Below are 72089 nucleotides of genomic sequence, written 5' to 3'. Positions count from 1 at the left end.
TCCAAGTTGGGAGCTAGGAACATAGCTACACAAGATAGAATTTACTCCTTCCCATCTTTAGGGTAAGTAGATGAATTGCTTCCTTAAGTGATGACTCTATGTCTTGAACAATGAGACCTTTTCCTCTCACTAGCCGAGAGGGTTTTATTTATGGTAGGACCATAAACGGGTTGTTCATTAGATGATCAATGGAACTTAAGGAGTTAGATATAAATACAAGAGTAAAACAATAATTTGATCCAGCTGTAATTACGAGCAATTCATGAAGGGTCAACTTAATGATGATATCTACAGTGCGAAAAGTGCAACTGTGAGTCTTTAGTGGAGTGACCTACAGTTAATGAATGTTGATTAATTAATTAAAGAGTTTAATTAGTTAATCAAGTATTATTGGAGCTTCTACTCTGGTTGTCCATAAGGTCCCACTGCTAGCTCACTAAGGGTAAAACAAGAATCAATTTATTTTGAATTAAATTGAATTGTTCAAATAAAATAAGAAAATTAATTGTATAAGATGCAATTAATATGACGTATATAGATACATTATAATATAAATTTAATTTTGAATTAGATCCAAAATTATACTTTATTATATGAGAGAGGTAAATATTTAAATAAGATTTAAATATTACTTATATGAATGAGATTCACATAAAACTATAAGTTAAAATTGATATGAATATTATTCATATTGAAACTATAGGTTATTTGAGAGAATAATGTATTTGAATAAAATTCAAATATTAAATAATATGAATGATATTCATATTATAACTATAGGTTAAATTAAATATGAATATGATTCATATTAAAGCTATAGATTAAATTTAATGTGAATGAGATTCATATTAAAACTATAGTATATGAGATGAAATACATTTGAATATGATTCAAATATGATATTAATTAAATATACAATATTTAACTAATTAGATTAATTGATAATAATTTAATTTAATTTAATTTAATTTAATTTAATATTAAATTAAATATCAAAGTTAACTCCCCTATAGTTAGCAAAGGGAGTTAACATGAGATTGAGGGGAGTTATTTCCCCTGTCATTTTTTTTATATATAAAGATGAATCTCACAATTTCCTCTCTATAATACAAATTCTCTCTCTCTCAAAAGGATTTTTATAGAAAATTCTTTTGTAAAAATCTTTCTTCCTTCTCCAATCCCACCATCTTGATTCTTGCTGAAGAATAACAAGGAAGGCCTAGAGGTAGTGTCCTGTTGGAGTTTATGTAGAGAAGTTCGACGAAGATGTTTGTGGTACAAAGTATTCGTGATATGAAGAAGGAAGTATTGAAGACAGTCTTCAAGGGTTAGTATTTTCTTCCCCTGTAAAAGCATGCTTAATGTTTATCCTATGTTATGTATGTTCTCTGTTTTTTCACGATTTCCAAATCGAATTTCGAAAGCACACACGTTCACGCATTTCTGTTGAGGAATTCGATTCCTTTATATCCTTCCATATAGATAAAGTAGCTATTTGATAAAATTTTGAAACCCTCACATTGCTAAAATATAGAGATGGCTCAGAGTCTACAGCGAATGGTTCCTTGTAAGTACATTGGGGCGGCTTAGAAATGGGGACCAGGAGAGGGTAGGACTTTCTCTATTAAAGGCACTTTGGAGTGACCATCTGTTAGGATATGCTAGCATGCAACGGAAGTAAACCAAATCAATAAACACTCTAATTACATTTAATGCGACCATCTGTTAGGATATGCTAGCATGCAACGAAAGTAAACAAAATCAATAAACATTCTAATTACATTTAATTTGAGTTCTAAAAACATGATTTGAAAGAAAATCAGAAGAGGCTTTCTTATGAACATACCTTTGATGAATTTTCCCAAATCTAAGTTGCTCTTCACGTGATTTCAGCTTCAATTCTCCAGTGAATCATCAAGAGATCTTCTCTACTATTCTCAGCCTTGAATTTGAATGGTGGAACTCCAATTAAAGTGAATTTGTGAAGGGTGTTTGTGTGGGTTTTGGTGAAGATGAATTTCTACAGTAGTCTTCTCATGAACTCAGAAATTCTCTCATACCAATTTCCAATTTTAGAGTTTTTATTCACAAAGTGCATGCAAGCATTAAAACTCAGCTCAATACTAGCAGTAACTTCATGAAGAAGTGGGATTTGTATAAATTTGGGAGGAACACCTCCTACTTGGTGTAAATGTGGGAAAAACCCACTCAAATCAAGTTTTCAAAGAAAAAAAAATTGTATTTTCAATTTCAAATTTTAATTAATACCAAAATTAACTAAAATTTGATTTAACTAATTCATAATTAATTAAATCTAAAACATAAAAATTAAATTTCTTAAATTGAATTGAAATTGAAAATTAATTTTATTTTTTAATTAATTAAACATATTTAATTAATTAAATAATTTAACATCAAATATTAAATTAATCACACACCTAATTTTAATCATGAATCTTATTCATGTAATTAATATTTAAATCATTATTATATACTCTCCAATTTCATTTAATTTCGATAAATTAGACGTTCATTATATCAAATATGATTATACAAACCCTAATTCGAATTAGAACCTATTCAAATTCAAATCCTAATTTCAATTTGAACATTTTCATATTGAAATTCAATTTGAACAATCGATAACATTCCAAATTCACTCAATTTATTAATTCAGGGTGTTCATGTTTTACGAGCTAGTAGAGGGACTTTGTGGACCTATAGATCATGAGCTCCAACGATTTAAGATTAATTAGCTAAAACTCTTTAGATCAAATTAATTAGTATTGATTAATTATTAAGTCACACCACTATAGCTCGATAGTTGCACTCTCCCTCACTGTAGATATATTTGTGTCCACTTGATTTAACCATAATCCGTAAGTTGACCCTTCATAGGTTGTTCGTAATAACGGTTGGGTCAATATGTTGTTTTACCCCCGATATTATATCTTGCTCCTTAAGTTCTACTGATCCTCTAATGAACAATTGGTTTGTGATCCAATCACTAAACGGGATCCCTCTCGGACCAATGAGAGGGTGGGGCCCCTTGTTCAAGACTTGGATACATTACTTAAAAGAACAACCTTTCTTCTATCCCTAAATTGGGTAGGCGTGAATTCTTTATTGCACCCTATGTCTCCAGCTTTCTACCTAATCTTACCCCTGAAATGGGAGGCTTATTGAGTCAGCGCTATTAAGCTAATCCTCACCTACGCAAATATAAGGATAATCCCGAATAAACAAAAGTTCATAGTTAGCTCAGAATGAAGATCATGTTACTTAGGTCATCTAAGCGGAATAGTCAGTCTTAAACAGTAAACAACATTAGAAAGTAAGAGTGACTTATTTCTTGGTTTGATCTTACACAAACTCATTGGATCTGACGCCCCCACTCCTTATGTCAATACATGAATGAATAAGAATCACTTCGTTTGTGGTAACTTTACAACAACTTGTAACAACTACAAAGTGGGTCGCATCCAATAGTGTTATCAGAATAAGGCACCCAACTTTGATCATATACTATAGATCATTTTGATTATCTACTCGAACTTGATCCATTTTTATGTCTCCACATAAAGTTCAAGTATTCATATAATAGCCATGAATCTTAGTTTATTGGATTTTAGACTTTATAAGTGCAATTTATAGATTCAATAAAAACTTTATTGAAGAAATGTTGAATAACATCTTTATTGATAATAGAATATGTTTAACTTTACAAACTGCAAGTTTTAAGACACAAAACCCGACACCTGTTGGGGTTGATGCCCTAAAGTCTCGTGTTCTGTAGTTTGTAAACAGTTTGTATGAATGCTTGTGTTGTATATATATGATATTTTACTTCACATCTTGTATTTTGCTCAATTGCATGTTTTATTTGCTTTACCACAAACCAATTAACATAAAATCCCTGGTTATCTGTATATAACTCAAACATGTATGTGGTGACATACAATTGGATCATGTCTTGAGTGATAACCAAAATGGTCTGTAGTATAAGGTTATAGGAGGGAAACCTTATCCTAGTAATGCTACGGATGCAACCCATTTTGTGGAATTATCATAAGTGTTGTGATTTGTCACAGATGATCTGATCCTTATCATTCGTGTTGGGGACATGCGAGCGGGGGAATCCTATACAAAGAGTTTGTATAAAACATGACCACGAAGTGTTAACATCTCGTTATATAACATCGTGCATGACAAAGACTTCACTTCACTAGGATGATCATAGGTAACATGACTTCAATCCTGAGTGAGTTGTGAACTTCTGCCATTGAGGGCAGTCCTTTGATTTGTATGGGTGCGAGTGGCCAGGTCGCCGATTCAAACCTACCATTTTGGGGATTCATTTGATTTGAGAGCTGGGAACTCAGCTACACAAGATGAAATTCGCTCCTTCCCCAAGGCAGGGGTAAGTAGATAGATAGTTTCTTTAAGAGATGATTCCAGGGCTTGAACGATGTGGCGCCACACATCTTCTCTTGGCCCAAGAGATGTTCACACATAGTTGGACTATGTTGTATTGTTCATTAAAGGAATCAGTGGTACTTAAGAAGTGAGATATAACTAATATGGCAAAACAATAAATTGGCCCAGTTGTACTTACGAGCATCTATGAAGGATCATCGTACTCATGATTGGTTATATCAAATGGACACAAAAATATATCTGTGGTAAAAAGAGTTCCGCTGTTGGTCTTTAGTGGAATCACTGACAGTTAACGGATGGTGGATCTCATGACTAAAGAGTTTAGTCAGCTATTCATGGACCGTTGGAGCTTCGAGCCACAGGTCCATTAGTTCCCCTGGGTAGCTTGGATAAAGTCGAGAATCAATGTTTAGGTTAATTTGAAATGTTCAAATTGACAAGAGGAAGTTTGATTATATATGATATAATTGGACTGGTTAATTATATATGATATAATTGGCTAAATGTATGAGATACATTATTTTAGAGGAAATTAGATATAAATATGATTTATATCAAGTAGAGAAGAAATTACTATAGTAGATATGTGATATCAAACTGTAGGGTAAAAATATAATATGATTATATTTATTAATAATTTAATTGATTAATTATATGATAATTAACCTAAAATCTCTTTCAGACGTGCGTTAGTGGGGAACAGTGTCGATTATTGTAACTGATGAATAAAAATGAAATTTGTTTCATTTTGAATCGTTTGAAAAAAATATTGGAAGCTTGCATTGGTGTGAAAACGTAAATGATCGCTTAAAGTTGAGAGCCTATACGATAGTCGCTCAGCGCTTACCTCGCGTCTAAACGATCGCACACTAAGTTCTAAATGATCGCTTAGCTTTCCTAAACGATCGTATAGTATGCCGTGTTTACAAAACGATCACCTACTGTTTTCTAAACGATCGTTCAGTAAAATCTACATGATCGTGTAGTTTCTTCTAAGTGATAAGCATTTTGCTATGCAATAGCTTCATATTCTCTCCCACTTGCTTGTCGCCTACACGATCTGTTCTTCCTCCTACCTCTACCAAATTCACCAAAGGCCACACTTTGGATTCTCACTCCGAGAATACCTGGGGCTCTTTTCTGGTGGTGTCGTCCATATTGCATTTGTGGGTTTGCAACTGTTCGTGTTGCTGTAGTCGACGCATCTATTAGGCATTGGTTGATCGGGTAGAGTTCTTCCGCTTCGTTGAATTCCAAAGCTCGAAGAGTGTCTTCAACTGGTATGTGAACTCATTCCCTTGTTATTTCTTGTTCAAAGCATGTCGTTAATTACTGTTTGTTTGCATAACTGTGCGTTTGAATGTATATGATGTATTTCGATCACTGTGAAATTGGAGCGATCTGAACACGCTCATGGAACTTTTCATTAAGAGATCCTTCAACACCATCTTCTTTAGTTGAAGGATTCAAAACTTCAACGCTTTCCACGTCTACTTTCCTCCTACCATGTTGAATATCTTCAGAAATGGCAGGAGGTCGTAAGGATTGTTTGGTTGGTTCAACTACTAGTGCTTCAGAAGTACCGATCTTCTCAATAATTGAATCCAAAGCATAAGACCCCATTAAAGATTCATCGCTACATTACTCCGTAAGCTCATCAAGATGATCGTACAAAGGTGACTACAAAGATAAATAAATAAATCATCCACTAAAGAAAAAATAAAGAGAGAGAAGATATATGAACTATTGGTATAATGATGTTAGCAGCTGTTGAAGCCTCCTTAAAAAAAATCATCACTTGATGCCTTTTTCTTCTTCAAGGATTTTTTCCAATGATGATTACTTGTGCTACTATGACTCTCTTCTTCATGAATCACAACATCTTTCTGAGGGGTAGGAGTTGATGCCTCAATTAAACGAATTTGTTTACCACCTAAATAGCTCCTTTTGTTCTTGGGTAGCTTATGTTGCGATAGAGGAGGAATGAAACTACTTACCAAACTAAGTCACATGCTTTGTTAGCCACCAAATTCTATATTGTGGTGTCACATTGTTGCATGGATCTAATGCACAAGTTGGCAAGGATACTTGGGATAATGTTATACGCCTTATGCACACCCTCTAGTGATATAACACATTTTGTGGAGTGATAACAGGTGGTTTTTCCCCTATATCATTAGGAATGTCTTGGTAAAAGTCGAATTGTCGACCAAATTGGTAAGGACTATACGAATCTATAATCTAAACATTCCCACCTCGGGAAAATAAGTAACATGATTTCATACTTGAGAAATAGGAAGACTGTAGAAATGAGGAATCATGGCCATCTGTCATGCATTCATGCTTATTCCGGTTCTGAATATTTACCTGCCACTGAATATTTGAACCTTTGTGGATTAGTTCTCGTGCCTCGTACTCATCAAAATGAATGGAGCCACCTCGCCAAAAAAGTTGGCCATTCAACAAGTGGAAGTAATTAAGGATCTAAGCACTCTAACTACATCAATTTTAGCTAAATAGCATGCATGTTCAAGAAGAAAATAGAAATAGGATTTCTAGTGTATAACCTTTGTAGATTCCTCCAAATTGCTTGAATCCTCTTTGATTTCTTCTTCAATCTTACAATTAGACCACCACTAAAGTCTTCTCTACTACCCTCAAGCCTTAGATTGAGTGGTGGAACTCAAATTGAGAGTAATTTTATATGAGCTTTTAGAGTTTGAAGAATGAAAGAAAAATCTGAAATTTCTTATTTTCTCAATCTCAGAATTCTAGTTGCATGAACCATAAATTGAGTTCAAAACTTCAATTTTTAAAACCTTATAATGCATATCAGATTGCTCAAGAAAATGCCACTTCAAATTTCATTGAATTTGAGTGGCATGAGGTGGATCGAATAGTTGAAAAAGTTGGGTTTTCCCACTTTTAATCAATTTTTCATTTTTAAATTTATAAAATTGAATTAAAATTGATTTTCAAAATTAATTTTAACTAAATAAAATTTATCAATTTCAAATTTATAAAAAAAAAATTTGAATTAAATTAATTTCATAAATTCAAATTTTTAATAAATTAAATTTGGAAAAATAATTAAACCAATTTAATTTAATTTAATATCAAATATTAAATTAATAAAACACTTCATCAAATATTTAAATCATATTTAAATATAATCAACTCTCTAAAACCGTAATGTTTAATTCTTTAATTAAACGTCAATTATATCAAATATAATAATTCAAACTCTACAATCATAAACTCCAACAATTTGAGATTAATTGGGTAAACTCTTTAAATGAATTAGTCACTATTCGTTAACTATCAAGACACACTATTATAGCTCAATAGTTGCACTCTCTTCACTGTAGATATATTTATGTCCATTTGATTTAACCATAATCAGTACGTCAATCCTTCATAGGTCGTTCGTATTTACAGCTAGATCAAGATTATCGTTTTACCCCTGCATTACATCTTGCTCCTTAAGTCTCCACTGAACCTCTATAGAACCTTTGGTTTATGGTCTAACCAATAAACTGAATCCTTCTCTGCCATAAAAGGGTGGGGCACCATTGTTCAAGACCAGGAGCCAATACTTAAAGGAACAACCTATCTCCTAGCCCTAAAACGAGTAGGAGTGAATTCCATCTTGTAAAACTATGTCCCCAACTATCTATCTAGTTTTACCCCTAAAATGGGTGGCTTATTGAGCGATGATATTGAAGACGCTCACCTATGCAGATTAAAGGATAATCCCGAATAAACAGAAGTTCATAGTTAGCTCAGAATTAAGATCTAGTTACTTTAGGTCATCGAATTGAAATAGTTATTTTTAACAGTAAACAGTTGTTATAGAAAAAAGTGACTATTTCATGGTCCTGTCTTATAAAACATCTTTTGCATAGGATGCCTTTACTCGCATGTCTTCACATAAACAATATTTGGATCACATCATTTGTATCGATATACAAAGAGGGTTGCATCCATAGTATCCCCAGGATAAGGTACTCAATCCTATCCATATACTTATGAACTTTTTTGGCTATATACTAAAACTTGATTCTCTTTTATGTCTCTTACATAAAGTGTAAGTATTCATATTATAGCCATAGGTTAGTTTATTGGATTTATAAAAGAATGCAATTCAATAACACCTTTTTTTATATAAAATTCCAATAATAACTTTATTATGAATAAAATATGTTCAATGTTTACAAACTGCAAGATTTTAGGACATTCCCAACAAACTCCTACTTGGACTAAAACTCTAGTGAGTTTTAAATATATATAACAATACAATGTTGAGTATGAGAGAATAAATATAATAAATTAGGGCACATCTATATATACCCATGTGAATTCTCCCACTTGCCCTATATTTATGAAGCTCGTAGTCTTAGTCCCACTAGGTGATCCTCAAACACTTTAACCATGAGAGCCTTAGTAAATTGATCAGCTAGGTTGTCTTCTAAGGCTATCTGCATGACGATCACATTTCCCTTGTGTACTATCTTCCTGATCAGATGGTACTTTCGTTCAATGTGTTTTCCTCGTTTATAGCTTCTTGGTTCTTTTGAGTTAGCAATTGTTCCACTGTTATCACAATACAAAGTGATTGGCAGATGCATATTTGAAACCACTTCCAAATCGGTCAAGAACTTTCTGAGCCACATTGCTTCTTTAGCTACTTCACATGCAACTACGTATTCAGCTTCCATGGTGAAGTCAGCAATATAACTCTGTTTGATGCTCCTCCATACTATATCTCCTCTGTTTAGAGTGAATATTGCTCCTGAAGTAGATTTCTTAGAATCTATGTTGGTCTGAAAATTAAAATCAATATATCCTGTCAGGATCAAATCCTTAGCTCCATACACGAGCATATAGTCTCTCCTTCTCCGAAGATACTTGAGGATGTTCTTAACGACAGTCCAATGATTATGCCTAGAGTTGGACTGGAACCTGCTTACTATTATGATTGTAGAGCATATGTCTAGTTATTACATCTAACTTCTTAAGTACCGCCGATCCCTCTAATGAATAATAATCATACAACTACAAGAATTTTCATCTTTTCCCACGCAAAAAAAAAAAAAAAAACGTCGGGAAAAGTACTAAAAACGTCAGGAAAATGCCAACGCATTTTTTTGCATCGACATAATCGCATCATATCTAGTCAGAAGAAGTGCCTCCCGACAAAAACTATTCTCATCGGCAAAATACCATTTTTGCCAATGCAATATATTGTGTCGCATATTGTTTTCCCAACGAAATACACTTTGCCTTGGCAAAAGCATATTTTTAAATAATAAATTTTCAGTTCAATAGACAGATTCTGCCAACTTTATTTGCGTCGGCATAAGTTGTTTAGAATTTTATATATAATTTGTAACAATTAAAATAACCACATTTTTTATTTCCTTAATACCTAATTGTGCACAAACAAAAATTAATCTTCAAAAACAAATCAACTGCGGACAAAATTAACAAAAGTAAGCTTATATATTAAAAATAAGACTATTATTCAATACACAAAATATACAATTCTACGGACAAAAATTATGTAAACAATTAAATTTAAGCATTTCTAGCTTCTTACAAATCCCCTACACACATAAAAAAAAAAAAAAAAAAAAAAAAAAAAAAAAAAAAAAAAATTTATTCTTCCTAAGCCACAATACCCAAGCCCAAATAAATGAGATACTAAACAAAAATAAAGTAACCATCTCAAATCTTCTTGCAATCTCCAAGAAATGATTTTAAAGAATTTACACGAACAACCTGAAATAGGAAAAAACAAATAAAAATGCACAAAAAGATCTTAACAATCACACAAAGACTAAAACAAAATGTTTAAAATAGTTATGAGGAATGATCCCCTCTCAAGCACAAATATGTCGTCAGTGTTCATATTTAAACACATGGACACCACAAACAACCATTTTACTATCTAAAAAAGACAAAAATGGTTATAGTTAAGATGTGAAACTCCTCCCCACACTACGAGTGTATCGTAAATCCACTTAAACAAATAATTAAATATCCTTTAAACCTAAACAACTATCGAATCCCTACAATAAGCCAGAAACAAAATTCCTTTAAAGTGCACAATTAGGCTTCAATAACCTAAAAAAAAAATTAGAACATATATATCTCCCCTCCCCCCATCCCCCAAGCTACAACGTTCCTAGTTCCACCTAAACGTCATTTTAACCTACATAGAGAAAGCGTCGAAGTGAACCCCTTCCCCTAATCCACCTAAATTTCTTTCAAGACTAAACCTGTTATTCAATAGTCTTAAAAGCATATAACTCAATTCTTGGATCCCTATAAAATATCCAAGAACAAAGTGTAAAGGCCCCTGTGTTTTTGGGATAATTAATTGTTATCGAGTCTGAATTCAAAGTTAGTTTTGAGTTTGAGTCGTTCATGAAGAAGTTCAAAGCAAAGGTGTTATTCTTCGAGGAAAAGACATCAAGAGTTGATCGTCGTGTAGACGATGGGGTAGGCGACGCTAAGTATCGGATCCTGGGTTCATTAACGCGCCCACACTAGATGATCGTTTAGCCCAGCAAGTCTTCATCGCTTAAAGCACCTGACTAAACGATTGCGAGTAAATCGCACGGTAAATCGTTTACCTCTTCGCGTGTTAAGTGATTGTCTAGACGATCAGGCTCGCAGCCTCGTTGTCGTCTAAGCGATCGTTTAGCATTTTTGGCGCTAATGTCTAGTGTGCATTAAGCGATCATTTACCTAGGGGCATTTACTAAACAATGAAGCTTCACCCGCGATTCAAGTCCCTACCCAACACTCCCACTTGTCCAAAGCTGAGTTGGTTACAAAAACTTAGTACAAAACAAAAATTATGCATAAAGCCCCAATACAAGAAAATCCCCACTTGCCCTATCCAGCCGCGGGCGATCCTGTAGACCCTATGCTTCTGAAGGTAACCCTCAAACAACTGTAGCCGTGAGAGCCTCGTAAACTGGGTCAGCAACATTGTGCTCCAAAGCGATCTTCAATGACGATCACGTCTCTCTCGTGCACTATCTTGCGGATCAGGTTATACTTTCGCTACTTATGTGTTGTCGGCGCCCTGACTCCTGAGGCTCCTTTGGAGTTTTACCAACAACCCCAACTATTATACAACTAATAGAGGGTTGATTGGCCACACAATTTTGAACAACTCCATTCTGTCAAGAACTTCCTCAGCCAATTGCATCCTTATTAGTTTTAACCCACGTACTCCACCTTCATAGTGGAGTCGGCGATGCACCCCTGCTTAGTATTTCGCCATACTACAGCTCATCCTTTAAGAGTAAAAACTAATCCTAACATGAACTTGTGAAAGTCCTTATCAGTCTGAAAGTCAGAATCCGTGTATCCAGTAAGGATCAAATCCTTAGATCCATACACAAGCATGTAGTCTCTCGTTCTCCGAAGATACTTAAGGATGTTCTTCATTGCGGTCCAATGACCCTGGCCCGGGTTAGACTGATACCTACTGATTATGCCCATAGCATAGCAGATCTCTAGTCTAGTACAAAGCATCACACATATCAAACTGCCAATGACAGACGTATATGGCACCCATCTCCTTTCCTCAACCTCATGAGGCGTCTTAGGACACATGTCCTTAGACAAAGTGACTCTGTACCTAAAGGATAGTAGGCTCCTCTTGAAGTCTTGCATCGAGTATTTGAGAAACATCATGTCAATGTATGATGCCTGAGACAGGTCCATAAATGTTATCGGCAATCAAGCTCTATAAATAGAAGCCTTAGAGCACAACTTCAAATAGTCCAGGTTTCTGCCTTAGGGCAGATCCTTGTGATCTAGACCAAAGCGTGAGAATATAGTCTTAAGAGTTCTTCATCTCCTTAACCATTTCGAGTGACGATCGGAGCCTCCGCCGGAGCTAGATCTCGAGAGAGACTACTCATGCGCTCATCCATGGCACCATCGGCAGCCTTGACACACATCAGATGGAAGCAAGATATTGCTTCCATCTGGCCCTCCATTTCTCTTCTATCTTTGTATTGTATTACATTGTGGCTTAAGAGATTAATACATTTTGTGATCAATGCATTTCTATATTTTCCTTCGATTCCATCTCCATCTTCATTTACTTAGCATCCTTTACTTTCATTGCATCACTAAGTAAGACTACTAGAGTATCGCATACTTAATCATGCGGCATAGACATATAAAGCATGTGGCAAACCACCGAGAGGTGTGTGTTGCGCGAGTGTTGTGAGAAAATCCTATTTACTTAGTGTGAAGCTGTAGCAACACTTGTCTATAAGTGGACGCAATGCTTGTCTATGAGTAGAATCAGTAGCGACCAACTGCCCGAGAGGGTAAGTAGTTGACCGCATTAAGCAACGTAAGCAAGTGTTCACTAGAGATAGGAATAATCTTACATCAACCATGTTTTATGTGATTACCTTGTCTTATGAGCGCTTCATTCATCATTTAGGCATACTTGGAAGAGTAGTCTAAAATCCAAATCTAGACTCGGGAGAGCAGATTGGATCACATAAGCAAGAATGGGGACTTAGGAATAAGCTCTGTTTGCTACTACACAACGTATGCACCCTTTAAGTAGGATATGGTGGTATACGGTCATCTTGCTTATGTGTGAGAGCACGTGAGTGGGAATAGAGACTTAGAAATAGGCTCGAACTATCGAATTGCAGCGTTCTTCGTCAAGTGTGATAGCAGATTTGCAAGCTATGTTGGCTGGGTTACCTTGCGTCAAGCTAGTGTCGCAGTGAAGAACATCCTTGCCATTTATCTATTTTTCCATGCATTTTACTACGCGTTAACAGTTGTCGTGTCTCCATCTCTCCACAGTCATACTTCCACTGCTTAATCTGTTAGTTAAGTAGGGAGTGCATAGCCCATGACCCTCAACATTCTTTTATTCTTCGCTGTAAATACATTACTTCATGACATTTAGCTAAAGTCCTGAGTTCGACTCGGATCACCCGAGAAACTTGCGATCTAGTTAACTGGTGAGAGATTAAGAGAAACTGTGAAGAAATCATGCCAGCATAAGAGATTAACGCATACTTTCCATTCCAACGCATGACCACTGATGCATGAGAACAAACGCATAGCCTAAGACATGCATCGTATATGCTTCCAAATTTTTATCACCAAGCTTTTGGCGCCATTGCCGGGGACTTGGTAGCTAATGGTTTGTTGAGTTTTGTGTTTTCGTAGGCAACCTTTTTACCTTGGGAGTATTGTACCTTGTGCGACCAAGCTGCAAACAATATTTGAAGTGTAGGCGATGCGCCGAAAGCCAGTATTGACCCCACAATAAAAGGGCAATTAGTCGCATGAGCTGAAGGCAGTTATAAGCGCATGCCAGCCAACATGCGACCAATATTTGCCGGAAGTTTCAATGGTCAGGGCGAGCCCCTTAACCTAAGCAGTTGAGAACAATCTTCTACATGGAAGACTCCTTGCGGGGACGTCACTCCAATTTCTTCAGGGACGTCTTCTACTCTATCTTTACCTTGCTATTCTAGTTTAGTTTATTTTTATTGTTATTTAGGATATGTGGCTGCTTTCTTGAATGCGGTGTGTTTGCTCCTTGTAGATGCAAAAATAATTCTCCTCGGTGTGCAGTTACAATGGAAGAATCCTCTCCATCATTCAATGCTTGGCTTCGACCACATGAATTCTAAAGCATGGTCGCAAGTGTTATTCTACTCAAAGGTTCTTTTCTTGTTATCTTGTATGCATTATCATTTTTAAATTCTCTTTTACCCACTTGCCTACCTTTGCTATGAATCTATGATGGTGCGTATAATTCACTACATCCTCTAACTAAAAATCGTAAGGCTTGCCTCACTTTTAATAACTTCTTCAAAAATTTGACAGTCCAAGTTTTATTATGTGTAAACCTCTGCTTAAACATTTGTTACCGCATTCCTGTTGAGTTTATCTTTAGCTTTTCGGCGAGAGCGCTGCCAATCTTTAAGTTTAGGGGTGGCAGCGGTCCTGGAGAAATGCGTTCACTACATTGCGATGCTTTCCTTCAAAAAAATGTTCGGGAATAATAACTCCACTGTCAGCGCAATGAGAAAACTCATGCTGATAAGAGTTAAGTTGTGAAAGGCACTTACCCGTAGTTGGATACTTCGCATGACACACTTGTAGGTAAGCCAAAACAAAAGTGTGGCCAAGATCAACGCATAAGAGCAACTCCTCTGTCTAGTGCAAAATTAAGCCAAAACAAGAGTTGAGTTGAATATGGCACGTAACCAAAGTTGGTTGTCCACATGAAACACGTGGGGGAAAGCCAAAACAAAGAGCGTAACCAGGTTCAACGCCGCATTCTAATAATAAATAGCAAGGCTTTGAATTGTCTCAACGGACGCATTGTTAAAAGCTAAACGCAAAGTTGTAGGGAATGAGCAAAAAGTTTTTTAGCAGAGGCTTGCCGTATTTAAGCTTAAAAAAGATCTCTTTGAAGAAGTAGCCGAAGTTGGGGAGAGCGTTGCTGTCAAGGTTAGAGGGATGAGTAAATTATAGGCTGGTCATCGCAAAGGAAAGCCAGAGGGTGAATTATGAATTTCCTAAGTATAAAGCATGCTTGAGGACAAGCATGATTCTAAGTTTGGGGTTGTGATGACAGGCAGAATTGTACGTCATTATAAGTCTTTTATTTAGAATTATGAGGGTTGTTAAGTTGAATATGCGGCGACTATACTAAGAATTCATGAGAAAACAAGCTTGCATCGATCGGTATTAATAATCTCGGCTAACCCACTTTTATGTGTTATTATGCGTTCAATTGTTTATTTTTGTAGCAAACGCAGGAATCGATCGCATGCACGGAAGCCAGGATATCACAAAGACAATCGCATGCGGTGATCGCATACGTCAGTCGTATGGTTGTTGCAGCTATCGAGTGAATGTGGTCATTACAGGGAGATTGCAACTATAGAGTAATGAACATAATAGAAGGGCGATCGCAAGGTTGGTGGAATGCAGGCATGAACGCATACATTGGGACAACAAGATGATGTTGACATTTCACCTACCACGCCGCGAGTGTCAGAGATTCAGAAAAGGACTATCACGCCATGAGTGTAAGATTCAGAGCAAGTCCATAAATGTTGTCGGCGATCAAGCTCTAGAGTATCGCATACTTAATCATGCGGCATAGACATATGAAGCATGTAGCAAACCACCAAGAGGTGTGAGTTGTGCAAGTGTTGTGAGAAAATCCTATTTGCTTAGTGTGAAGCTGTAACACCCTGCACATTTTTTTAGTAATAATGTAATTTCAGTAACTTTATTATTTGGAATTTCAGTAATTGTTATTAGTTGGAGGGAATTTTTGGAATTTTGGACTTCAAGTGTAAGTGCGGGAATTTAATTGTTGGCGTGAAATTATTCAATTTTAAATTTAATTTGAAAATTAATGGCAGGAATTAATTTTCTTTTGAAACGGAAAGGAATTAAATGTAATGAAATTTAATAGTATAAAATGGAAAGGAATTAAATTTAATTATATTTATTTCCTTTTTTGTTTTATTATTATTTTTGTTGTTTTTTTTTTAATAAAAAGCCAAACCCCACCTCCCATCTGTTCGTTTTCTCCTTCCAATGAACAACGACAATGCCCACAATCTCTAACCAATGTTCTCTGACGTTGCAGCATACAACTTCAACGTCCACAATGCTTGCGACTTAGATTTGAGTTACCCACTTCTTAATGGCTCCAAATTTCGAACAACAACCAACAAGAATTAAAATTGTTTTGCATGTTTCTTTGATTCAAGGTTCCATTGGGCAAGGAAGAGGTTGAGCTTCTTGTTTCTAAAGTTTGTGATTAGAAGTAAAGTAGGGACGCACTAGTGAGTGACAAGCGAAATCTGTGATTGAGCCACTGGGACCAGTTTTATGCTTCCACTCAGGATGTTTAGATTTCTTTAATGTCTTTTCCACTTCCAGTCTTCATGTTTGAAACTTACTAATTAGTATTTGTTTCCAAACTTTTACAGTTTTCTAGACTCATTAAATTTCTAATTGTGATTTATGGGTACCCTGTTGTTTGACTTTTATTTAGTTTTAATGAAAATATTTTATTTGACTTTATTTATTTATTATTTATTTCACCATAAAAGAGTGTCGTGTTAAGTTTCATGCATGCATGTATTTCAGTAACGGCCTAACTTAAGTCCTAGGGGATCGGGTCGTTACAGTTGGTATCAGAGCCCATGTTTTGGGTTCTGTAGACTGACTTACTATGTAAGTCTAGATTGTCCCTATGGCCCATGAATGGATTCCTCGCCATCGCCAGGTACGTCTTATCGATTACAAGTTTTATGATAGTTGTGCATTAAAATATTTGTTTAGCTTAAATACACCAGTTATGTTCTAATGCTAGGTCAGTGACTTGTTAAAAGTTATTATAAGAGGATTATCAAGTATGACACTATAAAAGGAGAAAAAAAAATAAAATAGAATAAATTATGAGGTCACTTGGCACTAGTTTATCTCATGGAAATCATGTTAGAAACGAACAAATATCTATACCTCAGTTCAAATATCTTAAAGGCTGATGAAACTATGTAGAGTTATGACAATTCATGAATAAAGGTATTTAATGTTCAAGCCAAGGATTAAAATTGTCTAGATAAGAATTCATTAAGGACTAGTGTTATGTTTTTTGTTGAGTAGTGCAATTGGTGTTGGTACAAATAAATTTCTTCACATGCCACATACTCAAGTATAAGGTTAAAAGTTGTTTTATGGATAAGAAGGAGAAAAAGAAGAGACTATGGATTTATTAAAGGTTCTGAAATATTAAAACCAAACATTTTGAGAGGAATTTTGGAAAGGATTAATAAGATAATCACTTTGTTAATACTTCGACTTGATGGATTAGGTAAGGTATGTGTAGTGATATGAAGGATTCTTTTGGAATATCTAGCTAAGTTGATGTCATTAAAGGAAGCCAAAATCGTTGGACATGAGTTTAGACTTAAAGGGGATAAAGCAAAGTGTTATTTGTTTGGGTTGAAGGATTATTTTAGAGTACCTAGATTAATTAAATCCATAGCCTTATTGTGATGAGGAGATCAAAGTTGGGCAAATTTGAACAAACAAAAGTCTTTCGGAGTTTAAAAGCATCAAAATTAGCAAAGGAGAATTCTACAAGATGGAAATTTTTAGTAAGAGAGATAAGACTTATGGAGGAGTTAAGTAAATATACTTTAGTAAAGAGATTATGTTCCACTTGGAAAGTGGAAAAAAAAAGTATCCAAGAAAGTTTACTTTTTTTGGAAATAGAAAGGAATTTAATGTGTTTAAAACTCCCAGTTAAGTATGGTTTGGAGGTATGATATGAAGGGTTACAGGGAATTTGTTTCTGTGTAAAAGAAAAATATCTCATTATCATGAGGAACTTTAGGAGAATATGAGTTGGATGGAAAGATAGCTTACATAGGTGATCGGTATGGAACTTTTTTTTAGCACAAGAATTTGTTACCAAATAAAAGTTTGAGAATGGATAAGCTAAAATGGAGTTACTAGTAATAGTAGATGTTCAAGAACAATTGGCATGGTATGTTGATGTAACACCCCCAGAGTTTTGTTTCAAGAATGAACTTTCGAGGATGAAAGTTCTTTGAGGAGTGAAGAATGTAACACCCCACACATTTTTTTAGTAATAATATAATTTCAATAACTTTATTATTTGGAATTTCAGTAATTGTTATTAGTTGGATGGCATTTTTGGAATTTTGGACTTCAAGTGTAAATGCGGGAATTTAATTGTTGGTGTGAAATTATTCAATTTGAAATTCAATTTGAAAATTAATGGCAGGAATTAATTTTCTTTTGAAACGGAAAGGAATTTAATAGTAAAACGGAAAGGAATTAAATGTAATGGAATTTAATAGTATAAAACGGAAAGGAATTAAATTAAATTATATTTATTTCCTTTTTTGTTTTATTATTATTGTTGTTTTTTTTTTTTTTTTTATAAAAAGCCAAACCCCACCTCCTGTCTGTTCGTTTTCTCCTTCCAATGAACAACGGCAATGCCCACAATCTTCAACCAATGTTCGCTGACGCTACAGCATACAACTTCAACGGTCACAACGCTTGCGACTTAGATTTGAGTTACACACTTCTTAATGGCTCCAAATTTCGAACAACAACCGACAAGGATTAAAGTTGTTTTGCATGTTTCTTTGATTCAAGGTTCCATTGGGCAAGGAAGAGGTTGAGCTTCTTATTTCTAGAGTTTGTGATTAGAAGTAAGAGTAAGGACGCACTAGCGAGTGACAAGCGGAATCCGTGATCGAGCCACTGGGACCAGTTTTATGCTTCCGCTCAAGATGTTTAGATTTCTTTAATGTCTTTTCCACTTCCAGTCTTCATGTTTGAAACTTACTGATTAGTATTCATTTCCAAACTTTTACAGTATTTTAGACTCATTAAATTTCTAATTATGATTTATGGGTACCCTATTGTTTGACTTTTATTTAGTTTTAATGAAAATATTTTATTTGACTTTATTTATTTAGCATTTATTTCACCATAAAATAGTGTCGTGTTAAGTTCCATGCATGAATGTGTTTCAGTAACGGCCTAACTTAAGTCCTAGGGGGTCGGTCGTTACAGAAGCTGTAGCAACGCTTGTCTATAAGCAGACGCAATGCTTGTCTATAAGTAGAATTAGCAGCGACCAACTGCCCGGGAGGGTAAGTAGTTGATCGCATTAAGCAACGTAAGCGAGTGTTCACTAGAGATAGGAATAATCTTACATCAACCATCTTTTATGTGATTATCTTGTCTTATGAGCGCTTCATTCATCATTTAGGCATACTTGTGAGAGTATTCTAAAAACCAAATCTAGACTCGGGAGAGCAGATTGGATCGCATAAGTAAGAATAGGGACTTAGGAATAAGCTCCGTTTCCTACTACATAGCGTATGCACCCTTTAAGTAGGATATGGTGGTATGCAGACATCTTGCTTATGTGTGAGAGCACATGAGTGGGAATAGAGACTTAGAAATAAGGCCTCTCGACACTATCGCATATAGATCACACGCGTCTTCGTCAAGTGTGTATAGCATGATCGCATAGCTTGCGTTGGCTGGGGTTACCCTTGCGGTCAAGCTTAGTGTCACAGTGAAGACATCCTCGCCATTTTATCTATTTTTTCATGCATTTTACTATGCGTTAACAGTTGTCATGTCTCCATCTCTCACAATCATACTTCCACTACTTAATTTGTTAGTTAAGAGTAGAAGTAGTGCATAGCCCATGACCCTCAACATTCTTTTATTCTTCACCATAAACACATTTCTTCATGACATTTAGCTACAAGTCCCTGAGTTCGACCTCGAATCACCCGAGAAACTTGCAATCTCGTTATACTTGGTGAGAGAGTAAGAAAACTTGTGATAGGAACGCATGGTCATTGCATACGAGATTAACGCATACTTTCCATTCCAACGCATGACCACCGATGTATGAGAACAAACGCATAGCCTAAGACATGCATCATATATGCTTCCAAATTTTTATCACTATATACCCAGAACAAACTGAGCCTTTTCCAAATCTTTCATTTGGAACTGGGTCGCTAGTCAGTTCTTAACTGTAGTTAGTAGACCTACATCATTCCCTATGAGTAGTATATTGTCTACATACAACACTAAGAATACTACTGAAGCGTTGACGATCTTCTTGTAGACACAAGGATTATCAACGTTTTGGTCAAAGCCATACAACTTGATTGCAGTATCAAACCGCATGTTTCAAGATCTAGACGCCTGTTTTAGCCCATAAATGGGCCGATTCAGTTTGCAAACTTTTTTCACTTGACCTTAGGCAATGAATCCCTCAGGTTGCACCATGTAAATAGTCTCCTCAAGATTGTCATTTAGAAAGGTCGTCTTGACGTCCATTTGCTAGATCTCATAATTAATAAGCTGCAATGGACAGAAGGATGCGAATCGACTTTAACATGGCAACAGGTGAGAAAGTCTCCTCATAATCGACTCCCTCTACATGGGTCTAACCCTTTGCCACAAGTCGAGCCTTAAAGGTTTGCACCTTCCCATCAGCACCCGGTTTGCGCTTGTAGATCCATTTACAACCTATAGGTCTTACCCCATTAGGCTGATCTACAAGATCCTATACTGAATTGAAGTACATCGACTCCATTTCGAGATCCATGGCCTTGACCCATTCATCCCGGTCTACGTCCTCCATTGCCTTCTGATAAAACAACAGATCCTCAATGTCACCATCTACTACCATAGCAAGGATTTCTGTGAGACCCATATAGCGAACGGGCGGGTTCGCAATCCTCCCACTGCGTCAAAGTTCCCTCAACTCTTGAGGTGGAATCGACCTACTAGATAAACTTTCAACTCTTGTTGGTGAAGCAGACTCTTCAACAACTCTTGTTGAAGTTTCAGTAGTTTCATTGGAAAGCTTACGCAACACGACTTGGATTGTGCTCCCTCATATGATCCTTCTCTAGGAAAGTAGCGTTCGTGGAAACAAATACCCTATTTTTCAACGGATCATAAAAATAACCCATGTTACCTTTGGAGTAGCCTATAAAGAAGATAATCTCAACCTGTTGGTTCCAATCTTGGATTTGCCTCAGCACATGTGCAAGCAACCCTCAAATGTGGAAGTGACGTAATAGCTTTATTGCCATTCAGGACTTCAAATGTTCTCGCAACACTCTGGGAAGGAATACAGTCAAAGTATGTATGCCGAGTCTTCCACTGCGAACCCTAAAACGGTTTGGTAAGAAGCGTAACTGACATCATCGAACTAAACCCATGTCAACAAGTTCTATTTCTCCTCTCTGCTTACACATATATATATACGGATGTACCCGGCGCTGAGAGTTGGAAAATGATTCCATGTTCTATCAAATAGTTCTAGAATTACGAGTCCAAAAACTCTCCACCTCGATCTAATCGAAATGTATTAATTCGTCTATCCAATGCGTTTTCAACTTCAGCCTTGAACTCTTTGAACTTTTCAAATGATTCAGACTTCCGTTGTATGAGATAAACATACCCATACCTAGAGGATAAAATACTCATAGCCTCCTTGGGCTCGCACATTCATAGGACCACAAAGGTCAGAATGTACTAACTCAAGAGGCTCTTTGGCTCGATAACCTTTTCCAGTAAAAAGTCTTTTAGTCATCTTACCTTCAAGGCAAGATTCGCACACTGGTAAAAAAATTTCTTCTAACTCACTTAGAAGGCCATTCTTCACCAATCTCTCAATCTTATTAAGATTGATGTGCCCTAATCGAAGATGCCAAAGTTGGGCATTTTCTTTTGGAGAAATTCGTTGAAATTTAGATTGAGTTACGGAAGTTTTAAATAACTCAGTGTTATGGAGGGAACTTATGGCTAATGGTTTTAGCACATACAAGTTACTTTCCAGATAAGCTGTACAAATATTAACATCATCTTTATGAATAAACATTTTATCTACATTAAAAGGAAGCGTATATTTACATTGCAACAGGCACTTTACAGAAATAAGGTTACTCTTAAGTTCAGGAACAACATATACATCATTTAAAACTAGAAACCTATTCTGTAAAGATAACTGGATCCCTCTCACTGCCACAGCTGAGACGACGTGCCTGGTGCTTACTCGCATCGTCATCTCACCAGCCTCCAGCTGTCGCCAAGATCTAATCCCCTGAAGAGAAGAACAAATGTGATTAGTGGCGTCTTAATCAATTATCCAGGTAGAATCATCATTCTCCACTAAACATGTTTCAAGTACAAGTAAATCATATTTACCTTTATCTGCCTTGGCCATAGTCTTGGCGGCCTTCCTTTCCTTCATCCAGCAAGGACAAATCCTCTTCCAGTGTCCTTCCTGATTGCAGTGGAAACATTTTCCCTTTTCAACCGGCGGTGGATGCCTTTTTGGGGCGACAGGTGGCGGGTTAGCAAGCGCCTTCCCTTTTTCCTTACCACCCTTCTTCTTTTTCTCCTTTGCAGAGTTAGAAATAGAAGGTGCAGACTTCGTTCCTGAGAGAGCGTCCTTGAGGATGAAGAAACATTTGCCTCAGCCCTCTTCCTTTCCTTATTTTTCAGTAAAGATTGATATGTCTGTAACTCGTTGGGGAGAGTTGTAAGAGTGTATTTCACTTTGTTAAGAATCACATAGCTAACAAAGTGCAGGAAGCTCTCCGGCAAAGAATGCAGGATTATCCTAACCTGACTGCCTTCATCGATAGTAGACTCATTCAACTCAGCCACATTGAAGTAGACCATCATGTTAAGCACATGTTCACGAACAGAGTTGCCTTCCTCCATCTAAGAGTTGAATATATACTCAAGAACCTTGTGCTTGAGCTGTTCAGACGGTTGTCCAAACATCCCCCGCAGGGACTCCATGATCTCACGCGTTGAGACCATGGGCTCATGCTTCTTGGCCAAGACGTCATTAAGACTTGCCAAGATATAGGCTCGGGCCTTCTCATTTGTCAGTGTCCATCACTCGTATGCCTCTCGAACATTTCGAGCAGCATTAGGAGCTAGAATAGAAGGACAGGCCTCCGTAAGAGAAAACATGAGATCCTCGATGATTAGAATAAACGTGATCATGTGTTTCCATGTTGAAAAATTGTTGCCAGTAAGTTTCTCGGCGCTAAGCAAAGTTATTGTGGTTGTAGCCATTTTCAAAAACTTGTTGCTGAAAAACAAACAAACTTTTATAAGATTTTGCTAAACCACATTTTAACCAATTAATTTTAGCAAAACAGTTTCCAAATACCCTAAGTGTTAGACTTCTATTTTGCAATGATGCCCCCAGCAAGGTAGGACAAACGTCACCGGTGGAGTGATCAGATGCCTCTTCTTTGGGATTAGACATTCTCCACCATTAAGAAGAACCAACTCTTGGAACTGAACCTAATAGCCACCATTTATTTGGTCCAGAACTGTTAACCTTTAGCAATTTCGCGTAAGTGTGACCCCTCACTTTCGGTGCCAGAGTCCCGCCCTATTGAGCCCACCGTAGGGAAGAAACAGATTATGACAAGAGACTAAGTAACCTTATCCTCTTTCAGGAGATCAAATAAAGAAACGCGCAAAACTGCCATCCTATAGGGGGACACTCCTAGGGTGCCACTAACTCTGTCTCTTATACACATCTAGATGTGTATAAGAGACAGCTCCCAGGGTGCCTCCAGGCGTTGCACAGAAACTTTTTTCAATCCAACGAGGGAGACCGTGGGATATACTATCGCACTTCCCATTCCCACTTACTATGAACACTCTCTCCATCCACCTTGATATTGACCTACCCAAACACCATCCTTTATGGGTACACTCCCAGGGTACCACGAGGCCGAAGGTAAATCTCACGATGTGGACTATATAGGAGAAATGTGAAAGGTTTAAATGAAGCATCATATGCCTCAAGTACCTCCCACTGAATGTTCTACCGAGGGGTTCATTAACCTGGACAATCCGGCTACTGATTTTAATCTAAGTCAACTTTTTAAGTTCACTCATAAACAACTTTTGTCTATGAAATATGAACAAGTTCAAGTAGTCATATTTAAACACTTTAATGGACTGTCCTTAACTTGCATGCATTCATCAAATCTATCTAATTCACCTTTCACGGTAGATTTCCAGGTAGGGGTGTTACGTTTCCATCAACTTAAATACCCCAGCCTAGCCAGAACCCGCCTTAGACAAAAGGTCCCTTTTAGATAGATTTGCTACACTTTAACCTTTTATTAGTCAATTTAATCCTATTAAACTGATTAAAAGATTAAAGCCTATGGGTTGCTAATGATATTAGAACCATGATCTTAGGTCTATGTCATTCAAGTTTTAAATATTTTAAAACCATGAATTAAACCTAAGTGAGCATGCATGTCTTTTTTATTGCTTTTAGTTCTAATTTCTCTTTAACCTTTAAAAAGAAACAACTAAAATTACATTGCACATAACTAGGTGTTTATAATGCTTATAAATTAATTTATATGTCATGCTTCATGCAATGTCCGGTCATTACTATATATAACTTTTATATACGTGTAATAACAAGCAAACATGCTTTCCATACACCCTTATACTATAATAATTATAATATAAAGATGATGCATGTCAATGCTTTTATGCATGCATAAATATAACTCTTTTATATTATATGATGCATGAGTATACTCTTACGTAATTAAATCATGCTTCTCTAAATTATAACATTATGCATGAGTAATGCATAACCTGAGGTGGGATTTTTCTATATGTGTATACCATATGACATATAAATAAACATACATCTCATGTATTGTACCAAAGATTAATGGACCTGGATGAACCTTTACAAAACCGGAATGAAAAAATTCTATCTATTACATTTTTCATCGAGCAAACCGGTTCACAGGCGAATCGGGTCTTGAACCGCCGAGTGAAGCTCCATCGTTTAATAAACACCTCTAGGTAAATGATCACTTAGTGCACACTAGATGATAGCGCGAAAATGCTAAATGATCGCTTAAAGACAACAAGGTTGCAAATCCTGACCGTCTAGACGATCGCTTAACATGCAAAGAGGTAAACGATTTACCGTGCGATTTACTCCGCGATCATTTAGTCAAGTACTAAGCGATGAAGCTTGTTGAGCTAAACAATCGTTAGTACGTGTGCATGTTAAACGACACTCGAGCATCCAATACTCAGTGATCGCTTACCCCATCGTCTACATGACCCGATCAACTCTTGATCGTCTTCTTCCTCGAAGAATAGCAACCCTTGCTCTGAACTTCTTCACGAATGACTCAAAACTCAAACTAAATTTGAATTACAGACTCGATAACAATTAATTATGCCCAAAAACGCAGGGGCCTTTACAATTAACCAAAAATGTAAAAGAATTATTCAAACCGAGGTTTCATCCCAGAAAACTCCATTAATCCACACATCCACAAAGAATTTAACAATTAAACAAAGAGTAGATATGTTGCACCCATAGTGAATGTATATGCAATTCTTTGCATCAATGAAATTAGAATATCAGAAACCTGACTCTGATACCAATTGAAGGAACTCTTAAACAAGAATATCCATGAGCGGAAGCGGCTCTTTTCGATTTCATTGTGATAGAATTACCACACATACATTCTAACATACAGATATGCATTGTAACATTAATTACTGGCATGTTTTAATAAATAAAATACAAAAGACCGAGAGACTTACCAGTTGAAGACAATCTTTAATCGAATTCGGTCCAACGGAAGCGAACTCCTCACGCTTCTTATCGTCCAGCAATTAGTCGCCTAGCAGCACCACGGTCGTCTACACGATCAAAAACACATGAACAAAATGCAACCGGAGACGATACCACCACTCGAAGCCCTCGGTATTCTCAGAGTGAGAATCCAAAGGGTGAACTTTGATGGAATTGGTAGAGGAGAGGAGGAAAAGCGATCATGTAGAACGAACAAGCAAGGGGGAGAAAAGGAAAACGATCATATAGTCAGATGCTTGTCGTCTAGATCGGGGTACACGATAGTGTAGATTTAGCTAAGCGATTGTCTATCAAATGGTAAGCGATCATTTAGTTCCCCTCGGCGCGCTAAACAATCATATAGAAAACGTAAGTGATCGTTTAGAAATCGCGGGCGATCATTTAGTACGGGGGTGTGCGATCCTTTAGGAAGACGGGCACTATCGTATAGGCTCTCAACGCTATACGATCGTATACTTTCACACCGTGAGCAATTTTTTGGATCTCTTTCATGTCACTTGCAAAATGAAAACAATTTTCATTTTATTCTTCAGTTACTAGAACTGAATTCAAACTTTCCACTTTCGCACGAATCCTAAGAAATACTCAACCAATTATCATATAACCACAATTAATTAATTAATTGATATAATCATATTATATTCTTAACCTATAGTTTGATATCATATATCTACAATAGTATTTTCTCCTTTACTTGATATAAATCATATTTATATCCAATTTCCTCCAAAATAATGTATCTCATACATTTAGTCAATTATATCATATATAATTAACCAGTTCAATTATATCATATATAATCGAACTCCCTCTTGTCAATTTGAACATTTCAAACTGACCCAAATACTGATTCTCAACTTTATCCAAGCTATCAAGGGGACCTTATGGACCTATGGCTCGAAGCTCCAACAGTACGTGAATAGCTGACTAAACTCTTTAGCCATGAGATCCACCATCTGTTAACTATCAGGCATTCCACTAAAGACCGACAGTTGAACTCTTCTTACCATAGATATATTTCTGTTTCCATCGGATATAATCAATCATGAGTACGATAACCCTTCACAAATGCTCGTAAGTACAGTTGGGCCAATGTACCGTTTTTTCCCTATAGTTACATCTCACTCCTTAAGTACCACTGATTCCTATAATGAACAGTACAACATAGTCCAACTATGTGTGAACACCTCTCAACCCAAGAGAAGGTGTGTGGCGCCACATCGTTCAAGCCCTGGAATCAATTCTTAAGTGAGCTATCTATCTACTTACCCCTGCTTCGAGGAAGGAATGAATTCCATCTTATGTAGCTGAGTTCCCAGCTCCCAAATCAGACGAATCCCCAAAGTGGTAGGTTTTATTTGACGGCCTAGCCACTCGCACCCATGCAAATCAAAGAACCGCCCTCAATGGCAGGAGTTCCTAACTCACTCAGAATTGAGGTCATGTTACCTATGGTCATCCTAGTGAAGTGAAGTCTCTGTCATGAACGGTGTTATATAATGAGACGTTAACACTTCGTGGTCAGGTCTTATACAAACTCTTTGTATAGGACACTCTCGCTCGTATGTCCCCTACACGAATGATCAGGATCAAACCATCTGTGACAAGTTACAACACTTGCAACTATTCCACAAAGTGAGTCGCATTCGTAGCGTTACCAGGATAAGGTTTCCCTCCTATATCCATATACTACAAACCATTTTGGTTATCCCTTAAGACATGATCCACTTGTATGTCACCACATACATGCTTAAGTTACATAAAGATAATCAGGGATTTGAGTTTATTGGTTTGTGGTAAAGCAAATAAAACATACAACTGAGCAAAAATAAGAAGTGAAGTAAAATATCATATATTATACATCACAAGCGTTCGTACAAACTGTTTACAAACTATAGGACACGAGACTTTAGAGCATTAACCCCAACTCAAAGTTCCTTTAAAGTGCATGTTTAGGCTTCAAGATAATCTAAAAAACAATTAGAACATATACGTACCCCCCTTCCCCCGCTACGAACGTGTCCTAGTTCCATCTAAACGCCATTTGAACCTACAAAGTAGCAATAATTACATAGAAAACGTCAAACTGAATCCCTCCCCCCTAAATCCAAAATTTCTTTCAAGACTACAACCGTCATTTGATAGTCCTAAAAGCATATAACTCAACTCTTGGATCCCTACAAATCATGATGATAAGGATAAGAAGTGAAATATTAGGGTTGTTTAGACCTTTTTGAGGTCATCCCTATGTAAACTAAACCATGATATGATAAAGGTCCTTTCTAGGGTCATCTTATATGTCCCAGTGTGGTGATTGAGGCATATCGGGGGAAAAAAAAAAAAAAAAAGCTATTTATCCTTCAATTAGGATGTTGGTTGCCAACCGCTTAAGCCGATAAAAAATATGAGGCAAGTTAGCAAAATATAATAATAATAATAATAAAATGTTAAATTCAATTTTTTGCTTAAAAAGTTATTGTAAAAAAATTATTAATAAAGAAAAGTATAAAACAAAACATCAAAATTAAAAATTAAAAAAACGGGGTTAAATAAAAAAAGAGTAAAAAAGAATAAAAATTATTGAAAGAAAAATATATAAAAAATACGTTGTAAAAAACAGAAGAAGAAAGTAAAATAATAATACTAACAAAAAAAAAACAAGAAAAAAAATGAAAAAAAAAAATCATAATTTTTTTTTAAAAAAAAAAAATGTCTTATAATTTTTTTTTAAAAAAATGGATAGAAAATAAAAACGAAAAGAAAAAAAGAAAGATTGACAAAAATGACGTATTTGGAGTTTGATTTTGTATTTTTTACCTATTTTTGGAAAAACAAGTTTTTTTTGACTCCTTGATGCTGAAAATGATGTAAGCATGGAAAATATTGACTGTACAATTACTCTTATACCGCTTACTAAATTCGCACTCTCAATTACAACAACCAGTCTACCAAATTAATTCACAAAAAATTCTCCACCTCAAAAATTTATTCACAAAAAATTATTATATCCAAAAATAATTGACAAAAAAAATTTCACATTCCAACACTAAAAATTCTCCACCAAATTTAATTTGTTTACAATCCCACAAAAAGTTCTCTTCACCAAATTATTTCTAGAATGATATTTATATAAAAAAAAAAAAACAAAAATAGTTAGACGATCGTATAGCAATGTGAAGAAATAGTTAAGCGGTCGTTTAGTTCCGGACGTTACACAATGTGAAGAAAAGTTAGACAACCATTTAGCTTTTTTTTATTGCATTATATTAATACATTTTTTTAATATAAAATGTAGGAAAATTCCTCGTGTTTGGATTTGTTTCAGTGGCATTTGGAATGAAAGGGAAAAGAATTACGATGGAGGAGAGTTGCAAGGGTTTGACATTAAGTTGGGCACGACCTATAATGAATTCCTGACCGAAGTTTATAGAATAAGTGGTATAATGTCAGATTAGTATAATCTTATTATAAGATGTATACTTTAATTGAGATCCAAAGCCCCTGCATTTGTAATTCGGAATGATGAGGATCTACACACATTCTTTACATGGGAAGAGGTCTCAGTAATACCTCTTTACGTATCTACGCTTCCAAAGTGTTCAACAAATCAAGGATTTCATCCAAATAATTCATATGTCTGACGAACTGAAGAAAACCCTTCAACATCTAGGCCAGTACTGTGGAAGATGGAGTCGGATAGTCAATTTTCTCCCACATATTTTAACCCATCACTTACTTCGTCACCTAGTAATTTGGCAACTCATAACTTAGAGGATGATGTAGACCAAGGTCAATATTTCAATGATTGGTCTTGGAGGGAGAAGGAAAATGAAGAGGAACCCAAGATTAACACCCACCAAACCCCTCATGCAGAAGAACGAACAATCGAAGACTACGGAGGCTCGTCACATGCAACGGATCGTGACTTGTTACATCCTTCTAGTAGCACAATCACCATGTCAGGTCATTTTTATTCTTCTGAAGATTTGTTATAGTGTTTGTTGTAGCTAAACGATCGTGTAGAGCAATTGTTTAGCTCCTACGCTACGATCGCTTAGCTCTACATCTAAACGATCGCTCAGTTCTATCGCGTAGCACTTCATCACATCGCTTAGCATACGTCGTATAGTGTCATCGTTTAGAAAATCTAACGTATCGTTTAGTTCCTATGCCACGATCGCTTACCTCTAATCTAAACGATCGCTCAGTTCTATTGCGTAACACTTCATCGCATCGCTTAGCGCGCGTCGTAGCTAAACGATCGTATAGTGCCATTGTTTAGAAAATCCAACGTATCGTTTAGTTCCCACCGATCATAGCTAAGCGATCGTTTAGTACTAGGCGATGGTACTAAGCGATCGTTTAGTCCCAATACTTCCACGCGTGCCCCCTCTCTACCCGGTGCCCTCCCCCTACTCGGTCCAAACCTACTCCTACCTGGTTTTGCCCCTTCGTCCTTTCCTCCCTTTCCCGTCCATACCCGGTCGAAATACACATACGGCCCGGCCGGTCTACCACCAAGCACAATCCCTCTTCCCCAAACAACCTCAAACTTGTCCGCCCGGTCACATACCCGGTCACAATGGTATGAAGTCCGGCCGAGTAAGACCAATTTCTGGAAACAAATTGTAGGCTCAAACTTATTCAGAAAAAATTCATACCTTAGTTGAAAAATCTCAATGATCTTTAATGAAAAGGAGAATGACAAGGAAACGTAGAATATGAAAAGTGAAATGGGGTGAGATTGAGGACTTTTGAAATGGGGAAGAGTGAAAATGGAAAAGAAAAATGATGGTTTGGAGGGTTTGAGTGAGTTTTGAAATGTGAAGGATATTAAGGTAATTTTCATTCATTTTCAAAATTGTGAGGCCAAAAAAACATATTTTTTAACAATTGTCTAAAAATCAAAATCAAAACTTGAAAAAGGTTATTTTTTCCAGAAAAAACTTAAGCCCGTCACCCCCCACCCCCACCAAATCTCTCCCTCACATTCTCCATTCTCTATCCCTCTCTCACTCGATGTCTTGGATGATGGAGTACACCAACGTGGCGGCATATTCCCATCGGACGACAACATAGTAGCAGCGTTCGGGGAAAAGAAAAGATGTGGGCAGAACCGGTTATAGTAGCAGTGGTTTTTAAATTTAACAAAAAAAATTTATTTAAACTATTATGAAGCCCAAATCTTCCTCATATATGTGTTATGGGGGCATACTCCAACCCTTAGATAATGGAGAGTTTAATTCTGATCCAAACTATATATTAAATATAATTTAAATTCTATTTAAAATTAAATCTTTTTCCAAAATAAAATTAGCCATGTTCCGAATTTCATGACAAATCCAAGTTATAATAAAATAAAATATATTTTATTTTAAATTCAAGTCAAGATTTGAGTTTCAACAAAATTGAAAATTTAATTGATGCCTCGAATCAAAATACAGGTACATTTCAAGCATCTACCAAAACACAAAATCAAGGTTAAAAGACGAAGTTAAAATTCCACTTCAAATTCGCATCAAATCTAGAAAAAAAATAGCAGAATTTGGGAAACTACTCAATTAAATTTGCAATTAAGATGGTGCATAAATTTTTTAGTTTTTAACATAAAAGTTTACTCCAAAATCAAAAAGTCAATATTTTGGCTAAAGTTCATCTTTTGTTTACTTGACATTAAGTGTGTCAAGCAAATCAAACTGAGCCAAATTCATATTTTGGTCAACAAAATGGAAACTATTGCTCCAATCTTGCAATATTTCCAAAATTCATCCACCACATCATATTCATAAATTTCAAAAATGGGATATTTGTAAAATGAGAAATTTTGACCAATCACAAATTACCACATCATTGCTCAAAATTAATGACGAAATTATAAATTATCAATTTTTGGGTTAACTAAAAGTCAACACGTGTCCCGAAATGAAATTGAAGAAAGAAAGTCGATGTCATTTGTTTTCGTCTTAGTCATTAGATCAAATTAATTAATTTGGTCCCACTAAATATTAGGGGAATTGGAGTGTATGGCATAATTTGAGATTTCATTCTGAAAAATGGCAAAACCGCCAAGGAATAAGAATAATGGCAACTATGTGACATGCACATGGCCACAAATTTCTAAATTCTTGATTTGTCTTTCATTTAAAGGGGTGATTGGAAGTTCAAAAGATTAGAGGCTCCATAGATTAAAGTTTTGAAGAATTGAATATCGAAGCTCCTAAACTTTCAAGTTTTGAAGATCGAAGCTCCTAAGTTCTCAAGCTCTAAAGTCTACATTTCCCAAATTCTCAAGCTCCAAAATTTGAAGCTTCAAAGTTCTCAAGCTTCAAAGTCTTGCTCTCAAGTTCTCATGAAGACTTCGAAACTAAAGTTGTAAGAAGATTTGGAAGAATTAAACTTACTATAACGTTCGAGAGAAAGAATCAAAGGAACATATATTAGAGATTGTACCTTCATATACTACAAATCAATTCAAATACAAAGTTCAAATTCGAAAGATTAAATTTTTGCGAAAATGTCGTCGAACAAGATACACTATAACATAAAGTTAATTTTGCATAAAATTAAAAATCATACTTTATAGTATGTGGGATATAAATATTTGAATAAGATTCAAATATTAATTATTTGAATAAGATTCCTATTAAAACTATAGGTTATAATAATATGAATGAGATTCATATCAAAAGTATAGGTTATAATTAATATGAATGAAACTCATATTAACATGAATATGATTCAAATCAAATTAAATATATAATATTTAATTTATTTATTTAATTATATATTAAATTTTGATTTAATATATAAATTATTTAAATTTCAAATATTGTGAGTTGGTGGAGGGGAGTTTTAACTCCATCCCCAACCAACTCATTCTCACATAAAGGAAAAGGAGAAATTTGTTTTTTTGATTATTATTTTCTAATGCATAGATCACAAACAAACAAAAGAGAAGAGTGTTTATTTGATCTTCTTCCCCAAATCTCTCACATAAATCTTTCCCTACCAAATTAAGGAGCCCACACTTCCTTGATTTTTGTCCTGAGAATAGTTAGAAAACCAAGTAGTGATGTCTCCTGTTCGTGACTTGTTTTGCTCGTGAGAGACATTTTCCAGTTTGAGGGAGATCTTGCATTCATGCTATTCCGTTTCAAGGAGAAGAATTACGAAAAGAAAAGTCTTCGTGGATTAGTTTTTCTCATTCTTTTCTCTCTAGAAGCATGTTGTAATTTATAAATGTTTATTGTGTTCTTCGATAATTTTTTTTGTTTTTCCGAGTTTTTCAGATTGAATTACATTGACACATGCATTTATACGCTTCCGTTGAAATTCCATTCCTTCAATGACATCTATTACTATTTCTATAGAGGCTTGTTTACTCAATGTCCAATAATTCCTACTTTAAAAAGGTTGGAGAAAGTAAAGATTAGAACAGCAAGAGGAGCAGCTAAAGTGTTGGGGACAATTTTCTACATTGGTGGTTCTCTTGTTTTCACCTTTTGGAAAGGACCATATTAACCAAACCCATCTTCAAGGAACCACCCATAGACATATACGATAATCAAGACACTGGAAATAGCAATGGCGAGGACTGGAACAAGGGCTCAGATTTTATTCTCATAAGTGATATTGCTTGTAGTGTATGGCTAATTTTACAGGTAATAATGAAGTAATTCCATTATTATTATTTATGTAATTTGGAAGGAAATGTGTTGATCAAAACTCAATGGACTTTGCAGGCATTTGTCCCTAGAACATACCCAGCACAACTGACTATGACTGTTCTGATTTGCTCGTCTGCAACTGCACAATCTGGCTTTTCTTGCCTTGTTTTTTGCAAGAAGTCCAGATAAATGAAAGCTGCAATGGGATGCAAGGCTTTTAACCATCGTATACAGTGTGAGTTTAGTCCTCCCTAATGATGATTTGTTATGACTTTCAAGTCCCCGGCCCCCCTTTAAAACACTATATCCTCGTATTATCATATCGTAATCGTACAACCATCCGGCTGATGAACAAGAATGGAATCACTTATGGATTCATTGAGAATGATTTTGATCTAGTCCAATGGCTTATTAGAAGTAAAAAGTCGGCCCCTCTAGGAATGGAGGTAAACCTAAGCTAAGCTTGCTATAAATAAAACATGTTTCCAGCCTCTCAATAACTATGTCAACATTATTTAAGAATGGGATAAGTCCAACAACATTATGTTGAAGAAATTGCCACAAAAAGAAGAGAGACAAACACTTTAAGAAATTGTCTAACCCTCTAGCTTTTCTCTTTCTTTCTTCCATTCTTTTCCTTTCTAGTTCTTCCTTTGCTAGACTTCTAAATAGGGATATAATTTCTATTTATAGGTGTGTGAGATTGTTGGAGCTCAAGTAAGATGATTTTTCTAAGCTCTTCTAGGATCATAACTATTCTAGATATTTCTTAAAGTATCTAAAAAAGGACATCTAGAAAAATGTAAAAAGTTGTTTTTAAGAATTGGTTTTGTTTTTAGATTTTGGCTAAGAATTCCATTCTTGTACTTAAGAAAGATACAAACCATGGTAGGAAAATGAGATAATATGTGCTTAATTTTCAAAAATAGAAGACAAAAAAATCAAATATTTACCAAACGGGGCTAAGTGACTTGAAAAATGTTTAAATACTACTTTTGGTCCTAGTACTTTCGATTTTAGTTCATGTCATTCTGCATAAAAAAAAATGTTCATTTTGATCCCTAAACTTTCAATTTTGGTTCATTTCAGTCCTAATACTTTCAAAATTGGCCAATTTTGATTCCTTTAAAATGAAATGATCAATATTGTCACTTCTTAAAAGCTTAGAGACCAAATTTTATATTTTGAAAAAAAGTAGGGACCAAGTAAAAAAAGTACAAAACCAAAGTTGTATTAAAAATTTAATTAGATAAATATTTTTTAAAAGAAAAATGGTGTTTTAAAAGCAATTACAACTTGGTCATTCCAAACATGGCTCTACTTGGGAAAGAAATTCATGGGAAAGAAATTCATGGGAAAGAAATTCCTAGTATAAACCAGAGGTAGATAATATAAAACTCTCGCTATCAAATTCCTTCTTAATTCTATCTCCCCTATTCGGCCACAGGGCATTGTGATTTCGGGCGTGGGGTATATCCAACAAACCTGGTGCATCAGCCACAATGGACCAGCTTTTACTTCAATGTTTAGACCCCTAATGCTCATATTCGTAGCCATATTCTCTGCATTTGTTTTCTCAGAGTGGCTTCATGTAGGAAGGTAACACATTCCCTCCCAACTATGTTTGTATTGAATTGAACACTTGTTGCTAAGCTGCTAACTCTCTGTTTCCTAAAACTGTTTTGTTTTTCAAGCCTAGTAGGAGATTTCTTCATCATATTGGGTCTCAATTTATTGCTGTGGGGAAAGAAGGCAGATCATAGGGTTTCAGCTAAACCGCAGGAGAACAAAAATGTCTTTATTGAAATGCAAAATACATCTAGAAATGAGCATTTGGGGCAAGAAGAGAGTTGTTCAGTCATGAGGCCTACTGTGAAGGAGTTAAATAGTCACCTATGAAGTCCATGGACCAAACAAGGAATGGAGTTAACAACTTTCCCTTAAATCCTACTCCTTGGGCTAAGTATACCCTAAATGATAACCAAGTACAAGGAGTCTGTTACAGAAACAAGAAGGTGAATCTTTGTTTGATATACAAACGAAAGAAATAGAAATAAGATGCTGGTGCTGGTGTTCTCACTGTCATATATGACTACTCAATCACCTTTTTCTCTCCCTCTCGAGATCATTTTAGAGAGCCTTCGATATCAATAACAAATCGGTACTTCACATCATTCTTCGTTACCCTTCCGATAGCTTCATTAGAGTACTGAATTGGAATCACTTCTATGTTTGGATAGATTCCATGAGCAGCACAGAAATCGATCATTTCTTGGGTCACTTTAGTGCCACCAGTCACGCTACCAGAAATGGTTCTCATACCTGCCAGAAAATCGGTCAATTCATTTAGAGTTTGTTTGGAATGACTTTCTAAAGAAAATGTTTTTCAACACTTGTCATTCCAAACCAAATGTTGAAGTAAAAGACAACACTAACTATTCTAAAATGTTTTTGAAGTATCTACTATACGATATAAATATGTAAATTAGATTTTTTTTAAAAATTATGTTGTAGTATGTAAAATAAATATCTCAAAAGAAAAGATCTAAAAGTATATCGGCTTTCTGTTGGTTCAAAGAATTCGAGAATTCCTTTAGATAAGGATGACCCAATAAATATCTTGAAGATCCGTAGAAATCAGGTAGAACCTACTCCAAGGATCCAATGCCTATAAATAGGAAATGTGGCCCCATATGTGAGCAAGCAAACAAAGAAAGAAAGAAAAGTAAAGCTAAAGAGTTAGTGAAGAAAAGTGAGTGAGTGTTAGAGAGTAAAAGAGCTTTATACATTCTGAATAAAAGTTCCTTTCTTGAAAAGAAGATTATCTCTCTTCCTTTTGTGCTAATTTCTTCAACACACCTTTAAGTCTCCAGTTAAGTAAGAAGATGAACACATTGTATTTAATAAAAGTCAGTTGCTTAAAACATACCCAAATTAAGGCTTGCAGGACTAAACTTGACTTGAGAAGGAAACCCTACCAGAACCATAACCCCACCAATCTTCAATGTAGACATGTATGGATCAAATGGATGATCACCAGATGCAGCATCAATAATAAAGTCGAGAGACTTAGACAAGGCCTGTTAAAGAGTGATATGTGAATTAATTAGAATTAAGTTGACAGATAAGAGGATGATTCTGATACATGTAAGACAATATGATGAACAAGAGAAAAACTAATTATATATAACCTCCATTTGCTCATTGTCAGATGAGAGAACAAATTTGTCTGCTCCAAGAACGCTCAAGGCTTCTTCTTTCTTGGATATGCTAGTGCTAAAAACTGTCACATTCAGTCCAAAAGCCTTCCCAAACTTCACAGCTAAGTGGCCGAGACCACCAAGCCCAATCACTCCAAGAGATTTACCAGGTTGATTCATATTATGTCGAATCATGGGAGAATAAACAGTAATTCCAGCACAAAGCAAAGGAGCAGCTGAAGCTAATGGATAATTGTCAGGTATTTTGTAGCAGTATCTGTAAAACAATGACCAGAAAATAAATGTGATTCTGCATAAACTTGCCGAAGGATCAAATGATAAGAAGCTATTTTTGGAAGTATAAGATAGCATGTGTACATTCAGCTTCAAATAATGAAGGTTAGACTTGAATACAACTAATAGGCAATGGAATGAATTGATATCAAATAATAAAAGAGAATAGGTTAGAAGTTAAAACTAGCCTCTCATGAACAACTATGTAGTTGGAGTATCCTCCCTTTGTAATTGTACCGTCAAAATCAGTTGAATTAAAAGTAAGAGTTGATCCACTCGTGCAACTAACTTCTTGACAATCGTCACAGTACTCGCATTGTCTGCAAGAATTTACATAAGTTCCTACCCCAACATGATCTCCAACTTTAAATCGTTGAACATTTAAGCCAACAGATTTCACAATTCCTGCAATCTCATGTCTGTTGAACAATTAGTGCAAGCACTTTAAAAATTTCAAAAAGAGGACTTGTAATTTCATAAGAAAGATTATCGTACCCAGGCACCAAAGGATATTTTGAATCTCCTAATTTATTTCTTGTCCATATTACATCTGCATAACAAATTCCGCAGTGTGTTATTGTAATTGAAACATCATCATCTCCAGGAACCCTAACAAGGTTGAAAGTATGGTTAAGGATGAAATCAAGATATATCCGAAATATCAATAAGAACTATTCATCGGGTTCTTTTAAATTCATGAAATCATAGCTGTAAGTGATTCAAATCATTGTTTAAAAAGAAAAAAAAAGAATAAAAGAAAAGGAGCTGGATTTTGTCGTGGGTTTACACGTCTTACTACAAATTTGTGTGCGATGGCTGTCATGGGGCCAATACAGTCCACCAACAAAGCAGTTGCTCACAAGCGCAATGGAAACACAAAGGAAGCACCAGTTAACATAATCTTCTGGTGCTCAATAAGTTGATTGAAATTTACAAAACGGAAGGGGACCTTCTAACCATCCAGAGTGGATTATAGAGAACGTTTTCACCTAGATATGAGATTTGTCAGACTATAATCCTCAAGAGAATTTGAACATTTGCACCACCTAAATGCAATAAAGAGCACCAAGTTTAAGTAGTATTATTTCCCTTTGTCATTGAAAAGGCGGTTGTTTTGTTCCTTTCAAAGATTCCAGCAGATACTTTGAACACAGAGAACCAATAACCTTCATTTGGACCTTGAAAGGATGTCCTGTTAGTAAGTAGGAAAGGAAGTTGTGAATGATGATGATGGGCATCACTGCATGCCAACCGAAGGCTTCCAAAATGGACAACCAAAAGCGTCTAGCAAAGGGACATGGAATGAAGAGGTGGCTTTGAGATTCAGAGACTTCCATACACATGGTACAGCAGTTAGGAGATAAGAGCTTGATGAGGCAGCTTCCTTATGAGCCTATGTATCATAGTTATTCACCGCATTTTGCAGCTAAGACATCTTAATGGATAACATTGAAACTCCACTGATGAACAAAGGAAACAATGAACTGAAATGACCAGCAGGCAACAACTTAATTGAAATGCTTAATCCAATGTAATGTGGCAGGGCTGAGGCACACAAAGTAGGCTAGGGATTGAACAACGTGGGTGTAGTGTGTGGGCCAGCTAGCAGCATGAAAGGCATTGAATTGTTCCAGATATAAGATTCAAACCTATGACCAATCGATTAACAACTGATCACTTTACTATTGAGTTATTGGATAACAATGGTGTAGATTCATCTCTCTCGATCAAATAAGGTGAAAGGGAAGTGTGAGAAAGGGAATTGAGGCATTGGTACATTGCCACAATGGCGATCCAAACGTCGAGATTTTTTCTCTCTGACAGGAGGTTTATTTCTTTTTGAAATTAGGCATTGTCGCATTCAACTACAAATGAGCAAGAGAAAGCACCCAATGAGTAGCCTAGCGCATCAATGCATGCAATAAACATGGCTTGGATACATGGGGTAAATATAGGAGATAGGATATTCCATGAAAAGGTTAATCCATAGGTATGATGACCTTCCCGACCCAATTGAAATCTCTGTTATGTAGACGTATGAGAGAAATTGAAATAATACCTTAAATTTATATCTAATATTAGAGAGAGAGACTCGTTCAATTATTATTACGAGACAATCGTGTGATGGCCTCATTAAATAATAAAATAAGTGACATTTTGCGACCAAAAGTCTCACATTGGCTCCATGATATATAAGTGAGAATACCTATCTTTAATGGTATGAAATCTTTTGGGTAAAATCAGAAACAAATTCATGAGAATTGTGCCTAAAATGGACATATCATATCATTATGGAGATATATTGGAGATTTTGTTGTTGTTGAGATCCCACTTCACAATATTCTTAAAATATATGTGTTAATTCTTTTATTTCTAATTAATTTTCAAATGAAATTTCATATTTATCCAACACGTTATCGTAGTCGATAAAATCTATATAGGTACTCGGTCAAGAAAAAAACAGAAAGAAAATATCTAATTCAAAAATGAATCCAAAGAAATATCATCAGATGGGACATGTTGAGGATCCCACGTCAAAATGACATCGATAGAGATCACACCATAATCATCCGGGGAAACATTAAGTACCAGTTAGAACTATATAGTTTAACATAATATCAAGAACACTGATGAAGAGCAAACAACTAATTCACATTTTATTCGACGGTGCAAAATCTCAGCAAAGCACAACAACAGGCTTAGCAAAAGGAAGAACACGATCAATAAAAGAAACAAAACTAGAAGGAGTTTCAGTTACTACCTCATTGCAATAAAAGATTAGGAAATGACATACCTACGAGTGAATTTGTAAGGAGATAGAAACCCAGAGGAATCTCTCGCGGCCCAACCGAGACAGTCTTCAGCGGAATTCTGAGAGCTCATCGTTCTCCAAAAACGAAGGAAGTGAAGGATGAATTTGATTTCCACAGAAACGCAATGGCCTGAGAAATGAAAGAAACGGGAAACAGTATTGAAGATGAAAGGAAAGGAAAATGACGATGGAGCGTGGAGCTCATTACCTTCATGAACAATAATATCTCCATTCTGTGGGGTCCTTTTAGGATACGTTAGTTTTTGCAGCGATCTCACTTTTCACGCAGCCATATCCGGACACGTGGTCCAACGACAAAACGCCATGTGTCGAGCTCTTTTTTCGCCCTTTTAGGTTTATGCCTTTTCTGCTCAAATTAAAAGTACATTTTTATTATAATAGTTTGTCGGTACCTTCTAGTCGAAATCGATTTGTGATTTAAATAAATATTTAATTCTTTTTTCATCACCCTCTAAACTGTACAAAGACGAAAGGTTAGATAATATATAACTAAATTTACCTTCATTCATTAATTCAATATATAATTAAATTTCCCTTATAATTTATCTTAATTCTTATGTAATTTTACTCACCATTATCGTTAAGATAGACATCTAATTATGCCATTTGGTAGATCATATCATCTTTTTTATTTATTAAATATATATGGTTGACTTATTCTCATAGGAATAATATCGCAATTTTGTCAAAATTTGAGAAAGTTTTTTAATATATTAGGGCATAGGCATATAAGAATATATATATTCCTTTTTAAAAATATAAAAAGCAAGAAAGTGAAAGGAAAAAAAAAACTAGAAGACAATAAATAAATATATAGTCGATTAATTTGAAGTTCTTGAAGGATAATTAATTGATCTTCTCGAAACTGAAGTCGGTGAAAAAATTAGCTAGGGTAATTGAGGATGCTTTAATTTTTATTTTTCAGAAGAAAAAGACCAATTTTATAGTCATATTGACCAATTTCTTTGTCAATGTATGTCGTTGGCAAAGAGATGAACCCTTGAATATCAATGATATGATGAAATGATGGCATGAGAGAATTCATCTGCAAAATTTTTTAGGATGATGGTTCTATGAATAGCCAGTCCCAAAAGACATCAAACGATTGAAGCATCTTCTTCTGTTTCTAAACGTGGTAAAAAGAAGTCACTTATTGATTTGATTGGAGAAAATTTGGAGATGCTAACAAATTCTATTAATAAAGTAGCTGTTCTACTTGATAGAAAAGGTATGACCCTCCTTATATTTTAAGCTATATTTAAATATAGAAAAATATGCTAAAAAGTCTAAGATATATGCGTGTACGTGTATGTTTTTTCTATATATAATATATAGGGAATGATGTTGCTAGAGAGTCTATGGGTGAGAGCATAATCAACGTATTTACAATGTTTTTAAGGAACTATTAAATTTGGAAATTTCACCTAGCTTCTAGCTTCTTTTTATCATTCCATAATCACAAAAGCTTTTTTTTTTTTTTTTTTGGATGTCCAAAATCCATGTGCAAACTAAGAACGGTTTAATCAAAAAATGGACAATTAAGAGGAATTTGGTTTGATCTAGTCTCTTTTTTTTTTCCTTTACCTTTTGGGTATATATTTAATTTTAGAGATTTGTCAGTTGTTTTTTTATTTAATATTTGACCATGGTTATGACATTTATAATTTTTATTTAATAAGTTAATTTATTTTTATTAAATAATATGCTTTTCAAATTATATGTGATTAACATTATTATTTGATACTAAAGTAATTTATAATTATTAATATAAGTTCCAACAACATTACAAAGGCAAGAACAAAAGCAAGAACGTAAAATGTCATGCTTTTTTTATTTCACATGGATATCCAAACAAAAAAATTTAATTTAAATGATTTTAAATCAATTTGATTCCAAAAGCACATAATAATTTGAATTCATTTTCTACATTAAAAATCCTAGAATTGGAAATCATTTCTATCCAGATCTTTTATGCTATACGAAGCATTATTATTATTATTATTATTATTATTATTATTATTATTATTATTATTTTGTTATTTTAAAATTAGATTTATAGAAACTTGGACTTCCGAGGCATATTTAACTGATATGCTGACAACATTGAACCATAAATCTCACATAATTTAACACTCCAACAAAAATAAATAAATAAAAAGCACCGACTTGCAATCCTCAATCTCGGTCCTCTTGAGCTTTTTATGCTTCTGCACCAAAGTAAACTTGTACCCAGAAGACCAAAACTCCATCTAGAAGAGTTGGAAACAAAATCCTTGGATTTTTAGCTTGTTCTTGAAGTCATAAAAATGCTATCCAATTTACACATGTTGCATACCCTTGAAATAACTGTTAAACATTTCAAAGTAGCCGAATGCTCTTAAATTGAAACTAGACACAGTCAGCTATGATATTTAGTTGCTAAAGTAATCTATAGGATCTTAAAGCCTATGTAGGTGGCCACCATGACTTATACATGGCCCTTATTAGGCCAATCCATAGTTGTTTAGTCTAGCCATCCATTCAACGAGGCATCAGGATCCATGCTTTATCGAACATGAAATTAAATACATGTTTTATCAGTCAATATATGGAAACAAGTCAATGTGAAATATTTGAAAAACCTTGCATATGACCAAAATGAGTTGAAATGGGGGCAAAAAAAGAGCCGGAGGGGGACTCACAAATTCATCGTATGTCATGAGCCCGCATCAGTACAAACAAACCAGAGGATAGCCAGCCCACTGCATCCTAAAAAAACAGACGTTAGCAAAGGTCTATTTTGATGCCTTTCTTCTCTTTACTGGTGACTTTGCTCTCTTCTTTCTCTGGACTCCCGATTCTGAAGAACTCTTCAACTGTTCTGCCCGAGGATCATCGGGAGTACAAAGCAGAAATTTCTTGTTGGAACCAACTTGATTGCAGAAAAGGTTGAGCATCTTCCTTCCCCTCATCCATTTCAGCAGTAGCTTCATGTGTGTTTTGCTGTTCAATCCATTCACGCCAGATTCCTGATATGAAAAGCAGTATTAGATAGAAAGGGCAAAATTCGAGCCAGCATATTGGTTTTCATGACTGATGAATGGCAAATTTCTATCGAAATACAATTTCCTTTAACAGGAACTTACCAAGTCCCAGACATGATGGATTAAGTCGTCCTTGGCTTTCTATAAGATATATTCAAATGATCCAATTTCAAAAATGGCACATTAAATTGGAGCTCTTAATACACAACAACTATGTTCACAACTTATAAAAAGTTAAAATACCATTTTGGTCCCTATATTTTGGAGTTTGTTCAATTTTTGTCCATGTACTTTCAAATGTCCTTTTAGTCCATGTACTTTCAACCAGATTCCTCAATCCTCGATACTATCAATGATAGAGATTTCGGTCAAAAGCTGGTTCCTTTTAGTGGTAATCCAGCCAAAGACATCTTTGTTTCTAGACTTCAAAACTTCCTTCAACCCTTGAGTTTAATTATGAAACTGTGACTTGGCCAGCCTCCAAGGTTCTGTTCTTCCACCAATATTCAAACAGAGGAAGAAATTATGGATGTTCGGAGCCACATGTTCTCAAAATGGAAAAGGGTGGGACCCCATTTGGAGCTTCCCATGGAAAAAAGAAAGAGGAAATGATCCGATGTTGGTCTATCAATACGCTCAACCCCAGACCCAGTGTTGTAGAACTTCTCAGGGATCCCTTCAGAAATAAAAAATCTGTTGATAAGGGTCATAAAAGAAGGAGCTGTCTAACCATGTGAAAAGCCCATCTTGAAGGGGAAGCTTGTTAAGGCCCGATGTGCTAATAAAGGAATGGAAGAGTGTAATGCTTTGGGTGACTTTCCCATTAAATTTCTCATGAGACCATCGAGAAATATTAAAATCTCCTCCCAACAGGCAATTTTCGGAGCAAAAAAAGGAATGATCAAATAACTCTTGCCAAACTCCCCTGCTCTACCTATTTTCCAGTGCCCTCCCAACTGTTTCTTACCCCCGATTCAGATCTCATGGAAGTGAAAAGCTGCAAAATAGGAGAACACTTTTTCTATATGTGGAAAGTGTTCAATGGAATATACATAGAAGATGTGGAAAAAAGACAAAAGATTCTATTCTCTTCTCCAATGTTACAATGGCTAAATGAAAGCCTAAAGCAGATGCTGAATGGACCAACGTTTGAATTCTTCCTTCTAAAGGAAAGAGTCGATCAAAATGTCATCCGTCTCTCCAAATTTCCTGACAACAGAGGATGGTTCGTGGAATGCGCGGTTTGGCCGTGGACAGGAGGAAGAAAAAAACATTCACATCCCTTATGGTGATGGAACAACCGGATGGCAAGACTTCAGTACTATGGTAAGTGGCTTCTTAAACCCCTTGCCCTCGTTAGAACCTTCCCAGCTTGCATCCCCTGTTTCAGAAGATAGTAAACAAAGCCCTCAACATAGATGGATTAAAAGAAGATCCACGAAAAAAGGAAATAGTTATAGAAGAAAAAGTTTAGCGGGTGTAGAAAAAAAAAGATAATACATCCCGCAGCCTACCTCAGAATCAAAGATGAAGCATCTCAAGCAAGCCTTTTGGGTTCAGAAAAGCCACGAGGTATTTAAAGAAGATTTTAACCAGCTATGGATCATCTCCAAGCTCTTTGCTTTTAATGAGTGGAAGGAAATAGAAGAAAGTTTGAAGCAAGTCTTCCATATACCAATTATCATCAATCCTCTGTTTGAAGACAAAGCTTTAGTCAAGCTAAACCAAGGGAAGTTAGAAGATCTGATTGAAGCACCTAGACAATGGCAATCAATAGGACCTTATCATCTTCTATTTGAAAGATGGAACAAAGAAAAACACGGCAGACCTACAGTAGTGAAAGGATTTGGGGGTTGGATCTCAATAAACAACCTACCTTTGGGCTATTGGTGCAGAGCCACATTTAAAGCTATTGGAGCATATTTCGGAGGTCTTGAAAGTATAGCAAGTGATACTCTTAATCTCATCAATTGTGCGGAAGCAAGAATTAAAGTAAGAAGGAATAGCTATGGATTCATGCCAGCAACCATAGAAATTAAAGATGAAAAGCGTGGAAACATCTTTCTAAATTTGGGTGATATACATTAAAGATGAAAAGCGTGGAAACATCTTTCTAAATTTTGGTGATATACAGTGTGATGAGCTTGTCAAAAATCTCAAGGGTGATCTTCTTCTTAACCAATTCTCCAATCCAATTGATATATGTCGAATCCATCAAACCATGAAAGACGAAGGGGCAGAAATTGAAGATCTTAGATCAGATTGGTCCTTTCTCCTTTCCTCAGACTAAGCCAAAATTTGCAAGAAATCTGTATGCAGCCTTATTAAGGTATCCCGATCAAAATCAACAGAATTTGAAGCACCATCCTCATTCAATCTGCAAGAAAATAGCAGAAGAATTTGAAGAGTGACAACAAGACCCTCAGGAAGTTTTGTTTAACTCAGAAATCCGCGAAGGAAATTACCAAGAAGAATGCCAAGAGTCACCTCGGCAAAGGGTTAAAAAGACGATTCATCTCCCTTTTCAGAAGAACTCGAGTGTGTCAGCAGAAGTAGAAGAGTTTCCTCTCTTTCTACAGCAAAAGAAACATTTAAATCAGCCGGTTGGTGAACTTGTAGATGAAGAATCTGAACAGCCACATTTATTGAGGAAAAAGAAAGAACCAATGGATTGCCTAACATTTCCCTCCCTCGTTCAGCAGAAAAGTTAAAAAAAAAAAAAACGGCTCTCCCTCAATTATTATGAGCCGTCACACTCTCTCTCTTCCATTTGAAAAATCAGACTCCATCAATTCAGTTACAGCAGGGGAAAATTCATTAAAGATCAACAACATTGAGGCTGATTCTGCAGCCAGCCCCTCTTCAGTCAGCCCTTCACAAATCACACCCCTTCAGCAACAAAGAGAAGTTAATGACATTGAGGCTCCTGCAATCTCTGAAAAAGGCTCACACCTTTTCAAACCGTTCCCCAATCATTTTGTGCGAGGGCATAAACCAGTTACCAATTCGTGGTCCTCCATCTCTAATTCTGATTTAATTGAGGACTATTGCATAAGACTTCAACTCCCAGAAATCAAATCAAAAAGGTCAGTTTTTTGTTCTACTAATTGGCCTCCCTTAAATCATCCATCTTTCAAAGTTTCAGACCCAAATATCTCTCTTTTGCAAGGATCTCCATTCCATGGAATCTCTCATGACTTCGAAAATGCATCAATAACAAGTGTAAGCAGTTGCATAACAAGTGTAAGCAGTGAAGAACTTGAAAAAGACATTCAGGAAGTTGAACAAACTTCAGCAGAAGACTTATTTGGCAGTGGGGATGCTTTAAAGCTTCTTTTCCAAACAGAGGAAGATCAGGGGGTTGAAAGGAAGAGTCCCCAACATCATTTATCAAAGACAGCATACCTCAGGAGCTCAATTCATTAATTGAAGAGTGTGTGAACTTACTCTAGGTTAATCATCTGTCCGGAATTCAATAACCTTAAAAGCAATGATGAAGATCATTTCATGGAACATCAGAGGCTTGGTGACAGAAATAAAAGATTGGCAATCAAAAGACTCCTGAAAAAAATAAACCTTGACATAGTTCTTCTCCAAGAAACAAAAAGAGACAACTTCGATCTACCTTTTATTAAAAGCTTATGGAGCTCTAAAGAAGTTGGCTAGGCTTTTGTGGAAGCTTCGGGTAGGGTAGGAGGTATTCTATCTATGTGGGATGAAGGCAAAATTTCAGTTTCAGAGATTTCAAAAGCATCATACTCTTTGACCTTAAAATGTCAAACAATTTGTAGAAAAAGCTGTTGGATAACAAACGTGTACGGTCCCAATTGCTACAGAGAAAGGGACAGCCTATGATCTGAATTATCTTCCATATTAGACTCTTGTGACGGGCCATGGTGCCTTGGAGGGGACTTTAATTGCATCCGAGGAAGACAAGAAAGATTCCCAATAGGAAGATCTTCAAGAGAAATAAGAAACTTCAATAAGTTTATTCGAGAGTCAAATTTAATTGAAATTCGTATGTCCAATGGAAAATTCTCTTCGTCAAGAGAAGGAGTATTGTCATCAAGATCCCCCATCGACAGATTCTTTGTTTCTCAAAATTGGGATGAGTTCTTTGAAGATTCAAGAGTGTCAAGACAAGCTCGAACCATTTCTGATCACTTTCCTCTTCTTTTTGAAGCTGGTGCTTTTGAGTGAGGTCCCTCTTCTTTTAGATTCTGTAACAGTTGGCTAAAAAATAAGGAATGCTGTCAGATAATTGAAAACTCTTTGTTGATAAAAGGGTAGCAGGATTGGGCTGGTTTTGCCTTGTATTCCAGACTAAGAAGGGTAAAACGGAGTGTTAAAAGATGGCTGGCAGAGCATGAAAAAGTCCAGAAAATCAGAGAAGAATCTCTGCTGAAAGAAATCAATGAAAAAGACCTCCAAGCCGACAGCCTTGAGAACTTTTCAGCAGAAGAAGATGTGAGAATGTCTTTAAAGGGTGACCTATTATCTCTTTACCAAGCAGAAGAAAGAGACCTAATTCAAAAAAGTAAACTGAATTGGCTACTTATGGAGATACTACCATGAGGATGGGCCTTTTTGGAAACAGATTGTTGAAGCAAAATATGGGGAGACTCCTCTCAAGTCTTGGCCCAACACCACCTTTCCAAATTATGTTAGGGGACTATGGAGAGACATTTTGTAGCATATGAATCTTATTAACGATAAAGTCAAAATTAAAGTGGGTCATGGAAAAAATACCTCATTTTGGAGTGACAGATGATTCAGAACCTCCCCCCCTCAAAAAGCTTTCCCAGACTATTCTACCTATCCACACAAAAAAGGTCTTCCATTCATGATCTGTGGGACTCTAGACAGGAATGGTCTCTTTATTATAGGAGAAATTTAAAGGATGATGAGTTTGATGAGTGGCTTGATCTTATCGATTGCCTACACAACATCCATCTATCAACTAACAAAGATAAATGGATCTGGGAACCAGATGCCAAAGGTTCTTTCTCCACAAAGTCCCTTTCCCACATTTTGGGAGTTGATATGGATTCCTCGGAACATCCCTTCCATGCTGCTATAAGGAAGGATTTATACCCAAAAAAGATAAAGTTCTTCCTTTGGGAAGTTAGTCACCTAGGAAGTATGGACACATCACTTTGGGCAAAGTGTCAATGTCGGACACAGATACATCTGGACAAGCTCCCGACATGTGTCAGATGCGAAAATCCGTGTCCCCTTCTATTTATTATTTTTTTAATGTTGGATACGTGAGGACACACCATCGACATGCATAGACAAAAAAAAAAAAAATTTAAAAAAAAACTTGGATGGTGATAGAGAGAGGTGGTTGGCATGCAACTTGGGGGAAGGGCGAGCAGAATCAAGGAGGGTGAGGAGGATGGGGGCTATGTGTGGTTAGAAAGAATAGTGCAAAAAGGAAAAAGAGATATTACTTAGGGTTAGGGTTTTTGCTTGGGCTTTGGGCTTGGGTTTTGGGCCTTATTACATCCCATTCATGTGATGTGGCCATAGGTTCCCAACCCCCGCCCCCCCGGGTAATTTTTTCTCTTTTAAATGACCTTTCCTTTCCTTTATTAATTTTATAAAAAAAAAAATGTTATTTTTAATAACTAACAAAAAAAACTAGTATTAATTATTTATAGTACTTAATAAAAGATAGTATTTAAAATACTTGATAAAAATATTATTTTTAATAATATATATATAATTATTAAAAAAAATTAAAATAGTGTATCCCCAACGTGTTGTGTCCTACATTTTTAGAAATTGGCATGTCACCGTGTCGTGTCGTGTCACGTGCCTTATGTCTATGTCTGTGATTCCTAGTTAGTCACAATGCCATAAACACTAGTGATAGATTGCAAAATCGTCTCCCCTACATGGCCATCTCACACACCCCTCCCCCCCCCGGCCTCTTGGCAAGGTGACGGTGTATGAAGAGATGATTGGATGAGTCAGGACCAAACTTACATATTAAGCCCTCCCTAAAGATACTAGAGGTACCCTCACTTACACTTTCATTAGTCTTCCTTTCACAAAACAAAAGAAAATTATGTGGATGCACATGATGTGTACTTGGAAGGAGAGAAACAAGTGAATCTTCACAGATAAGGGAAACTCTTTTGATAGCTTTTTTGATCTTGTTATCTTTTATGCTATGTCTCGGTGTAGATGCTCATCTTTCTTTAATCCATACACCTTGTCCTCTCTTTTGATCAATTGGAGAATTCTTATGTAACTCCATTGGCTTGGGCTCTAGCCCTTTTTGTAAATTTCATACATCAATGAAATATATTTCCTATCCAAAAAAAAAAACAAAAGGATGACCCACCACCAAAGAAATCAAGATGTCAAAAATGGTACCAGGCCAAGTAAAAGACCATCCAAAAGCCTGAAAAAAAATGTCCCGAAAACTGGCAACAAATGGACAATGGAAAAACAAATGGCTTGGAGATTCAGCATGGCAACAACACGTGACACCAAGAAGGAGAAAGAAACATATAAGGCATGAGCATTGTAGACGGTCAACAGTATTGATGGCACCAAACTAAGCTCCCAAAAAAATTAATATTTTTAGGATAACTAGCTTTCCAAATCACAAAATAAAAGTCAAGACAATGATGGATCCACGGTGCCCACAAATTGGCCATGAGAGATTTAACAGTAAAACCCAAAGTAGGATCAAGCAACTACAACCAAGAATCAAGAGAGGAACGCATGCTGACAGATGCCAGATGGTGAGATAATGAGGCCCATTCAGAAATCTCTAGCTCAGTTATCTTTGTATCGTTAGATAAGTCGATTTGTTTTAGGGAAGACAGGTGTGGGGTTTTTCCTGGTGAAGGAGAGAGGGAGAGGGCTAGAGATACAATTGTCTTCTAAGTCAAAAGTGTGAAGGAGATCTAGAGAATTTTGTGACGAGGACAAGAAAGGTATTGTAGGCTTGTTTGTTTGGAGAAGTTGATAGTGTTGTGGGGTAGAGTAAAAGGGACATTGGCGAGTCTTCGCTTTGAGGTAAAAGAACGTCAATGTGCTTTGGGTTAATTGAGGGAGTGATAAGATGGCTTATTTTTTTATGTTTTGGTGTGCTTCTGTCCATTGTTCAGGGGTAATAAAAGGGGGCAAAAGGGCAGGGAAGTTGGAAGGTTGAAAAGCATATACAGAGGGAAAGGAAGGACAAAGGGGAACAAAGTTTTAAGTGACAGGATGGAGGCAGGGAAAGAAAAAAGGCACCTATCAGCTGCCGGGCTGTGGTCAGGAGGTATGAAGGGTATGATCCCAAGATCCCGTCAGATGGATTGTCTCCAGCATTGAGGAAGTTATTGGAAAATAGTTAGCATCTACCTAGTTGAGAAGACCAAGGAGGTTTATGGAAAAGTACCAACAGGAGTGATACCATCCAAGAAAGTAAAGGAAGGTGGAGTGAGTAGAGGGGTGCCAATAGAACAACGAGGAAACCTAAGACCATATTAATGACATATGAGAGATGGAGAATGCTGGAGATACCTATTTTACATAAACCCAATCAAGGAAGGTTGGTCACAACAGGCTACTCATTCTAACGTCACTGCTCCTCCTGAGCATCTCTAAGAACCAACATAAAACGCCATTCAATATAAAATTACATGTTGTGGTAAGTGTTCAAAGGTATAACGCTTGTTTGGTTGCAGAAGAGTTTCATCAAAATTGCTCAAAAACCTTTACTTTTTCTGACTAATGATTAGTATTTCTTTGAAAAACGATTGCCAAATAAGCTAGATATCAGTAATTCATTTCTTAATGGTGTTCTCAATAAAGTAATTTCTATGTTCCAGCCGAATGACTGTGAAACCAGTCTTCAATGCCTTAAGTGAACTAACATTCATAAATGGCAGTCGCTTTTCCTAAAAAGCATATCCACATTCAGATTAGGCTAGTCGCTTGAATGAAAAAAAATAAAAATAAAAAATACATGTGGTCTCTTGATCAAGTTTTGAGACTAAATATCAGGCTTAAGAGCCAATGTCGCTGCTGAGCTAACCTAAACTAGATCAATCAACTCTCGTTTGAATGTCTTGACTATGAGAAATCCAAACAACTTAGCATGGCGATATTAATTGTATAGTATTAGCTGGTTTCCCTCTCTCTCCAGACAAAGTCGGAGGCACGGTGTAAATATCAATTCAGTTACAATAACACCATCCAAAATCGAAATGAAAGAAAGTAAACGACGACACGTAACAGAAACTGAAAGTTTGGGGAAAACCTACCTGAGCTTTAATCCAAGCATTGGAAACGGTGAGAGGGCCGTGCTGCTTGACAACACCATAGAGATCTTGAGCAACCAAAGACGCTTCCTGAGGGGTCAACTTGGGATTGATCTTCCTAAGATTCTCTGCTCGCTTCCTCGAGAAATACCTCGCAAATGTACTGAACACAAGGCCAGCAGAACCTCCACCTCCATCTGCATTTCCAATTCTTTGAATACTGCGAAGCCACATATCTGATTTACCGCGATATTTCGGCACAATGCTCTGCCACTGTTCGTCTTTGACTACTACTGCGCACCGTCGCACAGGTTTGCCGCTGCCGCCAAGACTATGAGATACGGAGAGAGTCGACTACGAGCGAGAAGAATTACCCACACAGGGTTTTTCGTTGTCTTCAGTTGTGCTGTGACGGAAAATCGGTTCATAGCCGACCTGAACGAACCGGTTCGGTTGGTTTGAATTGATCATCGTGATAGTAAAACGCATAAAACGGTTTTTTTTAAAAAAAAAAAAATTAAAAGTTTTGTTTTTTATCGTTTTTTTTTTTAAAAAAAAAAAAAAAAAAAAAAAAAGACCTTCATGTTGGTCTACATTTATCCCTTGGATTTCTTAAACTTTAGGCGTTTTGATAGTTATTTCGATTTTTTTTTTTTTAAATTAAGTTTAGTCATTATTTTTATCTTCCAATTTTTTCCTTTGTCATCTATTTTTTACCAACGATTTAAAAAATCAAGTCAAATTTTGATAACAAAAAAAATATAGTTTTCAAAAAATTGTTTTTGGAATTTGGAATTTGGTTAAGAATTCAACCATTGTACATAACAAAGATGTAAATTATGGTAAGAAATGTGGATGATATAAACTTAATTTTCAAAAATAAATATAAAAAACAAAATGGCTACCAAATGAAACCTTAATGTTTTTGTCTTGTGGTCTTTAAAATTTCAATCTGGCATCAAATACGTCATTGACTTATTCGATGTTCAAATTTATAAACTTATTAAACATTAAACTAAAAGTTTAGAGGATGTTTGAGCCCTCAACTTCAAGTTTGTGAGTTATTATAGCTCACTCCATATTTGGGTTCAAATTATAATAATTGGTATTTCCAATTATTATAACCTATAATTAATTATGGTATTACTATTTCAAGGGATAAGTTCTTAAATAATAGAGTTTTTGAAAAAGAAAAGACATGATTATGGTAGTTCAAAAATTATTTTAAAAAATAAACTTAATATAAAAAGAAATTTCATATAAGTTAGAAACACAAACCATTGACAAAAAAATTTGAAACTCCCGTACATGGTACACAAATTTCAATTATCCAAATTAGCATCCACGTGTTACTAGTAAAGAAAAAATGTGTACCCCTAAATCGTGTACCCAATATACAAGTTTTTTTAGTTAATAGAAAATTTGTTTTGAACTATTTTGTGGATTTTTTTTTTTCAAAAAAAGTCAAATTTGTGGAAAATTTATGAATTTATTAGGTTGACTTTTTCTTTCTAATTGACCAAATTCATTTAAGGTAATTAATATTTTTTTAAAAAACCACAATTGTGGAAAATTTTTTAATATAGACTTTAAGATTTAATTGAAAATATCATTTTTTCCAAATTATTCCTCATTCTTTTTTAGTACTATTCCTCTCTTTTATTATTATTTTTTTCTTTCTAATTGACCATTTAAGGTAATTAACTTAGATAATTATTATGGGTTAAATCCATCTTTAGTTAAAATTTTGATTCAATTTTTAATAAAAATTTACTAGACCATTGTTATGATATTTTTATTTAACATTAGAAAATATAATATTTTTAATAAATTAAATAGGAAATAAAAATGTGAAATAAAAATCTATTTTTGAATTATCAATCCAAAAAAATCTTTTAAAATCAAGTGGGAATATGTGCACAAATCGTGAACTATTTACATGATTTTCTTGGTGCACACATGGCACCCATGTGCCCTTAGTTAGCATCTAATTAGCAAATTTATTGTCTTTACCCTATTACTGAATTCATGTATCTTGTCCACGATTTAGCAACACTATTTTTTGGAATAATTTTCTTTTAGCTCTATTTTTATAATTAATTATTTAAATCGCATTATTTACAAAAAAAAAAATCATATTTCAAATCTCTCATTGTTATACACCTCAAATACACCAATTCAGTGTCTCAAATACCTCATTAGAGTCCCGTCAGATATAAATTTTAATTTTATATAAAATATACCAATTGAATATGTGATGGACCTATTAGACATAAAATTTAAAGCTTATAAACCTACTAGACATTTTTAAAGTTTAAGGACCTCTCAAACATAAAATGTAAATGTCAGAATCTATTAGACACCTGAGAGATGGATTATTCAAAAAAAATACTCAAAATATGTAGTAAAATAAAGACATATAATTGAAAAAATATATATTTTGAATATAAGGCAACAAAACTTTTTGTTATTTAAAATAATTTTTTTTAAAATGTAATATTATTAAATTTTTATTTTAAAAAAATACTTTTTCCAAAAGTGTTTAAATAATAAGATATTCCTAACAAACCTTTAGACCATGCATGGGGAATAAACCAATCAATCATATCACATCAATAATTGATGTCAAAGTAAGCTTAGCGTAGTTGACAGACACTTTTTTCTTAAAGGTTAAATATTCTAACATTCATGTCCACTCGTTGTACTAAAAAAACACATATCAACAATTAATAACAATTTTTTACTATTAACTTTTGCAAAATGAATCTTATACACGAAGAATGGTAACAAAACTAGGTAAAACCCAAAATCAAAGGAAACTCACAATCCACAAAAAAAAAAAAAAAAAAAAAAAAAAATCAATTATATGAAAAATTATTTCATCACAAAAAATTCTTTCCTTGATCTCAACTACAAAAACTATCAAAGATTTCGTACTATTCATACTTTTTTTCTCATTCTCAATAAGAGAATACAAGAAACGGATCCATTTAATTGGAATTAGTATACCCAAACTTAAAAGTGTTTCTAATTTGGACAATCTGAAAACAAAGTAATAGGCTTCTTTTATAGCGCATGTCTCAGAACCCATCAATTACTTACTTGAACATTTCCAATGTAGGACTGTTAGCATAATTACTTTAAAGGGTTGTCAAGTGAAATAGCAAATTTTAAAGTTTTATTTGGAAAAATGGTAAAAATATTTTTAAATTATAAAAATAGCAAAACGAATTTATATAATAGAAAATACTAATTAATAAAAGACAAAACTACCCTCAAATAATAAAATTAAGTACAAGCGATAAGGCAAAGATACATTGCTTCAAAAACAACTTGCATACCACAAATACACTCTACCTAAACATTCTATAATTACAAATACACAATATCTAAACATTCTAAAAGCAAAAATTAAAAATCACAAAATATGATCCTTACCGCTTCCAGATGCCTATAAAACGCATACTTGAGAGAGAAGATGATGATCATGTGGTGGGGGTCATTAGAAACTTATGCATATCCACCAAGATGGACTTTCTTCAAGGTGAGAATGAACAAAGTTGATTGTATCAGTGAAGTTGTTGTTGCCAAGTGAATATTTGAAGGAATTGCAACTTTAGGGCAATGTAACTATTGAAAATATGGTTGCATTTGACAATAAACCAGTTGTAGAGAGTTTCAACGTCTTCATTCCATGTGAACATTTTGCTCATAAGATCTTAAAAGACAACTATTGGAAATGTCCTAAACTCGCAGTTTATAGATGTTGTTAACATATTCTATTTATTAATAAAAAATATTGTTGAGTTTTTTATTTAATAAATTACTATTGATATTGCATCCTTCTATGAAAATCCAATAAACAAATCCATGGCTATAATATGAATACTTTAACTTTATATGGCGACATAAAAATGGATCAAGTTTTAGTATGTAGCCAAAACGGTCTATAAGTATAGAGACGAGATTAGGTACCTCATCCTGGTGACACTATTGGATGTGGCCATTTTGTATACTAATACAAATGATGTGATCCAAAAATCATTCATGTAGAGACATGTGAGTGAAGGCATCGTGTGCAATGAGTTTGCATAAGACCGGACATCGAAATAGTCATTTTTCTTTATAACAACCGTTTACTATTAAAACTGGCTATCTCGAACTCAAATGACCTAGGGTAATTGATTTTAATCTTGAGCTAACTATAAACTCCTATTTATTCGGGATTATTCTTTAATTTGCATAGATGAGAGTAGTCCAATAACACTCCTCAATAAGCCTCCCATCTTGGGGATAAGACCGGATAGATAGCTGGGGACATAGCTTTGTAATATGGAATTCACTCCTACCCGATTTAGACTTAGTAGATGGGTTGTTCTCTTAAGCACTGATGCCATGTCTTGAACAACGGGGCCTACCATCTCATGGTAGAAAGGGTTATGATTTATACGTTGGACTATAAATCGATTGTTCAATGGAGGATCAGTGGGAGCTTAAGGAGCAAGATGTATTTACAGAGATAAAACGGTAACCTTTGACCCAGCTATAAATGCAAATGGCCTGTGAAGGATTGACTTATTGATTATGGTTAAATGAACAGAAATATATATACAGTGAGGAGAGTGTAACTATCAAGCTATAATGGAATGTCTTGGTAGTTATCAAATAATAATTAATTCGGTTTAAAGAGTTTAACCAATTAATTACAAGTCGTTGGAGCTCATGATCTGTAGGTCCATAAGGTCCCTCTACTAGCTCGTAATTTGGATTAATAAATTGAGTAATCTTGATAAGATTTGAAATTAGGGTTTAGAATTTTAAATGTTCAAATTCAATTAGAGTTTCTATTTATTGTATTCAATACAATTGAAATGTTTAATTTTATCGAAACTAAACGAAATTGGAGAAACGATTAATGTTTAAAATATGATTTAAATATTAATTGTATAATATTAACTTCATTAGGATAGAATTGTTTTTTTTATTAATCTAATATTAGATATTAAATTAACAAAATTAATTAAAAGGTTTAATTAATTAGTTTTAATTAAAAATTAATTAATTGAATAATAATAATAATAATATAATATTCTTTATATCCAGCTCAATTTAGTGTTTCCACCACACAATCTTTGCAAGAGAATAGTAGAGAAGATCTTCGTGGTGGTCTACTTGTAGATTAAAGCTCTTTCACGTAGAATTCAGCTGGTATTGAAGAGGTTTTTCAAAGATACGGTGTTCAGCAAACCCTCTCTGTAATAGTTACTTTGAAACATGTTTTAAACTCAAATTAAGTATAATTAAAATGCTTATTGATTCTAATTTTCTCCACTGCACATTAATATACTCTATCACTTTAAACGCTATCAACCCAGAACGTCATTATTGAAAACGATGTTCAAAGTAGAAACAAAAGCAGGAAACATGTGTGCAAGCAAAAAATGTCGGTGACCTGACAAGGGTGGTCATCAAAAGCTAACCAAAACGATGGAATTCAAGAAAGGGTTGCTGAACCAACGATCGCAAACATGAGATTGATAAGGAGAAAAAGAGATTTTGGGGGCGGCTAAGTGAAGAAGATGAAGAAAAAAAGATTTAGGGCTTTTCGTAATCTTATTTTATTAATGATGGTGATGATGATAATGATGATAAAATTAATAATAATTATAAACTGAACAATATACATATAATATGCACATGTTTCAAATATTTAAAGTTTAATTCCCATTTATATGCTTCTTTTTAAGTATAACAAACCATTTTTACGTATTTCTATATGAAAAAATTGAAAACATCGAAAATGTGGGAAAAAAAGGATCAAATTAATTTGATAACAATATGCATAAAATAATGAAAAAGAAATATTTGGATACAGTTAAATTTGTAACAAACATTTAAACAAATTGAAAGATAGTTAAATAAAATCAAATTTGATAATAAAAAAGATAAATTCAAATATAAACGGGAGAGAAAAGTCAAGAAGTTTTTGTTTATGGTGATTAATTCAATAAGTAGTTACATAAAATCTAATTTGATAATAAAATATAAATTCAAATATAATTCGACGGAGAAAATTCATGAAGAGAGCTCGTTTATTTACAATTACAATGTATTCATAATTCCATTTTTATTTAAGCTTCAACACTATATTTATAACTCCATCAATCACAAAACCTACAAAAGGAGTATAACTCGTTGTAGAGGCATAGCAAAAACAGTAAGATTGCAAAAGTGAATACTTATTTGTTTGTCCAAAAGACAAAAGGTGTAATAATATAATAAGATGATATTAAATAAAAGGTGATTAAAAAAATACAAAAAAAATGATAAAATTTAAATGAAATATATAGTTTGTTAGATGATAATATGTATAAAATAATAAGTAAAATCCCAATCATAATAAAAAAAATTAATCTGAAATTAAAATAATAAAAAATAATAAAATAATGTAAATTTAAAGATATATTATAAATTAAAATAAAAATGGTGATAAACAAATTAAATATTGATTAATTATGAATATTTTTGAAAAATGGTTAAATCAAATTAAAACAGATATGAAACCGCTGATTCAAATTTTAAAATGTGAGAAAAATTCGGTGCCTTTATCTCTTGAACACGTTAGGTTGAAGTCTCATAACCAACGATTCCATCTATACTGTATTTCTATTGAGAATTGATATATGGTCTCATAATAGACGATTCCATTTACACTATATTTCTATTGAGAATTTATATATGGTATAGCAATTACACAATACTTGAAAAAACTATTAACCGATCATACCAAGGGCAACTTGAGAATTAAAAAAATATATGTCATGTGCACGGCAGACATTTGTCAAAAATCTTAGTATTTCCATTTTTTGACAAAAATCAAAAAACACCCCCCGATTTTGCTATTTCCTCCAATTTTCCTACTTTAAATCTATATAGAATAGAGTAGCCGTAGGATCATTCATGCCAAATTGCCAAGAATAAATAATATACCACATTCTATTGAGAAATTGATGATAGCTTTAAGATGATTATTATCTTCCTCAATTAAATCTTCAAATGCCCTTAGTGGATTTATCTCTAGATGAGATTCAATAAATTTATGGCATTAAACAGTTTGTGAGTGAATCTTTATCTGAGTATTAGGAACGTTATAAATGATTATGTGCTAGTTTCCCCCATCACCAGATTTTTGACAAATTACTGATTCAATACTTCTATAGTGGTTTGCTTACCAATGACAGGAACTCAATTGACTCAGCAGCTGGAGGCGCTCTTGTTGACAAGACACCCAAAGAGGCCCAAGAATTGATATCACACATTGTTGAGAATAACCATAATTTTGGCACCAGGGCCACTGAATCTGATTTAATTGGTAATTTTGAGGTTAAAGAATTAAAAGCTCAACTTTCTAACTTAACTTCTCTTGTGACGCAGTTGGCCCAAGGAGGAGTTGCTCAAGTCAAGGCTTGTAAAGCCTGCGGAATACCAGGACATGCCTTTGAAGCATGTCCTCAAACACAAGTCAACGTAGTTGGGAGTTACCAGAGGAAGTATGACCCACATGGCTCGGTACACAATCTAGGATGGCATGATCACCCTAATCTAAAATGAAGAGGTCGAGGCCAAGGACAATGGCATGACAATTCTAATCATTCCAATCAATCGTCGTCATCTTCCTCAGGTATGTCTTTAGAAGACATTGTTAAAACTTTGGCTGATAATTCCCTTAAATTTCAACAGAAAATTCAGCAGCTGCAGAAAGACTCCTTCAGCTATCAAAGGACACAAAGGCCTATCAGCAAGAAACCAGAGCGAGCATGGATAATCTTAGAGATTCAAGTCACACAGTTAGTTGTTGTTGTGAGTTGAATAGAAAACAAGGGTTCAAGGAAGTTACCTACACAACCGGACCATGCCAACGTTAGTGCCATCACATTGAGGAGCGGTAAGAATCTTCCATTAGACAACCTATCTCCACTTGGTAAGCCCAACGAAGAAGCTAAGAACAATGAGAGTAAATTTGAAGCATAACCATCTACTCCCAAGGTAAGTACTCTTATTTTACTTTATGTTGAATCTTATATTCCTAAAGCTCCATTTTCTGGCAGGCTAGTAAGATCAAAACAAGAACAGAGAGACGAGGAGTTGATCAAGATGTTAAAAAATGTTCAGATAAATATTCCTCTCTTGAATGTAATCCAACAAATCCACAGGTATGCTAAATTCCTAAAGAAGTTGTGCACCAAAAAGAGGACAGGTAAAGATAGAGAAAAGGTAGCGGTAAGTAAAAATGTATCGGCTCTCCTGAAACATAATATTCCTAAAAAATGCTGAGACCCAGGTATGTTCACTTTTTCCTACATAATCGATAATAGATTCATCCATCATACCATGTTAGAACTAGGAGTCTCTTTTAATGTCATGCTCTATCATGTTTATGAGGATTTAAAATTGAATAATTTGCAAAAAAAAACTATTGCATGCATCCAACTAGTTGATAGATTTTATATCCAACCCTTAGGGATTGTTGAAGATGTACTGTTGCAAGTTATGACTTGATTTTCCCAGTCGATTTCTATATACTAAAAATGGATGAAATTTTTACGCCTTCATCTTCTACAATTCTGTTAGGTAGACCCTTCATGCAAACTGCTAAGAAAAAAATTGATGTAGATAAGGGTGTCTTTTTGTAGAATTTTATGGGGAAGTTGTTTCTTTTAATATATATGATGTCATGAAATTCCCTAAGGAATATTTGTCCTTGTGCTTGATTAAGGAGCATGATGTTATTGATGAGATTGTGTTGCATGATGATGATGATAATTCTAACATGTTGGTTGCTCCCTGCATTGATCTCGATTTGCATGATTCACATGATTTATCTCTTTCTGTTGTTAATGTTAACAAATTAGAAGAACCTCTTTCTGACTTCGATATTCTTGATTTGCTACAAGGGATTGAGCTTAAGGCTCTCCCTAACCATTTGAAATATGTGTACCTGGGAGAAGGGAACACCCTTCCAGGCATAATCTCTAGAGAGTTGACACCTTCCCAAGAGGAATCCCTAGTTGAAACTCTGAAAACTTACAAGAAGGCCATTGGGTGGACTCTAGATGATCTTAAGGGAGTAGTCCTTCTGATCTGCTTGAATAACTAATAAGGCGTAAAAGAAATGAATTTCAATATTCGTTCTAACTTTCGCTCGCAAAGGAACAAGATCTGAACTTGACGTCCCAAGGAGTCTTTGCATGCATAGGATCACTCTAAAGGAAGGAACCAAGCCCAAAGTCCAGCCCCTCAAAAAGCTCAACCCCAAGTTGAAAGATGTCGTTCTCAAAGAAATTATCAAGCTCATTGAAGCTAGAATCATTTACCCAGCTCCTGATAACAAATGGGTAAGTCCTATACATGTTGTCCCCAAAAAGACCAGCATGAAAATTGTGGAGAACAATAAGGGTGAAATGGTGCCAATGCGTGTACAAAATGGTTGGAGAATGTGCATCAATTTTCGAAAGCTCAACGAGGTAACCAAGAAAGATCACTTCCCTAACCTTCCTAGATCAAATGGTGGAACGGCTCGTCGAAAAACCATTTTTCTATTTTCTTGATGGCTTCTCTAGATTCTACCAAATCCCCATTGATCAAGAAAACTAGGAAAAAACCACCTTCACCTACACTATACGTATGCCTTCAGAAGGATGCCATTTGGGCTTTGCAATGTCCCAGGTACGTTCCAAAATTGTATGATGAGTATATTTTCTGACTTTATAGAAAAGTACATAGAAGTGTTTATGGATGATTTTATGGTTTATGGAGAGTCATTTAAGGATTGTTTGCATAATCTTAGCTTAGTATTGAGACGATACATTGAAGCTAACCTTGTTTTGAATTATGAAAAATGTCATTTTATGGCTTCTCATGGGATTGTTTAAGGACATCTAGTTTTTGAAAAAGGAATCGAGGCAGACAAAGCTAAGATAGATGTTATTGCTGAGCTTCTCTATCCTACCTGTGTTAGAGAGATTCGTTTTTTTCTTGGTAGCGTAGGTTTCTACAGGCGTTTTATCAAGGACTTTTCGAAGTTAGCACTGCCATTATCAATATTGCTTCATAAGGATGTTCCATTTGATTTTGACAAGAAGTGTCAAGAGGCCTTTGACACTGTGAAGGAGAAGCTGACCACGACCCCGATTTTGCAACCTCCGAGATGGGATGTACCGTTCGAAATCATGTGCGATGTTAGCAATTTAACAGTGGGATCGGTACTAGGACAAAGGGTTGATAAGAAGAGTCATGTCAAATGTTTTGCATCAAGGACCCTGAATACTAAGGATTTACTACACCACGATCGAGAAAGAATTTTTTGCTATTGTTTTTGCTTTAGATAAATTTCGTTATTATATTCTTGGTTTTCCTATTACTATCTTTACTAATCAACCTGCTCTCAGGTACCTGATCACTAAGAAGCAGTCAAAGCCCCGACTTGTACGTTGGATGCTCATCCTTCAGGAATTCAATTTGACTGTTAAGGACAGGAAGGGAGCGGAAAACTTAGTGGTTGACCATTTGAGCAGGATTGTACAAGAAGAGGACCCTGTGCCTGTATGAAATGATTTTTTAGATGAGTTCTTAATCCAAATTGCCACACCCACTCCATGGTATGTTGACATGGTAAATTTTCTGGGTACTAGTAAGTTCCCTTACGACATGCCTAGTTCTAGGAAGGCCAAATTAAGAAGTGATTCGAAGTATTTTGTTTGGGATCCACCATACCTTTGGAAGATTTTTTCTGACCAAATCATTAGAAGGTGTGTTCCAGATGAGGAGTTTGAGTCTGTGCTTATACTTTGTCATGAGATGGCCTGTGGTGGGCATTTTAGTCCTAGGAGAACTGCTAGGAAAGTTTTAGATAGTGGGTTGATTTGGAATTCTCTGTTCGCCAATTGTTTTGCATTTTATAAGTCTTATGAGAGGTGTCAGAGATCAGGATCCTTGTCTAGGAGAAATGAGATGTCATTAAATTCTATCTCGGTGTGTGAAATTTTTTTATGTGTGGAGTATAGATTTCATGGGCCCCTTTCCTTCTTCATATGGCTTCCTATATATTCTTTTAGCAGTTGATTATGTTTTGAAGTGGGTTGAGGCAATCCCCACTAGGACTAACAATGTTGTTGTGGTTTTAGGTTTCTTAAGAGCTAACATATTTTCTAGATTTAACATACTTCGAGCTATAATTAGTGATTGGGGTACTCATTTTTGCAATCGAACCATCGAGGCACTCATGAAGAAGTATGAAGTTCATTATTAGGTTGTCACTCTGTACTACCCTCAAACAAATAGACAAATTGAAATCTCTAATTGTGCAGTCAAAAGTATCCTGGAAAAGACTGTCAATCCATCCAGAAAAGATTGGAGCATGCACCTTGACAATGCTCTTTGGGCCTACTAGACTGCATTTAAAACTCCTATTGGAACAACACCCTTTAAGCTTGTCTATGGCAAGGCGTGCCATCTACCAGTCAAAATTGAGCATAGAGCATATTGGGTTGTTAAGCAACGTAATATGAACTTAGCCCAAGTTGGTGATGAGACATTATTGGAACTATATGAATTGATGGAACTACGCTTGGAAGCCTATGAGAACTCAAGAATGTACAAGGAAAAGTCAAAATTAATACATGATAAGGGTCTCTTGAGGAAGGAATTTTGAGTTGGACAGAAAGTGTTGCTCTATAATCCAAGGCTATCACTTATGCTCGGTAAACTAAAATCTAAATGGCTTGGTCACTTTGAGGTTATTAACTTGTTTCCTTATGGTGCAGTAGAGATTAGGAGTCTAGAGACGGGGAAGGAGTTCAAAGTGAACGGACACTGCCTTAAAATTTTCGATGAAGAAGAGGTCAACATGGTTTGCTCAAGACTTATGTGGACTCCACCTTCTATCACTTGAGCCCATATCACTAAGCGTCAAACAAAAGATGTTAAACGTTGCGCTACATGGAAGCAATCAAGAGTTTGAATTTCTTTTGCTTTATTCTCTTCTCTTTTCTTTGATATATTTTGGTTTGTTTGTTTTGTTTTCCTTTCTAATTAAAGAGAGGTTGACTTCATTTACTTTTCTTCTTAGGAGAATCACAATTCTGGCTCTTGAAGGAATGATTTCAAACGTTCATGCTTGTGCCCAAAAATCCAAAGGAGTTTTTCTGTTCCCTCTTGCCCCTTTTTCTTTTTGTCCTTCATGTAAGTTAAAACAGGAATATGTTGGGGTTGATGCCCTAAATTCTCGTATCCTCTAGTTTGTAAACAATTTGTACGAATGCTTGTGATGTATAATATATGATATTTACTTCACTTCTTGATTTTGCTCATTTGGATGTTTTATTTGCTTTACCACAAACCGATAAACTAAAATCCCTAGTTGTCTTTATGTAACTTAAGCATGTATGTGGTGACATACAAGTGGATCATGTCTTAAGTGATAACCAAAATGGTCTATAGTATATGGATATAGGAGAGAAACCTTATTATGATAACGCTACGGATACGACCCGCTTTATGGAATAGTTACAAGTGTTGTGACTTGTTACAGATGGTCTGATCCTGATCATTCGTGTAGGGGACATGCGAGCGGGGGCGTCCTATACAAAGAGTTTGTATAAGACCTGACCACGAAGTGTTAACGTCTCGTACTATAACACTGTTTATGACAAAGACTTCCTTTTACTAGGATGACCATAGGTAACATGACCTCAATCCTGAGTGAGTTGGAAACTCCTGCCATTGAGGGTGGTCCTTTGATTTACATGGGTGCGAGTGGCCAAGCCACCGACTCAAACCTACCACTTTGGGGATTCATCTAATTTAGGAGCTGAGAACTCAGCTACACAAGATGGGATTCACTCCTTCCCTGAGGCAGGGGTAAGTAGATAGATAGCTCTCTTAAGGGTTTATCCCAGGGCTTGAACGATGTGGTGCCACACACCTTCTCATGGCCTGAGAGGTGTTCACACATATTTGGACTATGTTGTATTGTTATTAGAGGGATTAGTGGTACATAAGAAGTGAGATGTAACTATAGGGGCAAAATGGTAAATTGACCCAGTTGTACATACGAGCATATGTGAAGGGTTATCGTACTCATGATTGGTTATATCTGATGGACACAGAAATATATCTATGGTAAGAAGAGTTCGGCTATCGGTCTTTAGTGGAATGTCGTGCAGTTAACGTATGGTGGATCTCGTGGCTAAAAAGTTTAGTCAGCTATTCACGTACCGTTGGAGCTTCAAGCCATAGGTCCATAAGGTCCCCTTGGTAGCTTGGATACAAGTTGAGAATAAGTTTTTGGGTCAATTTGAAATATTCAAATTGACAAGAGGGAGTTTGATTATATATGATATAATTGAACTAGTTAATTATATATGATATGATTGACTAAATATATGAGATACATTAATTTAGAGGAAATTGGATATAAATATGATTTATAACAAGTAGAGGAGAAAACACTATGGTTGATATATGATATCAAACTATAGGTTTGAATGTAATAGGATTATATTTATTAATTTATTAATTGGACGGTTATGAGATAATTGCCTACCGTTTTCTCCGAATTGGTGCGATAGTGGGAAGTTAAATTCAGTTCTAGTAACTGAAGAATAAAATGAAAATTGTTTTCATTTTTCAAAAGACACGCATAATTGCTCATGGTGTGATAAGATTTGATCGCCATAGTGTTTGAAAACATATATGATAGGCTACCGTTCACTAAATAATCGCACACCCGTGCCCGCGCTTTCCTAAACGATCGCTTACCATTTACTAAATGATTGTTGAGCGCATGATCGCCTAGCTTTTACTACAAAATCATGTACCACACACTAAACGATCAAGCACCCGACTATACGATAGTCGTTTTATCATCCCACTTGCTTGATCTTTGTACACGACTTCCTTTCCTCCTCACATCTTCCAATTCTGAACAAAGCTTACCCTTTGGATTCTCACTCTGAGTGGTGGTGTTGTCCCCATTTCTTGTTGTCGTGCGAAGCTGTTCGTGTAGACAACCGAGGTGTTGCTAGACTAGCGAGAGCGTGAGGAGTTCGTTCATGGAGAGAGTGAGATTTCAAGTGGAGAAAAGTCCACAACTGGTATGTTCTCTCGATCTCTTATTTTTATCTTTTAAGCATGCCAGTAATTTAGTGTTATCAATGCATATTTGTATGTTTGAATGTATATGTGAAAATTCTGTCACAGTGAATTGGAAAGATCTGCTTCTACTCATAGGTACTCTTGTATAAGAATTCCTTCAGAATATACATTGAGGACAATGCATAGCTTTTAAGTTGGGGGTGGGCGAAGCATGCTTCGGGTGATTTGATATTTTGAGTGAAAATTTGAAAATTTCTGTCATGATGAATGCTTGAATGTTTTTGTTTGCTCTGTTTGCCATTTTCTTTCAGTGACAATTTGATGACACACTCAATGGTTTGCTTGTTCTTAAAAAGGAGTAATTTTCACAATTTTGAACTTTTTATAATTTTTTTTTCATGAGAACCATATAAAATGAACCTAGGTTGAAAATTTTTCTATTTTAAGTCCTTGATTATCCATCTCGGATTTTTGTTGTCACCTCAAACGACCCCATATTGGCTAGAGAGCAACTTTTAGTGCCTGAGAGTAAAACTAGATAGTGAGAAAATAGCAGGCTTATGTATGAGAAAAAAAAAGGGATAGAATTATACTAGTTGTTTTTCTCTTGTGAAAAAAAAGGAAAAAAAAAAAAAGGGAAAAATGCATATAAAATTGAGGCATAACCGATGTGCCTACAAAAAAAAAAAAAATAGTGAGTGTGTGTGCATGGATAGAGGTGAAAAGAGCTATCTCCCCTGTGTCCAGTTAGGGTCCACGAGAAAAGAGTGATAGGTTCCTGGCGGTTGAGTGTGAAAGCTAGCCCTCTAGATAAAACCGATTCCTTCTATGTTTTGTGTGCGTGAGTTTTGGGCTCTCCTAGATAGTGTTGCTCTTTGATATGCAATAACAGTATGTCTCAAGCTGATGGTAAAACCAGAATAGAGGGAAGATGAAATGAGAGTAGGATAAATTTTTTTTGGGTACTTTTCAATTTACGAAAAAGTTTCGTGTCTTAGTGTTTCATTCATACATGGCTTTGATTGAAAAATTAACTTTTTATAACAAGTCTCAATTGAGTGATTATTTGATTTTGATATTTGATGCAACCTTTAAGACTGTTGAGAGTAAAGAAAGGATTTGATGAATAGAGTGAATGATAGTTTTATCAATTTCCATGACTGAGTGTTACAATCTTGCTTAGGATGATCAAGTCTTAAGTTTGAGGTGTTTGTAAGCTCTCAAAAAGAGCTATTATTTCTAGCTTAATTATAACTCGTTATCGGATTTTATGTTTTTATTTCCCTATTTTGTAGGTACTGAGCAATCATGAGGTAGAATTGGAAATTCAGGGCTGAACGAGGTTAATTTGAAGTAATTAAGAGTTGATTTAAGCATCTGGGCTTCAAAGGAGTTGAGATTGCCAAATCGCCATCGAGTATGGTTAGCCATTATCATAGAGTACCCTTGAGTGAAGGGTTGTCGAGTACCATAGAGTCAAATTCTACCAAGTAAACAAGCATTGAACACCGAGAAAACAAGCAGTGAGTAACGAGTTTTTGGTAGAGCACTTAGCGTACCAACACTCTTCACAAGCCTTAGTCCAACGCTTATTCAACGTTAGAAGGCAGTAGTATCAAGAACACTGCCCTAAGTGATTGACACTCTGGAATTGAATCATCACTAGCATTGCAATGCATCTTAACGCTGTAAGGTAGAATACTCAACGTTGCAACGCCCCTTCCAAGCGTTGCAATGTTACAACGATTGACTGAAATTTTTTTAACACGCGACGCAAGCAAGCTTAGACGCATCATTGCAATGCTTGCCCAATGCTCTTCAATGCGTGCCACAACGTTGCAACACTATTTCCTAGCTTCGCGACGCTACACGTGTTGGGAATGTCCTATAACTCACAGTTCGTGTTAAACATTCTATTTATCAATAAAATATTATTGAGTAATTTATTCAGTAAAGTTATTGATTTTGCATTCTATTATGAAAATCCAATAAACATATCCATGGCTATAGTGTGAATACTTTAACTTTATGTGGTGACATAAATAGGATCAAGATAATAGTATATAGCCTAAATGGTCTAATAAGTATATGGATGAATTGGATCTCCCATCCAGATAATACTATTGCATGTGGCCCATTTTTGTAGGTAATACAAATGATGTTATCCATAGATCATTCATGTAAAGATATGTGAGTGGGGGCATCCTATGCAATGAGTTTGCATATAGACTGGACCACAAAAGTTGTCACTTTTCTTTATATTGACCGTTTATTGTTAAAACTGACTATTTCATTATTTAGTAACCTAGGTTAACTCGATCTCAATCCTGAGCTAGCTATGAACTTCTGTTTATTGGGGATTATCCTTTGATCTGCATGGGTGAGAGTAGTTCAATAGCTATGCTCAATAAGCCTTCCATTTTGGGGATAAGACCAGACGAATAGCTGGGGACATAGCTCTACAAGATGGAATTCACTCCTGCCCAATTTAGAGTTAGCAGATAGGTTGTTCTCTTAAGTACTGATTCCAGATCTTGAACAATCAGGGCCCCACCTTCTCTTGATAGATAACGGGCTTGATTCATAAGTATTATGAATCAAATTTGGGGCCTTTTATATTAATATTTTTGTTTTCAAAAACTTATTAGAGAAATATTGTTATTTTGAAACTTATTAGAGAAATATTGTTGTTTTGGGAGTTCGAGGCTAGAGGTCGAATGTTGAGAACTCGACTAATGTGTAGGTCGAACGTTAAGAACTTGACGAACAAAGAAAAACTTGAAAACAATACATAGGTCGAAACTTTAACCCTCGACAAGGGAAATCTCGCGAATCTCGCTTAGGTTGTCGAAGGTTGAAGTTTCGACACACATTCACCCTCGAGATTGCAGGTTTATTACTTTTCTTTTTCCCTCATAGAGGAAATAAAGTAATGAGATGGTATACTATATGTATCTGTGTACTCGAGCTGCTTCTAACAACCTATACATTTTGTTATCATTTCGAATTAGACGAAGGCTTGTGGGATTGACGTGAGGGGGTGGGGATGGCTATATTTCTGGGAGCGAAATCCAGGCGAATATAAAGCGCATGGGTACAAGTTATGCCTTGGAATGAAAGATAATCCCGAATTAGCTTTGTCTACGAACAAAATTTTGTATATTAGGTTGTCGAAGGTTACACACATGTTGAAACTTCAAAGCGATTAAGGAGATAAGTGGGATGAAGCAGATTAAGGAGAGAGCGAGATTCCAAGCGAGATAGTAGAAGAGAGCGAGATGTTGAACGAGATTTTAGAGAGAGCAAGATTCAAAGCGAGATTTTAGGAGAGAGCGAGATTCAAAGCCAGAATGTTGGAGAGAGCGAGATTTAGTTTATATTGACTAATCTGACTAACATTGAACTTGGTAAAATGAAATGGTTGAATAATTGAAAAATGAAATTATTCAAGAATACACATTGAATGCTAAGATTACGCATTGAGTTTCTGGTAGTAGATCCATAATAAAAAAAGTGTTTGTGATTGTTCCAGAAGAAATGAAAGCTAGTAATCATTAATGGAAAAATAACAATAACAACAGAGAGAGTGAGATCTTAGGAGAGAGCGACAGTAAGAGAGCAAGATCTTAGGAGAGAGCGAGAGTCTTCACTTTATTTGAACTTTCCATAGAAATATATATAAAAAGAGAGAAAAAAGAGCTAATAATCATACTATAATTGAATAATCATTAGACTATAATTGAATATATTAGATTATTATACTATAATTGAATAATCATTAGACAATAAATTGAATATATTAGATTATTAAACTATAATTGAATAATCATTAGACAACAAATTGAATATATTAGATTATTATACTATAATTGAATAATCATTAGACAACAAATTGAATATATTAGATTATTAAACTATAATTGAATAATCATTAGACAACAAATTGAATATATTAGATTATTATACTATAATTGAATAATCATTAGACAATAAATTGAATATATTGAATATATTAGATTATTATACTATAAATTGAATATATTAGATTATTATAATGTAAAACTTTATTGATTACCAAAAAAAAATGAATATACAGTAGATTATTATAAAAAAAATTGAATATACAATAAATTATAATAAAAAAAATTATTTATTATTCAATCCCTAACTATCTGGAGCTTGTCTTAGTAATGAAGGACACTTCCTTCGATTATGTCCTAACTAGTTACAAAATCCACATCGTTGTCGAGTGGCTGGTTCTGTCCAATCCATCTCGTTGTGATCACGTGAACTTTTCGGTCTACCAAGTCTTCTCAACAACGATGGATCAGGATGTAAGATGGGCATATTAGGGTGCGTGATCCAGTAATCTTCATGCGATACAAGTTAAAATTGAGGAGAGTAACATTCAGCATACGTTGACAATTTGTAGTAGTCCTCAATAAAATCTTCGTAGTTCATGTTAAAATGTGAGCAAACGGCTATAAAATGCAAGCATGGAATGCCGAATGCTTGCCACTTGTTACATGAACAGTACCGCTCGGTATGATGGCTTGTTCGAGATCACTAAGTATGAAACACCTGAGAGAAAGTATAACACACGAAGAGGTGTGTTTAATTTCAGATCGACATGCTAGTATAATTGCAGCAATGAACAACCAGCAAATGGTTGGACGGGACCAAAATGTAAGTATAAATTTAATTCATTGAAAAATTATCTTTATCGTGTCGGGTGTCAGTTTTAAATTCAAATGTTCAACAAAGCACTTAAAGATATCAAAGAAATAAATCGGAGCTGTCTAAGTTTTTTTGACAACAATAGTTTAGAGCAATGGACTCAAGCACATGATGGAGGATTCAGATATGGCTGGATGATGACAAATCTATCAGAGTGCATAAATGAAATCCTCAAAGGAGCTCGAATGTTGCCTATAAATGCTTTTACTCAGATAACATTCTTCAAATGCATGAACTATTTCGAGAAAAGAAGAGCATAAATAAGGGATGCATTGAAGCGTCAAAATAAACCTAGGACCTTTGATCCTGATGTTTTGTACGACCAATCCATTCATCGATCATATGTTGTATGGCAAGATCGTATACTGGAGAAATATCTTACAGACATTGAGAGACAGGATTTATTTAGTTGGACTGACATCTAATCACAGCCTTGGTCAAGAGATGGAGGCCCGAGACGTATACATTCCATATGTCTGTTGGAGAGTGCACTATCACTCTACAAGACATAGAAGTGTTATTGGGGTTATCTGTTGACGATGAGCCGGACACCGGAGTGATGTACGATGACTGGTTAGAAGTTTGTCAACTGTACCTCGGTGCGACCCCACCTGCCGACAAGATTAAAGGATCTAGGTTAAGTTTAATATGGTTAGAAACACAATTTCGTGAGCTCACAGATGATGCAGATGAGAAAACCGTCATAAGATATGCGCGAGCATATATATTACAAATGATGGGTGGAAGTCTGTTTTCAGATAAATCAAGTCATTTTGTTCACTTAATGTTCCTGTCATTGTTAGCTAACCTCCATGATGCGGGGCGGTATTCGTGGGGTGGAGCATGCTTGGCATGGTTGTATAGACAACTATGCAAAGCAACAAGACCTGAGATTCGAGAGATAGCTGGGCCTCTCATACTTTTGCAACTATGGGCTTGGGAGCCGATTTCCAACAATGGCTTTTACAGCTACATCATGTTAATGACGCTCAGTTAGTTGGACCAGCCTACGGTTCTCGGTAATGTTGTTTTAATTCAATTTAATTTTTAATATCACTTATCTAGTTATTTAAATTCTAAATTATCATTTAAAAATTTAGGTGGAGAGACAAATTTTGTGTGACTAGGACAGTCACACATGTAATCAACCAGTATAAATACATGTTTGATCTGCTTTAACCTGACAGGTATATTACACTAAACCTAATTGATTATTTTATTCACATTTTATTGTATTTGTCTTTAATATTCTCTAATATAATATTTTGTGTTTCAGGTTATTTGGGAGCCGTACAAAATTATTGTGCATACTTTGCCTAATTTTTTGTACGAATGGTCAAAAACATATGGCGGACGATGAGTCCTCTCATATGTTTTCACATTAGTGAGTGGCATCTTTCCTGAGCAAGGGTGATGAGACAATTCGGTTTTCAGCAGGATGTCCCATCGCCTTGTAATATTGAACCCATACTGCATGATATTGATCTAAGGACTGGAGATTGGTCCGAAAAACTTGCATATTTGGTAGTGCGATGACACTATCGTGCAAGGTTAATTGCAATGGGGGTTTCCCTTGAACAATTTGACACAGATGTCACTCTAGAATATATTCATTGGTATAATAATATCACAAGGCGCTACGTCACTCGTCCGGGAGCAGCTGTAGGTCATCTGGTAAATGAATGAATATTATCTAATTTTTTTTAATTTAAATTTATTTTAAATATTGTCTAATTGTTTTATAATTCATAGAGATCGAACAACAGTAGACTTCGTGAGATTGCGAATGATCCAAACTAGGTTCTTGCTATATGTAGTGCAACCAAAGCTATATGGAGGAAATTCATTATATGTATGATATACCTATTGTTCCTCCACCAGCTCCTAGACGTAGAGGACCTGTTCTGGAAGAGGATGAGTTTGATGAGATTGCACATAATGTGGAAGAGTTGCCCCCTATGACGCAGATGCAGAGTCAAACTAATTATGTTAGTCCGATGATAATAGTGCCAACATTTGGTTCAGAACATTATGATTCAGAGGCTGGTCCTTTGTCTTCATACGTGCATGGACATGGTCGAGGTCGTGGAGAGCATAATGAATATTTATATTATGAAGCGCCTGCAGAGGTACCAAAGCAACATCAAGAAGAACCCGAGCAACCTCAAATTAG

At 35.3% G+C, this 72089-nt stretch overlaps 2 protein-coding genes across 2 annotated transcripts; both read right to left on the bottom strand.

Moving 5' to 3' along the window:
• Nucleotides 1-35281: 35281 nt before the first annotated feature.
• Nucleotides 35282-39937, bottom strand: LOC120068591 (probable cinnamyl alcohol dehydrogenase 1). Its single transcript, XM_039020409.1, has 6 exons — nt 39697-39937; nt 37398-37511; nt 37091-37321; nt 36600-36885; nt 36338-36488; nt 35282-35730 (listed from the first exon to the last, which is right to left on the bottom strand). The coding sequence occupies exons 1-6, from the start codon at nt 39783-39785 to the stop codon at nt 35534-35536; spliced, it is 1068 nt and encodes a 355-aa protein (XP_038876337.1). The 5' UTR covers nt 39786-39937; the 3' UTR covers nt 35282-35533.
• Nucleotides 39938-41993: 2056 nt separating this feature from the next.
• LOC120068455 lies at nt 41994-51411 on the bottom strand. The gene is made up of 2 exons (XM_039020234.1): nt 51029-51411; nt 41994-42743 (listed from the first exon to the last, which is right to left on the bottom strand). The coding sequence occupies exons 1-2, from the start codon at nt 51257-51259 to the stop codon at nt 42510-42512; spliced, it is 465 nt and encodes a 154-aa protein (XP_038876162.1). The 5' UTR covers nt 51260-51411; the 3' UTR covers nt 41994-42509.
• Between the last annotated feature and the right edge of the window lie 20678 nt (nt 51412-72089).

Source organism: Benincasa hispida, chromosome 12 (assembly GCF_009727055.1).
Source record: "Benincasa hispida cultivar B227 chromosome 12, ASM972705v1, whole genome shotgun sequence".
NCBI classification, from domain to species: Eukaryota; Viridiplantae; Streptophyta; class Magnoliopsida; order Cucurbitales; family Cucurbitaceae; genus Benincasa; species Benincasa hispida.
This window is presented reverse-complemented; position numbering and strand designations above follow the sequence as displayed.

Excerpts from the sequence above, each read along its gene's own strand:
- LOC120068591 (XM_039020409.1), bottom strand. The coding sequence starts at position 39,785 with ATGAGCTCTCAGAATTCCGCTGAAGACTGTCTCGGTTGGGCCGCGAGA. Across the intron at positions 37,512-39,696 it reads CCTTACAAATTCACTCGTAG|GGTTCCTGGAGATGATGATG; the intron begins GTATGTCATTTC and ends CAACCTTGTTAG. Across the intron at positions 36,886-37,090 it reads TACATAGTTGTTCATGAGAG|ATACTGCTACAAAATACCTG; the intron begins GCTAGTTTTAAC and ends ATTGTTTTACAG.
- LOC120068455 (XM_039020234.1), bottom strand. The coding sequence starts at position 51,259 with ATGTGGCTTCGCAGTATTCAAAGAATTGGAAATGCAGATGGAGGTGGA. Across the intron at positions 42,744-51,028 it reads ATGCTTGGATTAAAGCTCAG|GAATCTGGCGTGAATGGATT; the intron begins GTAGGTTTTCCC and ends TTTTCATATCAG.